At 40.3% G+C, this 72089-nt stretch overlaps 2 protein-coding genes and 1 pseudogene across 3 annotated transcripts in view; all 3 read left to right on the forward strand.

Moving 5' to 3' along the window:
• Nucleotides 1-20763: 20763 nt before the first annotated feature.
• LOC131688922 (uncharacterized) lies at nt 20764-49404 on the forward strand. 2 transcript variants are annotated; one of them, XR_009305323.1, is made up of 5 exons: nt 20764-21206; nt 21276-22247; nt 22304-22546; nt 22614-23031; nt 48536-49404. XR_009305323.1 is itself a non-coding variant. In XM_058973544.1 (4 exons), exons 1-4 carry the CDS (start codon nt 21177-21179, stop codon nt 22962-22964), a joined length of 1596 nt encoding a protein of 531 aa, XP_058829527.1. In that variant the 5' UTR covers nt 20764-21176; the 3' UTR covers nt 22965-23279. The 2 variants fall into 2 exon arrangements, 1 of the variants encoding a protein (XP_058829527.1); XM_058973544.1 differs by lacking the exon at nt 48536-49404 and having other exon boundaries at nt 22614-23279.
• A 5326-nt stretch (nt 49405-54730) lies between these two features.
• LOC131688923 (fatty acyl-CoA reductase wat-like) lies at nt 54731-58085 on the forward strand (annotated as a pseudogene).
• Nucleotides 58086-69690: 11605 nt separating this feature from the next.
• Nucleotides 69691-72089, forward strand: part of LOC131688924 (fatty acyl-CoA reductase wat-like) — a 10482-nt gene continuing 8083 nt past the window's right edge. Inside the window, exons 1-2 of the mRNA XM_058973546.1 lie at nt 69691-70029; nt 70103-70607. Of these exons, the coding sequence (XP_058829529.1) occupies nt 69787-70029; nt 70103-70607 (748 nt within the window). The 5' untranslated portion in view covers nt 69691-69786. The remainder of the gene's footprint in view (nt 70030-70102; nt 70608-72089) is intronic.

The raw sequence follows: 72089 nt of genomic DNA on the forward strand, positions 1-72089 counted from the left end.
TGGGAGTAGGAATCGACTCAGGAGTGGGCCGATTGAGTTTTCAAAAATTCATTATTTTTCTAGGCAGTCTAGTCAACATATTTGATATCACGGACTCGGTCGGGTGGGACGTACAACACACACAAGTACAACTTACGGTCGCCAAGCTCGATTATCGTCCAGAACTGTTCGAGGCAATCCCAGAAATTTTTCTCAATAACTCGTGCCTTCAAGCTGTGATTAACTGCTACTAATACACCACCTTATAGATAGATAGATTATCAGCTGTTTCTAAGGTTCCGTTCAAAACGAAAAACCACATGTCTAGTACCGAACACCTGACTGGAAAGCGTGTCATCGTTTAATCACGTTTCGATGAAGACGATGATATCAAAACTGTTATCGGAGACTGCACGGCGGTATTGATACCATCAACGTTTTGGTTGTATAGCAGCAGCTTATCCCGTCGTTGACCAAGGCTGGAAATTAAAAAGATTTGAGGCAAGGCAGAGCTCACAGATGCTTTATACTTGCCTGCTGTAGGTTTGCGGAAGATTCTTCGTTCCAACTCCAGCACAGGACCCGGACGGCTGCAAGTCGCTGGCATGAAAGGCGGCCTCTGGTACCGATAGGAACTTTTCTCTTTCGTTTATTACCAACATCTGTGAATAAAAAGTAACGATTTGCCCGGAATTTCCACTCAAAGTGAATTTTGACAGTTACACCCCAAAAAAATATGAATTTTATCGTTAACGTAATTGGCACAATTTAACAAACTGTAATTCACGAAATTTTACATGAAACATATACTTTACATGCGCAATGACATAAATTTACATTTACTACCATTGAGAACAAACACTATATGTGAAGTAAAATTACGTGATTTACGAAATTTAACGTCATGTTAAATTAAAATCGAACGTAAAACTAAGTCATTTCAGATGCTCGTATATGTCAGGGTCAGAAGACGTAAATTTGCACGAATTTTTCTAGGTGTGTGGCTTATACAACCTAATCATATATTTTTTTTATTTTTTTTATTCATTTCGTTTATTTGATAGGCACAAATGCGTTAGCTTGGCGGTGCCAAATTCTTTTGTTTTTACATTTTGGATATTTTAAAACTAGGAGGTTACAATGTTGAAATATTTTTTTTAAAAAGAGAAAAATTTTACAGCTATCTTAAGACTAGAAATAAGATTCTATATACAAGAGAGGGGGCAAAAGATTTTTTTTTATGAAAAAAATTTAAAACAAGGAATTCAATAGTAATAGTTTTTTAGGAAATATTTACAGTTATCTTAAAACTAACAATATAGTTTGGTACACAAAAGGGGGAACAAATATTTATTAAAAATTTCACAGGTGTTTTAAAACTAGGGATACAATTCTATTTACAAGATGGGGACAATAGTTTTAGCAAAGAGTAGAAATTACAACTATATTTCATACTAACAAGCATTTAAAATAACTTTGTTATGGAACCATCTACAGCAAATAGAAATCTTTTAGCATATATTCATCAATCGCCAAAACGCTTTTCAATATAAAGAAGCTGGCATCCCGCGATAGAACTCTAATCATCTGGTCTATTTTTCCTAGCAGCACTTCGAGGAAAAATGTTCTGCTGTTTTGCACACAGTGGGTAACAAACGAATAATCCACGTCCTGGGTAGCCATAATAAAATCCAGCATGAATGCCGGAAGCTATGATCCCAGTTTGTGATGCATGCAGCTAACATACTGGATGCTGCTTCGGGGCAGGTGGTTTGGGATGCGCACGTAACAGTGTAGTAGTGGATAAAATATAGGACATTCCAGTGGCTATATGGAAACCCTAACTGTGGAAAGATCCTTCTGTGCTGGCATGCATTGTAGCTCAGGAAGATATGAGATGTAACTGGGCGATAATAAATTCCGCTGCGAAAGCGGAAAATAAGAAAAAAAAAATCTCCCCCAGGACCTTGCATTTCTCTTACCTATACCTGTGATTTTTATGCTTTTCACCGTTATGGCTTTCGCTGGGTCTGCTGGGTCTGTTGCTGGCAGTGGAAACGACTGAAATTTAAGCTCCGTGGGGGCATTTTGGATCGGGCTGAAGATCGCCCCGTGTGGTGGACACACGAGTCAACATCCGCACTCACGGATGGAAGATAACTCTTCCACCACTGCACTGCACTGGTCGGGTTGTGTGTGTATGCGATTGCGAGTGGGGGCGGTAGACCGGTTCCAGAAAGGAAAGGAAAAAAGGAAACTAACTTTTACGCTTGCATTTCACTTCTCTTTTGCGCAGATTCTTCCGCCTGAGCGCTAACTGGTCCGACCATTCTTGGCGGTTCTTCAGGCAGTGCAACTGCTGAAAAGTGCTGTTTGGGCTACATACATCTGGCGTTGAAAGTTTAGAGATATCTCCTTGGGGGCTATGAATTTAGGGTTCTAAAAGCTTTCTTCCTTCCCTGACAGTGCAGGAGCCGCGGTAGCACCCTTCATTTCCTCGGACTAAAACAGTGAATCACTCGGGAATTGGTGTTTGGATTGTGTTGACTTTATTGTACTCATTTTCTTATGGACGAAAAAGTTAAATCTTCACCGTAAAATTAAACCGTTTCAAGCATTTATATAGTTTTACTCACATAGAGTACATGGTGGGCGAACCCTGAATTCATCCGATCAGAGTTAAAAATATTCAAATTCATTGAATGAAAATTGAACATATTCAGCCGCATTCATTTTCAATATTCAGTGACGCAACTGAAAACGTCAAACGAACAAACCGCCCATTCATCCATGCAGATTTTCATTCATCTACGATTATTACACGAAGCGGCCGTGCAGCAAAGAATCAAACGCATCAAAGTAGGCCCTGGCACAATGTAAGCGATGATGATTGTTGTTTCATATGCTTTACCGGCATTTGAAAACATTTTCCTAGATAACAGTGTAATGAATTTATTGTACGATATTCAACTGAATGAATAACATGGACATTTGAATGAATTTTCAGCCGTCAAAAAAGAGCTTCGATTATTTTTAACTCTGCATCCGATTAGTTGGGACGTCACACTCTTTTACTAATTATTCGGCCTAGAGCGAATGAAATGGGCATCAATATCAACATGTTGTGAAAATACCAAATACTCATCTTTAAGAGGAGCGAAAAATCGAAACGAACGTAATTATTTTTATCCTGCCATTTGCGCCAATGTCAGTACCAGAGAAAAATCTGTTCGAAAACCTTTAAAATTATTCCAATAATTCATTTTTTTTGTTTTTGACCTCAGTGTCAATACCAATATAGTCACTGTTTAAGAGTATAAGAGCTAAGATCGAAGTGGTGAGTTAAGCGAAAGCAATTGCGTGAAAAACTACAAGGGGCAGCCCTATTGGGTTGCACGAACTGTAGACGTAGGACTATACTACTTAATGTAAAATATTTATTTTCTTAGTACTTAGTGTGTGGGAAAAAACACCTGGACCGGTGAAGAAAAATCAAATTTTAGACAATATAATCACATCTCAAGCTTGTTCTATAGCTTTCTAGTTGCTCTCAAACAGATCCTAAAAGTTCAAACACCTATGGATAACCCCAAGTTTGTAGATGTGTTTCGATGCCACAGGATTGTAAAATGGTTAATATTACGTCATGAAAATTCAATTCTTCCGTGATAATGCCTGCAAAATGCCCTGTGTGTATGCAAAGCTCATGATTTGTTGGGATATTACCATTGATCGGAAAATGCTTTCCAACGCTGCGCATTGCATACATACAGGACATTTTGCAGGTCACCAGAAGCTGTTCATTTTATCACCGCCACATGTTCATTTTACCCACTCGCTATAAACATGTCTCATTTTTGGACATGTTTAGAAATCAAGAATCATGTTTGAAAAAATGTGTTTATGACGAAGTATTTTTGCCAGATATGTACAAAACATGTCTAACAAGAAAAATAAGGTGATTGTAATATCTCATTCACTTATTAGTTAGAAAATAATGGCTTTGCTTAACGTGTTCATTTTACCGCCAGTTCCCCTACCTACCAACACATTCGCCACAAATATTGAACCCAAGCGTACAATGCAAAATGAGTCAACGCTGATGATGATGGGTAGAGCGAAAGAGACAACTAGTACCACCACGACACTATTAGCGCATTTCACCAAAATTCCACGCGGCCTTTCCCGATTGAAAGGAACGGCCGCGCTTAGCCCATCTGTCATAATATCGTGATTTTGCATAGCGAAGGGCTGAATGATTTTGTTCCAAAAAACAGCCCTGCGTTATGCAACACTTTGTGCAGGTTGATTATACCAGTTGCAAGTGGGGCCAAATTCACCAAGTTCCGTAAAATTCCTTTTAAATTATAGAATTGATAAAATTGCTTAGATGAGCTAAACTAATTAATCAAATCCTGTTTTAAAAACTGTCCTTGCGTTTAAACCAAAATGGGAAGCTTATTGCTACCACTACATTACTTAATTTCAAGAGCAAATACATGTGCTAGTTAAACCAAAAATTTACTGGCAACATTACAGCGGCATTTAGGAAGCAGTTGGAGCGGTCGCCTGTTGGACGACACAGGGTAGCGTCCCTCCACAGCCAGTGTAACGGACTTCCAGCTCAGCTACACTGGCTGTAAAAAACAGCGCAGTGATCTGCTTCGCCAGCCGTTCAACAGGGAACTGAGCGTGTCTGGGCAAGTCCGTTCTTTAAATAGACGATGATGACGTCATTCATAGAAGCGTTGCGCGCTAGGTACACCAATCCGTCGTACAGGGCTTGGGAAGCGCTATCTTCTGTGTGTTAATGCGCGATATTTTGACAAGGTTGTATATTATTTAATTTTTTAATGCCATGATATCAAAAATCTTCGGGTTTATCTATTGGAATCTATTCTTAGAAGTATTTCGGGGCGATTTGTGCAAAAAATTTGAAAATTTATCGTGAGATGGCTGAATTATATGCGTTTAAAATTGGACCACTTTTCGTTACATACCATTTTTGTAGAATTTGCAGAGTGCACCCCCATATCGAAAACAAAGACGTAGTCCTACGTCAAAAAATTCCCCCAGAGGAAGGATTCGAACCTACAACCCTTGTGATTTCGGTCCAATGCACAATGACGTGCGCTCCTCACTTTCTTTTATTCTGCCTCGCTTTCTTTCGGAATGTTACGAAAAGCCTTCCTCTTATTTCAAGTAATATTCAAATTCTCGAACCAACCAGCCGCTTAGTGCAGAATACTTTTGGACTTTAAATGTTTTGGTGCCGGTTTTCTGCCTCAAGGGCGACAAAATAAATTAAAAATGAAATGACAAAATCGACATCCGTCAGCCAGTAAGAGTGGCAAAGCAGCCGGAAATTGAAAACACTGGCACTCTACCTGCGAAAAAGAGAATGCCATTCAAAGGAGAGCAAAATAAATACTTTAGAGAAAGTGCAAAGAAAATGAAGACAATGTGGATCCATTCGGCCCTGGACGTTTTTCTTTCTGACAACGGAAAAGTGAGGACACCTTGAACAGACACCGAAACGGAAGGATGCGTTAAATAAAAGAGTCTCTTAAATGACCATCGCCGAAATTTTATTCAACTCTCTAGAGGGGTGTGGGGTTGGGTTTCAGAGTGAAATAGCTTTTGGATAAAATTACGCAGTGTCACAGAGCCTCAATTGAGCTGGGTTTTTGCTTTCTTCTTCCGGCGAATTTTTCTGTGAAGCATGAACGCTCAAACGCCGACTTGTCGTAGAATGCATGATGGTAGAACAGTTAACTGTTTCGTTTTATTTTATTGCGACGTTTGATGCCGGGCAACTAAAACCAACATACGATACTGAAGACAATGATTTTAAAGCACGTTCGTTCGAGGTTTCACCACGTGGAAAGATTTTTACTGCTGCACACATTTTAAATTATTGTGTAATTTAACATTTAGTTTCAGGTACAGGCATAGACACAGTCTTCATTCATGCTGTTTTTTATTATGCAGATTTTGAGAGTTATGCGGGTATTTTTCAGGAAGATTTCGTAAGTTTCGCAGTTTTTTATTCGATATGTATCGATAAATGCACAAAAAAGAGTTCAGTGTGTTTAAAGCACCAAAATAAATTGAATAATAAAACACTTAGTTTAATTATAACGTAAAATCAAATGCTTTTGATGATGTAAATATTTAGTTTGCATAATTTTTCAATCAAGTTGAATTTAAATTCACTGTTCACTGTGCTACATTCGTACTTACCGCAATATGTCCCAGTGTTATTGTATTGCCACTTAGTTGGGAGTTGAAAATAAGGGATTTTGCGGAAAATTGAACCTGTCTCTTGACCCAAACAATCTAAACATTGCAAAAGGAGTGCGTAAGATCTTTACGAGAAATTTAATCTTACTGATGAGACGAAGTAGATTAAATTTCTCTTACAGTTCTCACGCACTTTACCACCCTAACAGTTGTTTAAACAAAAAGAATGGGTTCACAAACTATGAAAACTTTTCCAAAGACATAATGAGACTAAGTTGTGTAGTTTTAGTAAAATCTCAAAATTCTTGCTAAATTCCAAGACCAAAAATTTTAATTTTTAATCATTCTAGTTATAGACCTTATGACCTTCAGTGAAGTTGTAAATCGACAAGTTTTAGAAAAGTTCGCTGAAGATATATAAGCCCAATATATCACACTTTTCATTTTACATCAAATTTAAAATCAAAGGTTAGGGTGTTTCTTAGAAATACTGCTTTTTTAAAATAACTTTTGCGGTATTGATTTAAAACTAAAGCAGTCTTCAGACAACTTTAAGATTGTTTTAACATTCGGAATACCAAGGGGATAAAAAGTTATGCGGACTATTGAGTTCTACAAGATGACGACACGAATGAACTCATAATGAATGAAGTTCATGTTTGACAATTCTCGGTGGTTTGTTTACTTTGTCAGATGCGTGAGTGCGAGCGCAACGGTTGCTCATCTGTTACATTCGAACTCACGTAACTTCCATGTAAACAAACCATCGAGAATTGTCAAAAGAAGTTCATCCGGTTCGTTTTGTGGGGTTATGTCGGTTGGTGTAAAACCTAATTAAGGGTGTCCAAAAATGGGAGCGCTTACTTTGACCAGTCATATCTTAGCCATCACTCACTGGATTTTTAATCTGTCTTAACCACAGGAAAGGTACGTCTTTTTTGTCACAGAACATAATTGGAGAATAGGGATGGTGGTTGTAGTAAAAAGAGTGAAACAAAGTCAGCTAGACAAAAACTGGGAACGCTACTTTGACTTGTCATATTATAGCTGTTTGTTCACCGGTTTCGAATTTTTCTTCACCATTAGATAGGTATATCTTTTATAATATCAGTGATCGAAGAATATTGAGTAACAAATTTGTATATCCGAAGTAATTGTGAAAACAGTAACTGAAAGTCAGTACAGAAAAAATAAGCTTTGCAGTTCAAACAATCGTATCTCGGCCGCTTGTCAACCAATTTAGTTTTTTCTTAAACCAATGAATTCCTCGGGGCTTGTGATGGATAGTAAATGTAAAAAAAATATTTTTTGAGGTATTAGTCCGATTTGCATGATACGCGCTAACTTACGGTAGAGTTAAATTCTTTGCGACCAGTTTAGTTTTACGGCTTGAAATGTTAAATTAATTGTTCTACACATTATATTTGGATATTTCTATATCAAAATGTTCGTATAAATTTGGAGAAACACAAGATTATATGTAAGTTACAAAATAATAGTGGGTGATAGGAACGGTTCAGTAAAAACGTAGAAGTTCAAATTTTTTTAAATATTCTTCATATAACTTTGAATTTAAAACAATGACGTATACTTTTTCGTACACCAATCGATTGTAATTGCCTTTTTTTGAAATGCTGCTAAAACAAACAATCTACCAAATTTTAACTAATCGATTTCAAAAATACTGTCTCCAATTGGACAGTGGCCCAGAATGTAAATTTAGCAGGAGTTTTAACTTTTTGCTAAAACCAAACAACTTTGTCTTACAATATGTTGAGGAAAGTTGTTATACTTTGCAAGACCCTTCTTTTCATTTAAACAGAAATTAGGGTAAATCTAATTTTAGCAAGATTTGAAAATGAACTTTTTAACGGTTCAAGACAAGACAAGCTGAACTTGCTTCAATGAAGTTGTAAAGCAAAAAAAATTGGCAAAAAAATTCTGAAGACACGCAAGCTCTATCTTTTATACTTTCCAGTGTTCGACAAATCAAAATGTAAGCTTTATGGTATTCCTTAAAAACCGGTTTTATTTCTCTAGCTTTTGTAGTTTTTATTTTACACTAAAGTATCCTTTGGACAACTTGAAGATTATTTGGTCGGTGTTAGGTCAGACCGGACTAAGTGACAGTGCATTGATTTCGAGAAAAACGCATTTAAAGTTTGAATCGCAGCATCCTTTACATTATAATTGGAAAATAATTTTTACCATAATTCATGTTTATTGTTTCATATTTCAAATCAGATAAAAGTGGAATGTAGATGAAGAAATTCTTTATTCAGTGCTATCATTAACTCATTTTTTGATGCTTTGCGACTTGGTCCGGTCTGACTTAACACCGACCATTTTAGGGCGCACTAAAATGTTCTAACCAAAACATGACTCGTATTACTTATTACGTAATTACTATAAATCTTCTGAACATACTATTGACCTAAACCTAACCATTATCTCATAAAAATGTATAGTTGGTGGGAATCGAGTACCGATACACAACCGTGCACTGCTAGGCCCCATGCAAAACTGACTCAGACATCACTTCGTTAAAAGTTTAATAACTTCTTTTAACAAAGTCGGAATCACTAGCAGTCTTCGACAAAGTTGTAGACAATTAACCCTTTCATGCCCAACTTTTTTCTAGTGCATGTAGGGTTTCAAAACTTTTTTTCCTTGAAAACGGTGAGATCAAAATACACGAGAAGTCTTTTTTCATAAAGATAGGTGCTTCCCTTGCAGTGCTAGAAGCTACTCAATTTTCACCTTCCTATGCTCAATACAATTCTCTCAGAATATTTACAATAGTTCAATTACATGTGAAACGTAGCCAAAGACAGTCTAAATTGATAAGTTTTATCAGTTTTCAAAAATATTGCACTATAACGAAGATATATGAAAAATTCATTTTCCGTTGTCAACGTAAACTGTTTCAGGCAGCACTGCTCGTTCGGAATCCAATCAGACTAATGGCAATAACTTTAGTTCTAAGGCTGATCCTTGTAACTGTTAATGCTCAAATGAAAGTCAATAGTCACAGTTATTAGCCTTACTTGTTTTTGCGAGCAAATCTTGCCTCAATCAAAAGCTATAGCTTTTTAAAAATGTTGTTGTCCACAAACAACATGGGCATGAATGGGTTAAATGATGTTTCTTATTTTCACTTACAGTGATAATACGATGCATAGAGTGCCGCCTAGCGGCGAAAATGCGAGTTAATGGGTTTTCTCCATGTAAATTGTCGAAAAATCCCGTACAAACTTCAGGCACGTTGGTCCGGTAGCTAGACTTGTCCGATTTGCTTCAAATTTGGAGCAAATACTCCTGGTGGGACTAGGAATCGACTCAGGTATGGGCCGATAGGGGTCATTTTTTCCTGTCACTCTAGGCTCCAGTGTCTCCGACAAAGTTTTTTGAAATCGGATTTTCTTCAATTTTCTAGAAGACTGCGAAACTCTATCTCCAACCACCAAAAAGCATGGCCGGCGTTACACTTATACCACGAGTGGGTAGTAAGCGTAGGGTGAGGGTAATAGAATAGGGATTTGTCTCATTTTCGCAACACGCAGGCTTGCATTACATCTACACTAAATCACTTGCAGTGTGCTTGTGTAAATGAAGTTGTTGTGCATCGATATTTTCAAATGTGAGCCCGAGCCATACGTGGCAGATTTCAAATTTATGAAAATGTCCAAAATTTTGAGTGGGTAATTACCCACTCGGTTATTTTCGAGTGGGTAGTACTACCCATACTACCCACGCTATCCGCCGGCCCTGCCAAAAAGTCAATTTTCGGATGTTAATAAATTTACGACCACTCAACTCACTATTTAAAATAATAGAAATGTCTTGTAAAGTGTAAAATTATATCATAAAAACGAAGCGGCATCATTTAAATAGTCCACCGTGAAGGTAATGTAATACTCGGAATACCAAAGGGGTAAAAAAATGGTAAGCATTCCTTTGACCGTTCGTATCTTAGCCGTTACTTACTCAATTTTAAATCTGTCTTCACCACAGGAAAGGTACGTCTTTTGAGAACGCATAACGCATAACTTTCTAGTTAAAAAACTATAAGGGGCCTATGGGGTTGCACGAACTGTAGACGTAGGACTATACTACTTAATGTAAAATATTTATTTTCTTAGTACATTTAGAGTAATAATAAATCAAATATATTTCTTACGTATAGTTTAACTACAACCAATCAACATCGAATGTTACATATTGAACCAAACCTTCTTGGTTATTAGGTCACTTCATTTGAAGTAGAGGATCGAATACGATTAAACTTATTTGAGATGATCGGAAGAAAGAAGACAAAAAACCGTGACCGAACTAATATCTGGAACTAAATCTTTATAGCACAAGATCAGCTTCGAAAAATTGTAAAAACTTTTCGATTGTGTGTGGTAAAAAATCCGGACCAGTGAAGAAAAATCAAATTTTAGATAATAATCACATTTCATGTATAGAATAAGCTTTCCAGTTATATTTTGCCATTATTATAACTTTTCTAAAGTACGCATACAAATGTAGCGAATGCAGTGGTCTTAACCGTATCGAAATATCGATAATATAAATATACAAAAATCGAAAACAATTTATATATGAACTTAGATGCGTTTTTGCAACGGTTTTTCGAGCGGCAGTGTATTTGTTCATAAATAGGCTTTGTAGAGTGTACCTATTAGCAGAATCAAAATAGGATAGGCTGAGTGGAAATGAAGCAAGTGAAGTGGAAATGAATCAATGAATTGATCGAACGTAAATAATAAACTTTCGTTATGCTTTCCATCGATCCGCGTAAATTTTCTGCTAAGAAAGTTTTCGTCTTTGCACAACAATAGCACAGATTGCTATCATGCAGCTTATGCATGCAGCCGCTAACAATTTAGTAACAAATCAGATATACCTACCTACAAATCCGCCTCAAACATTGAACCCGGGCGCACAAAGCAAAATGAGTCAACGCTGATGATGATGGGTAGAGCACAGGAGACAACTAGCACCACGACACTATGTTAACCGTGTTTGCAAATGGAGCTCGAACGTACAAGCGATTTTGTGTACGAATAATTGTGTTCGAGATTGTAGGGTGATGAGCCTATTTTCGCGATGTTTCTATTACCATTTGAAGCCGTTGGTTAAAGCAGCGTCTGTTATCTTTGTTCAACGCATTGAGTCAAATGGTATCGCAACAATAGGGTCGTTCGATTCGAGCACAACACAAAAGAAAGCATAGTGTTTGAACGGACAAGCTTAGTCGCGCGTTGGACGGCACTGGGTACCGTACCTCCACAGGCAGTGTAATGGACTTGTAACTCAGCTACACCGGCTGTGAAAACACACAGCGCAGTGATCTGCTCCGCGTGCCGTTCAACAGGCAACTGAGCTTGTCCGGCCAAATCCGCTCTTTAAATAGTTGATGATGACGTCAGTCATAGAAGCGGGGCGCGCTAGGTACACAAATCTGTCGTGTCGGACTTGGGAAGCGCTATCTTCTGTCTGAAAATGCGCGATATTTTGACTAGGTTGTACAATATTTACATTTTTAATGCCATGATATCAAAAATCTTTAGGTTTATCTATTGGAATCTATACTTAGAAGTAATTCGGAGCGATATGCGCAAACTATTTTAAAATTTATCGAGAGACGGCTGAATTATATGCGTTTTAAATTGGACCACTCTTCGTTACATGCCATTTTTGTAGAATTTGCAAAGTACGCCCCTATATCGAAAACAACGACGTAGTCCTACGTCCAAAAAGAAATTGGCCGCGATTAGGTAGACGATTTTCAGAGTGATTACATAGTATTTCTTTATGAGGTAAAAAGGATTTCAGTGTGTTTGAAGCATTAAAAGAAATCGAATGCTAAAAGGGTTAATTTAATCTAAATAGTAAAATCAAATGCGTTTGGTGATTTGAACATGTATGTGCAATATTTTAACTAAGTTTTCAATCAAATTCAATTAAAGTGAATTCACACCTTAGGGATGTACGTGTAGTTTCAATATAAATTCACGGTTCACTGTGCAACATTCGTACTTGCTACACTAAGTCCCAGTCGTATTATTTTACCACCTAATTGGGAGTTGTAGAATAAGGGAATTTGTGGTAAATTCTAGAGATGGTCGGGTTCAGGTTTTTGGACCCGAAACCCGGACCCGACCCGAACCTGACGAGTTTCGGGTCGGGTTCAGGTTCTGCAAATTTAAGCTTCTCGGGTTCGGGTCGGGTTCCGGGTTTTCAAATTAGAAATTCTCGGGTTCGGATCGGGTCCGGGTTATTGAAATTTGGAATTTTCGGGCTCGGGTCGGGTTCAGATTTTTCACATTACAAATTATCGGGGTCGGGTTGGGTTCGGGTTTTGAACAAATCAACCCAACTATTTCTTGGCGCTGTTTGCGTCTGTGCACAAAACGCAGTCTCTTTTTGTAGTAGTGAATTATACTTCGTGATACGAATGGATGACACATATAACCGTACCAAATGTTAGCACCCTTGAATCGCTAGAATTCGTCGTATTTTCTGGTGTTCAAATATTGTATTTTTTATTCTTGCATAAGATTCCGTCTCTTCAGATTCGCTGAATTATTTAATTTTTTAAACGAACATTCATGAGAGAGCATTCAACAATACGTGTTTCACATCTAAAATCTCTTTGCGTTTTATTTTCCATGATAATTATTAATAAACCAAGCCAACAAGAATTTATCGGAAAATATCGGATCAACTTTTAATTTTGGAATATAAATTTCGACAGGTACTTTAAAAACGGATACTTACGCCGCGGCGACTTTTTCTCTACGTATACGGTTTTGTGGGGTACATTAGTACCCCAGAACTAATATCGTTCTAAAATGTCTAATTTTTATTAAATTGGATTAAATTGGATAGTTTTATTCTAAAATCATTCGTAAAGTAATCTGTTTAAAAATATTCGTGTTTTGATTATTCAATTATGCAATATTTCATTTTATATAGAACAAGTCTTTAAAATGCGTCAAAATTCATTCATATTGCTATAACTCCGGTAGTTTCAAACCGATTTAGACTATCTATACGGCGTTGTAAAGCTTATTAAGTTTCCTTTTGAACAAAATTATTCAAAAGCCGGTCAAAGAGTGTATTTATTCCGATGCTTTTTTGAACACCAAACACCAATACAAACGGTAAAAATACAGCAATATGCAGTAACGGAGATGAAACAAGAAGGTGTCGAAGGAACAGCTAGAGCCGGTGCATTGTACGTGTATATAAAGTAAGTATGCTCCAGAGCCTGGGCTACATAAGATGACGAATCGAATGGTGCATCTTGCATACTATATACAAATCGGATTCACGAGTTGGAACTTATACAATGTTACACAAATTTTTCGCTTTCTATGTATCGATATCTTGCTTTAAAAAAAGATATAATAAATTTTCCAAATTATGTACACATGTCAAAATAATAACGTAAACGGTTTTGTGGGATACATTTGTACCCCAAACAAACTTTAAGCGAGAACTGTTAAGTTGGTCAAATGAAACAAATAGTTTGTACCTCTGCTTTAACGGAAGTTTAATAATCAAATTGATTTATGATAAAGATTGCTTACAATTAAAATAAACTGTAACGGAATAACAAGGATTTTAATTCACAAATTTGGTGGTACTTTGGTAGCATTATGGCGGCTCAAATTTAAAAAGGGTACAATATTTTTTTAAAAGCAGATAGTTTAAGCCAAATTTATTTTCTAGTGACTGACTTTGTTGCATCAGACCTAAACCAAACTTTCAACGGATTTTTAAAAGTTTGGAGTCGTTCCGAGAGCTCCATTGGAGATGCCGAAGCATCTCTACTGGCGCGCTTACTGTATAATCTGAAGCATAAAATAACTTAGATACCCAATAGTAGATCGTCCTAACGCTAATTATGGGACATCAAGAACGCGTCAGAGAATTTTGATTGATACCTTTTGATACAAGTTTGATCGTACCAACCAGTAACGTGGGTGACGTCATGTAAACTGTCGAATACGAATTGCCAATTGCTGGCGGGAAAGATTGTTTGAAACTGTAATCATTAAGCTTTCTGTTTCCCCATGAGTTAGTCACCTATTAGCCTAATTTCTGGTTAAGATATCGACGATTTATAAGTTTCTCAAGACATTACAAATTCGACGTTCAATAATAGTAAATATAAATGCGGATTCTACTCGCCAGATTCGTTTTGCCATAGGCAGATATAACTCAATGCGTATGGTGCTACTTCAGATTCGTGCACCCAAAACAAAAACCTCTTGCAATAATTGTAAGCGACAATCACTTGCAAATAATGTTCGCATCGCTTGCAATTTTGCAGTTAAAGCCGCTTGCAATGTTTGCAAGCATATAAAACACTTCATCTCTTGCTATATCTACATGCGTTTCTTCAACACACTGTCACAGGATTGCCACCACATTCACGTGCCTATGCCGGTTTGTATGGCAACGCACGCCGAGTTTTTATTTACCGTCTGCTTTTTATTCATTTCTCACCAACATCCTCAAACGCAATATTGTGGCTTATTCATTACACACGAGGCAGCATCGAATTCCGGATGTGCTGATTGTACGAGTTTTAACGCTCAACTTTTATGTGTAAGAATAGATCAGTGCCTATAGTCTGTGCTACGATATTCAATGGCCCGAGTTCAAATTTGGGTGCGTGCTTTACTTTTTTCATTAATCGTGAATTCATCCAAATGTTTATATATGACTTTTATCCACCTATAATTATCTGATAGCATAGTTGGCTGGATAAGGTATTGATTAGTGATCTGTTCGTGCAGTGTTCGTTTTTCAATACCAGCTGTCTTTTTTATCTAACGCATATTGGTCACCAATACACATACATCGCTAATACATAGGCAAAACTCGTTTTTTCTGTTTCTTGCATTACATGCAAGGAAGCTTCTTGCAATTTTTGCACATTACCAGAACGCTTGCAATTTTCGCACGCATTTATTGCAATAATGTAAGCGAATCTTACCGGGTACGTTTTGGGTGTGTGATCCTACTATTCTTAGATGAGCATAGGGTCCAGCTCGGGTACCTAGAATTGACAATATTCGAGATCTTTGGTTGATTCTCCGTATTAACAAGTTGGGTTCGGATCGGGGTTCTCAAATTTTAAATTTTCGGGCTCGGGTCGGGTTTTCAAATTTTAAAATTACCGGGGTCGAGTCGGGTTCGGGTTTTACAAAATTTTCATTCTCGGGTACGGGTCTGGTTCGGGTTTTTAAGTTTTGAAATGTTCGGGCTCGGGTCGGGTTCGGGTTTTTCAAATTTTATAATTTCGGGCTCGGGTCGAGTTCGAGTTTTTCAATTTTCATGCTCTCGGGTTCGGGTCGGGTTCGGGTTCGAAAAACATGAAACCCGACTATCTCTAGTAAATTCAACCTGCTCAGTAATTTCTCTTGAGATAAACAACCTAAATATTGCAATAGAAGCGCAACTTAATGAGAAATTTAGTCAACTTAGTCTCATCAGTATAATGGCAGACTGATGTGATGTTCCTTGGTGTGGAAGCCCATTTCTACTCCAATATGACACAACGCTTTTGAAATCATCAGAAAGATATGACTACTGCAGTTTATGTTATGAGATACGCGTCTATAGACTTATTTGCGAGAATGCATGCACGAGGTATTTCACGTGGTTAGGTTGTCTGTCTTGTTGCAAACGATAAAGACAGCGTTAGGTAACTTTCGAATATAGAAGTTTCCTTTAGGGAAGTACGGTTCTTGAACCAATGCAATCGAAGCTTTACCTCCCTGCATAAGTGGAGATAAATTCATAGTTGCTGTACGTTTATGCTACAGATTGATTTGTGCGATGCTAACCATTTGTTGATTAGAAAACTATATATCTAGAGCGTTTTTTCATTACATCATATCTAACAGAAACGTCAAACGGAGAAAATCGCGTGCAAAAATTTCCTTGCAACTTTCAAATTTATTTAACAATTAAATCACACAGAAGGCTATTAATTCTACTATCACTTCTGCATTTACTCATTGCAGGAAGATAATAGAGAGATAATTGATAACTATTATTTTATTACATTTTGCCGATCACTTTTGCTATTATGCTCTTTTGCATATGTTGTCTTGGCAACTCCGTTTGTAGATGCCACATTTTACTGTGACGTTTAGAGAAACGGGCTTGTAGTTGTGATATATTTCAAGTACTGTATTGCAATCGAGAGTGTAGATATGAGGTTTGGCATTGGAAAAACATACTAACTACAGTCGACTTGGAGAAACATCACAACGCAAAACATCACATCTACAAAATATTAGCAAAGCTTTGGTATACTATATGTGACATTTTGACTTAAGATTAAATTAACATATAAAGAGTTATCATTTTTCTCTATTATTTGTGGACGATAAAGAGTGAATGCTTAGCTTTTATTTGGCATAATAAACTCAGTTTGTTTACATTTGTTAGATATTACGTTTTGAATAAACGGTATAGATATTTCATTTCCAACATATATTGCACAACAACTATAGGATAGCAGACAAGTTGGGATGTAAACGCATGTAGCGCGCCATATCAAGTTTAAAAAGGTCACTATCATAATTAGATTTCCACGGTTGGCGATGAAAATAACGGTCCACTGTGTCAGAGATTCGCATAACCAGGGCCGTCGAGACCCGCGGCTTGTATTACTGCCGGGCCCTTTTAAACCTAACCCCTCTAGTTCAGTATGTGAGTCCTTGAGGTTTCTATTAGTCTTCGGTTGACTCATATTGCCACGTCCACAGATAGCGTACCAGACATGTGAATTTCGATAGCTTCTTATTCCGTGGTATCCAAATCGGGTAAAATTGCTATAGCTACGAGTTTTTCAATTTGTGGGTACTTAGGAATAAGGAATCAGTAGCATCTGGCTCAAATGGTACGTTCCCCATGTTGATTGGAGATTTGTGCCTTGCCATGAATCGTCTTTTCATGATTTCCCTGATGGGAAGGATTGGGAAAGTGGTAAGGTTAGGGGTAAGGAATATATCCAATAGACCACGAAGCATTATTTAATGGCTTTAGACATGTTCTATATTCACATACTAAACATATTCTTTACGGCTTTATAGTTCTATAGAGATCATTAAAGCAATGGCAATGGTGATGAAAAAGACGAATCAGTGTGCCAGAATAGAACTAGTTCATAAGCACATTAATGGCTGTCAGCAATATTAACATAGGGCCGTGTTTAAAAAAATCTCCTCCCTTCTTTATCGACACAGTAAAAGAAAAAAATAACTTTCCATAACGTACCCACCCTTCCTCTCTTTTTTCGTTTGATATGCCGACTGTTTAAATTGACGATTTAGTGCCTATAGAAACGGGATTCGATCCGCAGTCGAAAAGCTCGTCTTAATTTGGTATACGCGTTTGATCACTGATCTGTGAGAAGATTGGCATGTATACTTGGTTTAATCCAAACTCTACCTAAATGTTTGGTTGAAAGTACGCAAATGTCGATTGTGGATTATATTTGCAATAGTATTTTTTCGGAAAATTGTGCAGAATTTGCATTTTGATTTTAAGTTTATTGCATCATCATTTATTAAATGAAGGCATACGAGTTTAGGTAACTATTAGAACGCATACGTATATTTGGACGGCGCCGGTGGTTGAGTGGTAAACGTGACCGCCTCTCATTCTAGTTGGCCTGGGTTCAATCGAAGCCGAGGTAGTTGAGATTTTTCTGAGGTGAAAAAATCCGTGGAAGTAAAGCCCGCTGGTCTCCGGTCCATGAGTTGATCGATCGATACCTAGTCCAGATAGTGGAGCCACCTCTCTGGCGTCGGTAAAGAAGAAATAGAATACAACTACACTTATTAACAAATATCCTCCTCCCGTGATACTTGTGGAGTGCGCAGTAGTATATACGCCCTTTAGAGAAAGCAAATATCGGACTAATATTCCTTCCCTTTTCTTTCGCGATCTACGTTCGGGCCTGGCCGGCGCCGGTATTGATCAATAAACATTTTAGAATTTCCAGGAGTTGTACATTGAAAGATGTTTCGCTACTCCCAGACATTAATTATCTACTGATTCCCTGTGCAACTTCAGCTAGTCCAGATCGATAACGGAGTAGCAGCCAGGGGTGGTCGCACAAGCTCAAGCTCACAAGCTATTGGAACGCATACGTAGGTATATTTGTTAATGTTCGATATCCCAAAGCACTATAAAAAGATTCTATATTAGCACTTAGAGTTTTCTTTATTTTTTCTGAATTTATTTTCAAAAGCTTTTTAGCACGATGTCTGCGTTCTGTATGTCGATATAGTGCTAGATTTAATGCTTTACATTTTAGATCCATTGAAGCATTACAAATACTTCTATACGGCTAGTTAGCAATGGAAATGCTAACTTATAGTTTATCTAGAGTTTTAAATTAGAGCTTATGGTTACTTGGGCAACGACACAAAACAATTAAAACAGAGCATCCTGCACACTCGGAAGGATGCTGAACGATCTGCAGGTGATATAATAGCTGGAATAATACTTCCAAACCCCGGAGGGATCTAGAATTTTTAATTTAGCAGTGAGCGGATATTCCGTTTTCTGCTTGATTGATGGTCTGTAACATAATCAGCACGCTAAGTCTAACATGGTGAAATTGTAGGGTGTAAACATTGGCCATCCTTAGCTACTTTTATCAATAGATCTTAAGAAACGTCGCGAAAAGTAAACAGGAATACAGTTTGACCGTAATAGGCAACTCTCTGCTTGTAATCATCACTCATTTTTTCGACATAGTGGGTTAGAACACGATATTTTTCTTCTACTGTGCAGACAAAACGACACACGGATTGTATTTGCTGGTAGCAATGGAGCACTTTTTAGCTTTTGTTGTAAGCAAAATGAGAAGGTAGCAGATGCTGTTCGAAATTCTCGTTTAAAATTATGAAATCAAAAAGATTTTCAATTTACATAAGCTTATCTCATATTGAACCCAAAAAGTTCGTTTCTAATCGTAGATTAAATACAGGTTTAATTAATAAACAATGTGATATGTCTAAAGTAGTGTTTTGAAATGCTGTGAGAATATGTAGGACCCGACAGCAATATAGACACAGAACGCAATAATAAGACGCAACAACTTAAACAACTGCGAGCACAGTGTGCACCCGAGTACTGCTGCTGTTAGATAAACTGAACTGATTGGATTTCTTTATTTCGCACATTTTATTAGGTTCTTATGCCAAACCATAAACGGCTACAAAATCAATATCTACGGATCTGACAGCAACAACTATCCACTCAGCAACAATCACGCCCAGTGTCTCCAAGCCAACAACCTGCACCATCAGCAAAGAAGCGAACGTAGAAGAGGACAGATAGGTTTGTGCATGCCCTCGCATTTCTGTTTGATGCTTTCTTCGAAAATACTTTGAATTGGTTTCTCAATATTTTGTAGTGTATTCCGTCGATTCAAGCAATAAAACTTGTACACAAAGTAGACAGCTCCCTTGAGAACGTTTCTTTCAACAAATGTCAACTATCAAATAAAGTTTTCATTTTTTACGCTTTCATCATATAAAATTTAATAAGGTGAATAATTACAAAGAAATTACTATTGCTATTTTTATTGCTCTTCTATGAATACCGGACGTGTTCGCCTATTTTCCGGGTAAAAACGCGGGCCCCCAAATACGACCCAGGCCCAGAGCAATTGCTCTGGATGCCTCCCCCTCTCATCGGGCCTGCGCATCACACACTAAGGGTAAACCCCAAAATGCTCCGTACGCGACTAGCATATTTTAGACCCTCCAGCCATTAAGTCCTCGACACGGAACTACACATTGACTTAGGGACTCTTGTTTTGAGTTGTTTCATACAAAATTGGAGCAGGAAGCCAGTGGCTCAATCCTTGGCTGGATATCACATGGACTTTGGGCAGGTTCGTCTGCACACATCGAAATTTGATAATCGAAACCCAGCAAAACTTCACCGAACTACCATCAACCGAAAGTCTCAGCAAACCCGCAGCCAGCAAAAATAAATCAGCAAACGTTCCGCTGCGCAATGCAGCATGATGGGGAGTCCGCCCGGCTCTTCCGAGGCTCCGTTCACCAACCTCCTCAACAATTTTAACCATAACACGGGTCGCATGACACTATGGAATTGGTATTCCCTGTTTGGTGGGTTTTTACCATCCGAACAGGTAGTCTAATGGTAATTCTTGGGTGGTTGAAACAAACACTACCGACTCTACACGGTTTATCAAGTTTGCTCGAGAACGTAGAAGACATAGAAGAACAACTTCCATAAAAGGCCGAACAGCTATTAATTTTGTCTTCCAAAATTGAATATGTGGCCCACCATGCAGAGAACGAAAATAAAATTAGTGCGATGGATGACGCTCGTCTCTGTGTATGTGCGTTAAAACCTAGATAAGACAGAGTTCAATTCGATCGCTCTTGTGTTTGTTATCTTCTTTTCGGTAGCTTACCGGCTCGTGTGTATACCTATTTATATTTACGCACGCGCTCCAACACAACCAGTACCGCCGGCTGGCCAGTAGATACGGAATGTTCTGCATCTATCTGGTTGACCGTTCAATATTAGTTTCTGAAATTTTTCCAGTAAGCACCCATAATGCTATTGAATTAAAACATGTGAGTTTTAAGTATTTGGACGGAAAAGTTTAAACTAGAACCGTTGTCGAAAACAATGCTGTAAAATGTAACAAATCAATACTTCTATCAGAGTGGACGATGACTCATGGCTAAAATCACATATGAATGATCTCATATGAATTAAATAAATGTTCATTCGCGCACACCTTTAGTTGCACCTTAGACGTTGAAAAGAGAGAAAAAAAAAACGAAAGGAAAAAAATGTTTCTAGTCTGCAGCCTGGATTTATCTTAGGATGATAGGTAAATTTTAATTGAATTATAATTTACAATGGATAACATCAACAATCTTCCTGTAGAGGTAAGTTTTTTTTCTCATCCTAGCATAGTATACGCAAGATTCATTGATCTTGTTCGAACTCAATTTCAGCTGTTAGCATATGTCTTCAACTACCTAAGCTTTCGTGATCGCAAAAATGCATACGCCGTTTGCACCCTGTGGCACAACATTCTGCACAGTGCTCGATTCCAACGCCAATGCAAGGTGTCACTGAATCGCAGCTTCGACGATGACCTGAACGATTTAGAAAAACGCGTTCTCCGTTGCTTTCGGAATATTCGTATATACTCCCTTGGTGTAACAGATTTTGATGATGTTGAACTAGTGGGCAAATATGATATGATACAATTTATGTACTTATATGAACCAACTCCAGAGCACCGCCTGATACAGTTATTATTTGAAAGTAAACTGGATCTTGAAAGTCTGGAACTGTCAAGAACGTTTGAAAGTTGTCGTGGGATTCTCGAGAATCGATTGCCGAGAATAAGGAACCTGCGTGAGCTCTCGTTAGATTTTGAAATAAGTGAAAATATTATCCCAGAGCAATATGCAACCACGTGGACAATCCAACATCATCAAATAGAGAAGCTAAGAATTGATCTTCCCTGTGCAAATTTACCATTTAATGTAATAACACCAAATTTAACTAGTCTCCACGTGGATACAAATTGTCGCCGGGGCTATCAGATAATCGAAGCTTACTGCAGGCAGTTGCAGTGTCTGGAAGTAACTATCAAGGACGCGGAAACGCTCGATGATATTATGGCGCTGCCTTTTCCTTGTCTAACGCATCTGCAAACTTGGGCCTATGACGCTAACGACAACCAGATGCAGATTCTTTACGCTCAAAGACGTATTAAATTCATGGATGTGGAAAAAGAAGAACAGTTTGTCATTGGAATGCCAAAATTGAAAAGCTTTCATTCGGCAAATAATTTAATGTTCTTTCGCATTAGTACGGCACTTTCAAAATTTGCCGAACAGCTCGTCGAATTGACTCTGGAGAATCAGGAAATGGATGCGGAACAAATCAAAGCTTTCGAAGTGATACCGATTAAGGTTTCTAGCGTTATGTTGACTCGACTAGTATAAGTAACTTTTCATTTTACCCACAGGTGCTCAACATACGACGATGCAAAATTCTGACCCCATTCCAGACTCTACCGATACTGAACATGCCTCAGGTAACCTGTCTGGAACTGTGGTACAATGAGTCAGATATTGTTTTCGATAACGGGCTTTCTGAGCTCAAATCGCTGAAGTTGACACTAAGTACATCAAAGAATCACAAAGTCCTGCACAAAATATGTCGTAACTTGCCGAGTTTGGAACATTTGGAACTGTGGGCATACAGATTGGTGAGAGCCTTCCTATAATCCGCTGCCTTAAAAAACACTAATTTAATACTTTACTTTTATAATCAAGCTGGTTAACACAGCTTTTCGATATCTGCATAAACTGACGAAGCTAAGGTCGCTAAAATTGATCGAATGCGAAACGAAGACACGCTTTTGGACACATTGCTCAGTGATACCTACTGTCCGTAGGGTAGATTTTATAAAATGTAACTTAGATGCTCCCACGTTTCAGCGTCTGGCAGAAATTTTTCCCGGTCTCAGCGAACTCATATTGGAAAGATGCAAAGTTCAATTCAACGGTGAAGGTTCCGGTACGAACAGCAGTATATCGACGTCAAAGTTGGACAGCGAAAGCAGAAGTACTTGTTTGCAGCAATTGAACGAATTGTTTCCTCTGTGTACGATTTCGTTGTACTAACAATTTCATTGACACATTTACTATGGTTAGACGCTACAATTTTCACTAATGAGACTGATGGATCCAGGTAAATTTACACCCAAATAAAAATATGAAGAATTTCACGAAGATCCGTCCAAAAATCATTCAAATCGTTGTAATTCCGATAAAACGTCACACATTTCACCGGGATAGAAATCTAAACATTTTCCACAGTCAATGAGATCATTTTGATTCAAGAGTATTTTTTTAAAAAAGGCGTAGGAGTTTTTTTTTTTTTTTTATTCATTTCGTTTATTTGATAGGCACAAATGCGTTAGCTTGGCGGTGCCAAATTCTTTTGTTTTTACATTTTGTATATTTTAAAACTAGGAGGTTACAATGTTGAAATATTTTTTTAAAAAAGAAAAATTTTACAGCTATCTTAAGACTAGAAATAAGATTCTATATACAAGAGAGGGGGCGAAAGATTTTTTTTATGAAAAAATTTTAAAACAAGGAATTCAATAGTAATAATTTTTAGGAAATATTTACAGTTATCTTAAAACTAACAATATAGTTTGGTACACAAAAGGGGAAACAAATATTTATGAGAAAATTCGCAGGTGTTTTAAGACTAGGGATACAATTCTATTTACAAGATGGGGGACAATAGTTTTAACAAAGAGGTAAAATTACAACTATCTTAAAACTAGGAATACAGAATACAAATTTGAACTTTTTTAGCGGAGACTTATGCTTGGTCAAGATATTCAGAGGGGGGCTGTAGAAGCAGTTGTATCAAGGACAGGGGAGAGAAAGCGTAGATGGTGACCGGGAGAGAAGAGCAAAACTTGCAACTTTCGCTCAAACGGGAGATCAGCGAAAGATTACCGCCTCAGTCTAGTAGGTCGGATTGGCGGATGGTATTCTTCGGACCCGCGGGGAATCCTTCAAAAGTCATCGGACCTTGAGTCGCTCTCGCTTCAGTTTCCGTAGTGGTAAGTGCGACGGCGGTTACATAGTTGCAGTCTGGAGCTGATCGGTCCCACAAGGCAAGAGAAAGCTTCTAAAACGAGAAATAAAAAGAGAGGGGCTAAATTGGGATATTTGTCGTTTTTAGGAAAGTATAAATAAAGGACATATAGGGGAAATCACGATTTGCCAGTATATCTCGGACTGGGACATTGGGTGGTCTACCTCGGGCCCGAAGGGAATCCTTTAACTGAGACCTGGCGTCCAAGTACCCGGCGCATACCCAGACAACGTGCTCGATGTCGTGATAGCCCTCGTCACAAGCGCACAGACTACTCTCCGCAAGCCCAATACGCCGCAGATGCGCATCCAAGGTGTAGTGGTTGGACATAAGTCGGGACATTACACGAATAAAATCCCGACCCACATCCATCCCCCTGAACCAAGGCTTCGTTGATACCTTTGGGATAATGGAATGTAGCCATCGTCCAAGTTCACCATTGCTCCACGAGGTTTGCCAACTGTTGAGTGTCCTCTGACGACAAATACTAAAAAATTCGTTGAAGCAGATTGGTCTTTCGTATATGTCACCATTTAATGCGCCCACCTTTGCTAATGAGTCGGCCTTTTCATTGCCCGGGATAGAGCAATGAGAGGGGACCCAAACAAAGGTAATTTGATAAGATTTTTCAGATAACGTACACAAGGACTCCCGTATCTTCCCCAGGAAATATGGGAATTGCTTTTTGGGCTTCATCGCACGAAGAGCCTCGATGGAGCTGAGGCTGTCCGAAATGATGAAGTAGTGATCTGTGGGCAGAGTGTCGATGATCCCAAGGGTGTACTGAATTGCAGCTAACTCTGCGACGTAAACTGAAGCGGGATCATTGAGCTTGAATGAAGCGGTGATAGTATTGTTGAAGATACCGAAGCCAGTGGACCCATCGAGATTTGATCCGTCAGTGTAGAACATTTTGTCACAGTCGACTTCTCGGAATTTATTATAAAATATATTGGGGATCACTTGCGGGCGTATATGGTCCGGGATTCCACGAATCTCTTCCTTCATGGATGTGTCGAAGAATACAGTAGAATCAGAAGTATCTAGGAAACGAACACGGCTGGGAGTATATGAAGAAGGATTAATGCTCTGTGCCATGTAGTCGAAGTACAAGGCCATAAATCGGGTTTGAGAATTAAGCTCGACGAGCCTCTCGAAGTTTTCAATCACCAACGGGTTCAGAATGTCGCATCGGATGAGCAATCGATATGAGAGTTCCCAAAATCGATTTTTTAGCGGAAGAACGCCCGCCAGCACTTCGAGACTCATCGTATGGGTCGAGTGCATGCAACCCAAGGCAATGCGCAAGCAACGATACTGGATTCTCTCCAGTTTGATGAAGTGTATGTTCGCAGCGGAGCGGAAACAGAAACACCCGTACTCCATCACCGACAATATCGTTGTTTGGTATAACCTGATCAGGTGTCCTGGGTGAGCACCCCACCATGTTCCAGTTATTGTTCGGAGAAAATTGATCCTTTGTTGGCATTTCTGTTTCAGATACCTAATGTGACATCCCCAGGTACCTTTAGAGTCGAACCAGACCCCGAGATATTTAAATGTGAAAACCTGGTTGATCGTTGCACCCATTAATAGAAGCTGGAGTTGCGCCGGCTCACGCTTCCTAGAAAAAACAACCAACTCAGTTTTCTCCGTGGAGAACTCAATACCCAGCTGAAGAGCCCAAGCAGACAAATTGTCCAAGGTATTTTGTAATGGTCCTTGCAAGTCGGCAGCTTTGGGCCCTGTAACAGAGACCACCCCGTCGTCTGCAAGTTGCCTTAGCTTGCATGAATTGGCAAGACAATCGTCAATGTCATTCACGTAGAAATTGTAGAGCAGGGGACTTAGACATGAGCCCTGGGGAAGACCCATGTAGCTAAATCGCGATGTTGTTAAATCGCCATGCGAAAAGTGCATGTGCTTTTCAGACAACAGGTTTAGCAAAAAGTTATTTAAAATTGGCGAAAGACCATGCTGGTGCAGCTTCTCTGACAGAATGTTGATAGAAACTGAGTCAAAAGCCCCCTTAATATCCAAGAAGACTGATGCCATCTGCTCTTTGTTAGCATAGGCCATTTGGATTTCTGTAGAAAGCAACGCAAGGCAATCGTTCGTCCCTTTGCCTTTGCGGAAGCCAAATTGTGTATCTGACAGTAAGCCATTTGCTTCAACCCAATTGTCGAGGCGAAACAAGATCATTTTCTCGAACAACTTCCGAATACAGGACAGCATTGCAATCGGCCGATATGAGTTGTGGTCGGAGGCTGGTTTTCCTGGTTTTTGGATGGCGATGACCTTCACTTGCCTCCAGTCATGAGGGACAATGTTACCCTCAAGAAACTTGTTAAATAAATTCAACAAGCGCCTTTTTGCAGTGTCAGGTAGATTCTTCAGCAAGTTGAATTTGATTCTGTCTAACCCTGGGGCGTTATTGTTGCATGATAAGAGAGCAAGTGAGAACTCCACCATCGAAAACGGTGTTTCGTTCGCGGTATCGTGAGGAGACGCGGCGCGGTACGTTTTCTGTACCGGGACAGAGTCCGGACAGATCTTCTTGGCGAAAGCAAATATCCAACGGTTTGAATATTCCACGTTCTCGTTGGTACTATTACGGTTACGCATACGTCGAGCCGTACCCCAAAGAGTGCTCATCGCTGTTTCTCTCGTTAACCCGTCGACGAACCGGCGCCAATAACTACGTTTTTTGGCTTTCATTAGACTCTTCATTCGCCTTTCTAACGACGCGTACTGTAGATAGCTAGCGGGTAACCCGTCTTCCCGGAAGGCCTTATATGCAGTGGACTTTTCCGCGTACAGCTCTGAGCACTCTTTATCCCACCACAGGGTGGGAGACCGTCCATGGGTATTCGCGCTGGGTACTGGTTTAGTCTGAGCTTGATTCGCACTGTCGAGAATCAAGCCAGCCAAAAACCTGTACTCTTCCTCCGGAGGAAGCTCTTGGGTGGATTCGATTTTAACGGATATCGCGGTCGCGTAACTCTTCCAATCAATGTTCCGTGTGAGGTCATACGAGACATTGATTGTTTCCGATGGTCTTGAACCGTTAGCAATTGAAATCACGATAGGCAAATGATCGCTACCGTGGGGATCAGGGATCACCTTCCACATGCAATCTAACTGTAGCGATGTCGAGCAAAGCGACAAATCCAACGCGCTTGCGCGTGCTGGTGGTGTAGGAATCCGCGTCATTTCTCCCGTGTTTAAGATGGTCATGTTGAAATTATCGCAAAGATCTTGGATTAATGTTGATCTATTATCATCATGAAGACAGCCCCATACCGTACCGTGCGAGTTAAAGTCTCCCAGAACTAGCCGCGGTGCCGGTAAGGATTCCGTGATATTACAAAGCGTTCGGTGCCCTACCGAGGCTCTAGGAGGAATGTAGATGGAAGCAATGCAAAGGTCTTTACCTTTGATTAGAACTTGACAAGCGACAATTTCAATGCCTGGTGTCGAAGGGAGGTTAATTCGGTTGAAAGAATAGCACTTTTTGATCCCCAAAAGTACTCCTCCATAAGGGTTTTCTCGATCCAGACGGATTATATTAAAGTCGTGGAAGTTGAGATTTATATCGGAAGTTAACCAAGTTTCACATAATGCGAAAGCATCACATTTTAAACTATTTAGTAAAAATTTAAAGGAATCGATTTTCGGGAGGATACTTCTGCTGTTCCACTGTAGAACAGTGATCGAATCGGTGACCTCGTTCGATGACTTAGCCATCGAAGGATACGATCGCTGCAAGGAGGGGCCATTTAGTAGTCAACTGCTTCAAAAATGTTTGCACTATAGGGAGAAAACGTATCAGAAGGCTTTTAAGAGGATCAGTAACATTGAAAGCTGTGAAAATTAAGTCCACTATGTCAGAAAATTTCATTAGTCCGCTACTGGACTGAGTATCTGATTGAAAAAAGGGGACACTTGGGGTTTTTGGTGTCCCTGGAAGTGGTGGGTACTCCTTGTTAGAATTAATATTTCCAAGTCCTGGAGCAAATTGCTTCGGCTTTTGTGCATCACTTCCGTTGGATTTATTGATTGCGGTTGGCGCACTCTGAGTGGACGACACCTTGGCACCCTTACGAGGCAATGTAGGGGAGGCTAGATTTCTCCTCTTCCTGGATTCCCCTGGGTTAACCAATGATGTTCCCTCTTGTGGGTCGTCAGATTCTTGCTCAACGCCAGCCAAAAGAGCAAAGGAATTTTCGGAAGGGACAGATGGCGAAGCATTCTTTAGCATTTCTGCATAAGAGTGCCTCGAGCGATCCTTAAGGGAGCGCTTAATTTTATCCCCGCGCTGCTTGTACGCCGGGCATGACTTAAGAGCATGCGGATGGCCCCCGCAGTAAATACACTTCTCAGTTTCTCCACCGCAAGCGTCATCCTCATGCTCTCCCTCGCATTTGCCGCACCGTTTTTTATTGCCACAATAAGTGGCTGTGTGGCCCAGTTGCTTGCAATTGCTGCAGTTCATTACCCGCGGTACAAATAGGCGAACAGGTAGGCGAACCTTATCCAGGAGGACATAGTTGGGAAGAGCAGATCCGGAGAAAGTCACCCGAATCGAGTCTGACGGAGAATAAGTTGTCTTATCATCTTCAGTTTTTGCGGAATACAATTGCTTGCATTCCAGAATTTTCACCTTTTGAAGTGAAGGGTCCTTATAGCAGCCAACCCCGTACTTCAACAGGTCTTCGCACTTTAGACCCGGTTCGGCGACGACCCCATCGATCTCCACAACTCTACAAGGCACATACACTTTGAATTGCTTCGTAAAACGCTCGCTGCGAGCAATCTGGTTTGCCTGGTCGAGGTCATTTACTATAACGCGTATCTTATTAGCTCGAACACGTGTTATCTGAGCCACGGACGGGTAGTTGGCAGTCAGCTCCCGTGAGATTTCTAGAATATTGGGCGATTTCGTGTTGGGCCGGAAATACACCACCCAGGGTCCAGTCGAACTGGCTGGGTATGTTTTAATACGGGGAGGACTGGGGGAATCAGGGGAGGGAGTAATTTCGGGTTTATCCGGTATATCCATGGGAATATCATTCCCATCCAATGTTACTTCGCCCTCGGCCATTTAGGCACGAGGATAACACGTGGTGTAAACGAGAGATGAAACTTATATTCAGGGGAAAGGGCAGAAGTAGAGACCGATCGGGGAAAGGGAAATGAAAGAAAAAAAAAATACTTAGCTTATATAGCGGCGATTCCGGCTATTCTGGTATTCACTTCACCAGCCTGGGCATCGGCGAACAAAGACTGCCTCGAACAATGGTTGACCTTCACTGACAATTTATTCTTGTTCACTTTATGCACAGCACCAGAAAACGAACTGCTTCGATCGAGAGCTCGGAGAGTTATCAGCGTAGGAGTTTTGTATGCAGCATTTTCCAAAAATACCGATTACCTTATTTTTATACATCAAAACTGTCCGAGAAAGAGTCACAGGGAATGGAACGTTGTGCCCAAAAAATATACAATGAAAAAATGTTGTGACACTTTCCACAAAAAAAATTCTGTTAAAAGTTAAATTACAAAGCAACCCTTTTTTTAATTTTTTATATCTCTTGTTAACGAGAAGCTAAAGAAAAAGAAAATTTTTGAATGGAATTGTGAAATGAAGAAACTACCAGCAAAAACGTTTTGAAGTAGAATACTTCAACGTTTCAATATGAGGGATCGGATTCAAAAATTTCAGATGAATTTTTTTCCCAGTTTTTAAATGCGTATAACTTGCGTTCTACTGAACGAAATCGCAATATTTTTGCACTATGTGATCGGAAATATGTGCACGTATTTCGGATTAAATTTCGCGAATAGTGCGATTACTATAAAAGAAGCAAACACGGATTTTTAGAAAATCTTTGGAAACGAGGAAGATGCGAAATTTACAACCCCATTACAGGTAGAGCCGTCAAAAAGGAGCATCTAAGCGTTTCATCATACACGGGAATGTTGTTTACACAGGTCACACCAGCTTGTTTTGTATCAGTAGATGCTCACTTGCCAAACGAGCAACATGTTGACTGTATTGTTCAGACGGTACAATAAGCGGTAGCATGTTTGCGTTGCCTGTACCAAGCGTCATCGTAAGGTTCTTCGTGATAACAACCAGAGAATCACCAAGCTCGCCACACCGCGACCAACTCGTCGTGGTGGTGTAAAACGGATTGATCTACGAGGAGACACGAAGAGTGCTGACGGTGTTCCTGGAAAATGTCGTCCGAGATGCCGTCACCTACACCGAACACGTCAAATGCAAGACCATCACCGCATTCGCTGTCGTCTATGATCTGAAGCGACAGGGACGCACTTTGTATGCATTTGGAGAAACATAACCGAAGTGAAGTAGAATATACTTTAGGCTGTTAATACGAATGCTGAAATTTTCACTATCTTGTGAAAGGTTGTATTAAAACCAGTTGTTTCGTTACTTTTTATGGAAACGGCACACGTAAATCGAAATCTAAAATATTGAAAGATGTTCAAATATTTGGTTTCTCATAGGTTCCTAATCCAAACAGGCTGGCAGCTTCTGTCTGGTAGTCGGAAAGCTAGCTGTGGGTCGAGACTTACTGCTCTTCCCCTGCGAAGACAATCTGGATGGATCTAGCCATCTCCGACAAAGAACGTCGAGAGAACCAACTAAGTGTCGAAACCCGAAACAGAGCCAACCAACTAAGGGTCGTGGTCAGTTCGGCGATTCCGTTGGAGCAGGGCGTCCGGTTTGCTGTTGCACCGACGATCCGCGATTAGTGGCGTCCCGTCGCAATCTACTCAGTCTAGTCCCCGGCAGTGAATCTAGTTTGCACCGACGGAGAGTTCCCCGACGAAAGAAGTTTACCCGATCGGATTCTTCTCGTTTTTCGCTATATTTCTCTCGTGTCAACCGGTGGAGTGCCGTGGTCGGTCCGGCGATTCCGGGTGGAGCGTGGCGTCCAGTTCGCTAGCGTTCCGGTGTCACATTCCCGGTACTTTCTCGCGGTCTACGCGACTAGTCCCCAGCGGTGAATCTAGCCTACTCTGGCGGAGAGTTTCTCGGCGGTGATTGATCTGCCAAAACCTTTACTCCCTGTTCATCACACCATTTCCGCTGTAAGGCAATCATGATCTGCGCCACCACTCTTCACCGCGTACCACGTGTTAACGTTGCTTGTCATTCTGTAGACGACATTATCCGGGTTGATCTCTCTGCGTGTCGCTTCGAACCTCGGGCATTCAAAGACCACATGCTACGGTGTCTCCTCGACGTTCTCATACTCCGAGCACAACACTGAAGTTGCGTGCATGAACCGGTGAAGGTACATCTCGAAGCAACAGTGGCCCGCCAGGAGCTGTGTCAAGTGGAAGTTCACCTCTCTGTGCTTTCTATTGACCCACGTTGACTGGTTGGGGATGGTCCACCTTTCTACGCTGAACCGCTTTTCAGTTGCTGACCAAAAACACCTCCGTCTTGTGGTGAGCTATTTGCAGCATGGTCCCGTACAATCAGCTCTCGATCGCGTCTATTATCTCCGTCACCGACACCTTGACTTCTTCAGGAGTCTTAACCATCACCATTAGTGACACATCGTCCACGAAACCCACGATTTACACTTTCCTGGGTAGCTGCAGTGTTAAGACCCCATCGTACATCCCGTTTCAAAGAGTTGGACTGGAGATTTGAAGAACACTCACTGTGACTCACATTCACTTCAGCCCTTCGTTCGTCTCGTACAGCAGCACTCTGCTCTGGAAGTAGCTCTTCAGGGTCTGGCATAGATAGTCAAGAACCCTTATTCTGTGTAGCGCTGCTGCGATGGTTTCCCAGATGGTGCTGTTAAATGTATTCTTCTCATCTATCGAGGCCACAGCGCAGTGACGATCTCCTCTTCTGTTAAGAAGCCCTCTCGGCACTCTCGCGCACTGTCCAAATTGCCTCCACTGTCGATACTCCTTTGCGAAATCCAAACTGCATCTTGGACAGTCCGCGCTCACCCTCCGTGCAATTCGTCAAACTGTTAAGGATGATCCTTTCCATGAGTTTCCGAGTGTATCCAGCAGACATCTGAGCCTGTGTGAGGCCGGATCGCCCCGTGACTTCCCTGGCTTCGACAGCAACACCAGTTTCTGTACCTTCCACATTTCGGGGAAGTTGCCTTCATTTAAATACTTAAATTCAAATACAGCACCATTCGGAACATGACCGGATATACCAGAATCACAGCTTTCAACGTTTGGTATTCCAGCAAGACCCCGGCTTTCTTTGATTTCAGTCGCTTTGATGCTTCTGCAATCTCATCGTTAGTCACTTGTTGATCGTCCGTGTTGGCTCATTCTTCTTTGCCGTACGGTGTCGGTGGCCAGATAGTGGGATCATGCTTCGGGAAGAGACCCTCAACGATTAACTTCAGCTTACCCGGGCACATTACAGGTGGCGTCGACGAGCCCTTAATATTTGCCATCACGACTCGGTACGCATCACCCAAGGATTGGCGTCTACTTCTCGGCACAGCTTCTTGTGGCAATATGACGTGCTAAACCTGATCTCCCGTTTTAAAGCAGCCCTAGCTTCCCGAAACACTGCCTTGGGCTCTTCTCTATCTGGCTTCGATATTGCTCTCTGAGCCCGTCTAATGGCTCTGAGGCAAGCAGCGCGTAGCGTACTACACGTCTCGTTTCACAAGTAAGCTGGACGTCGTCTATTTCGTGGTTCCAGTATTTGCTGCATTGTGGCGTCACAATCCGTCACACTCCTTCTTGTTAGATCATTCATCGTTTTCGATCCTCAACGAAGAGGTCTTTGTCGAAGGCTTTCGTCTTCCACTTTCGCTCCCCGGTCATTCTTCTCCGGGCTGCAATAGCTTTCCGTTGGCCGACACGGTAGCGAATCGCCTGCTGGTCGCTATGCGTATACTTCTGGTATCCTCTCCAATCCATGTTCGCCGTCAATTACGGACTACAGAATGTGACGTCGATGAGACTCCCGTCTCTCCGAAATGCACTAACGGAACCTTCATCGCACAATCGCACATCTAGCTTCGCTAGAGCTTTCTGCCGGTTACACCCTCTTGTGTTGGTTACTCTACTACCCCGTTCTACAGCTCAGGCCTTGAAGTCATCACCAAAAACTACCGGCTTTCGACCTATCAACTGTTCGGTTAATAGCTGCAGCATTAGGCTGAACTGCTCCACTGTTTACCTTGGAGGAGCGTAACAGCTACACACGACGACGCCGTTGATTTTGGCGATCACAAAGCCTTTGTATGAGTGTTCTATCACTTCTTGAAAGGGGAATCCGCTTATAACTTATGTCACAGCTGTTTAGGTTATCAGGTGGGACTTAATACGGTTCTGCAATCAAAGCGCACGGTTTCTGTTTTAGACTGCAACAACAATTGATGTGCGGTGTCACAGTAATTCAGATTTATCTGGGTTATCTCCATTACCGTTGGCCTGCAGTCGCCCTCCTGTAAACAAGGCATTTGAAGTCACCCGTCTGATGGTCGTTTGCGTCTGCTGGAGTGCAAAGTAAGCACCTAGGCCTCGCGTATCCAGCACATCAGGGATCTATCCGGGCCTTTGCAAGCCCCTGGGCATTTTGACCATCCAACCACAACTTTGCCTACCTCCAGCGTCTTTTCGGCAGCGGTTACTAGTACACGAATCATCGCTGTATGATTTCCTCAGCACCACTTCTTTAACCGGATCGTCATGTGCACATCACCCAGGTTACGCTGCTGTTTCAGTACACCTCTTAGTTCGTCTTCCGTCGTGATCAAGCATCAAGGTCCTTGCACAAAATCACCATCTCCGGAATTAAGGCTTTAACTTCTGCATTATCACCCATTGATTTGGTAATAACTTCCAACAAGATCGAGCTGCTAATCGTGGGATGCTGCCTCAACTCGAAGGGAATCTCACTTTTTTGTGTACGCGTGATTCATATTACATATTTTCCCAAATCCCTCAGCTCTGGGTCCCCTCTGACCTTCTTGAGCAGCACTGCATACGTCGTCATGCCATCGGTTTTGACGAGCACGGCTTCTTCCTTTGGCGCGCTTTTCTTTCCACTTCTGCTCCCCTTTTCGCTCTTCTTTCTGTGTTTGGTGTTTCCCGTATTTCTCCTTCCGACCTACAACGGTATTCTAGCTTTCTCCCGGTTGAGCGGCGCGTAAGAGCGTCCTCTTTGGCCCGCCTGGTCTTCCGTCTCCTAGCGAGGTTCTTGTCCTCTTTGGAGTCACGGAAACTGACTCCAACCAATTTCTATTTCCTCTGGTTGGGGAGGGCGGACGTCTAAGAAGATGGTAGCCTTAGCCGACACCAATGCTCGCTTAGCTACATCAACCCTCCGCGTTGCCGTGTCATACTCGTTCATGGCAGACACCAGCGCCTTTTAGATTCTTAGAAACATCTCCTTAATGTCCTTATGGACATTGTTTCTCGCGTCCACAAATCTGTGGAGCTCCACCACCAAGCACTTCGATGTCCGTTACTTTTGGTTTCTGTGGGGTATAACTCATCCCGCTCTGCTCTAGCTGTTGTTCCTGCTTCTCCTTCTCCTACTCTTGCTGAATGTCCAGCTGCTGCTGGTGGTGGTGATTCGCCGAACCTGCCACGCATATGTGAGTTTCTTGTTTATTCTCCATTTTTCTGAGTCTCTTATACGGGCCGCTATCTCCACTCGTTGTACGTAGTCCCCTCTTGTGATCCCATGATTTATCTATGCGAGCAGGGAAGTCATGCTAGGGTGTTCAGAGCCGGATCGGTGTAAAATCGAGAATGTTCCATCCGAACCTAGTACTGCCAACTAACTGGTGACGAGTTTTCAACGTACCCGGAGACCTGCTAGGATGTTGGCGGTATGAGGCAGCCGTGCTGTTAGCCCACTCGCCATTTTAAGTCGGTGTCATCCTTCCTTATTCAGGGAATAGAACAGCAAGCCGGTCGGCTCAAAGTCGCCGTTCAATTCGTGATCCGTGTTCTGTCCGTTGACGTTCGCCGTGGCCAATATGCCATAAGCAGAATGTTACTGGCGTCGATACCGATGTGCCGCCTTGGTACTCCGCTTGGGCTAGGGTGCTTTTATTGCTAAGACCTTTGATTACTGAAATCTTGGTATCTTAGCAAAAGTGGTAAAGGCTCGCTTTGTTCGGAGTTATGGCTATTTTAAAGGTTTAGTAGAGTCCAATCCATACCCCACCATATTCTAGTAAGACTCCTTAACTTTCTGTAGGTCCGGAAAAGTGGGGGGGGGGAGTCATTAAGCCCCTGAACATCTCTCCTTTCTCTCCAGAGCTTTTTTTTTAGTTGATTCGATTGAAGGCAAGGACCTAGACATCTGGAATCGAGGATAGAGACTTCCGGACGTAACCGATACATGATCGCGCGAATGCGGGGAAGTGTAGGTTCACGCTTGAGAGCGCGTTTGAAAGTTATTAAGTGCTGAGACGTTCATATTATCACCGGGATGTTATCATGTCCGCGAGAGCGCGGGTGTAGGTTGCGTGGATGATCGAGAAGAGCTCAAGCACTTGTATGTTTGTTTGTCGTATGCATGTGACTTCGTGTGTATAAATTCAATTTTTATGTCGCCATGGAACATGTAATTTAGTGGATATGAGCATCATCTTTTTGATTGGTCCACCTGAAGGTATTGGACTTGTTACTAGGGCCGAGAATAGAGGTTTCCGAACGAAACCGATTCATGATCGCGCGAACGCGGGCATTTAGAGGTTCACTCTTGAGACCACGTTTGTGAATCGTGGGTGTGGTTGTGCGTGGATGATCGCGAAGGACTCGAGCGTTTGTATGTCGCGTGTGCTAGTGTGTATGTGACTTCGCATGGGCACATTATTTTTATAAGCGTGTGGGCATTCGCATGTTCTTCATTGATCGCACGTGACTGTTTTGTCTAGTCTAATATTTCTATTGGTCCAACTGAAGGCATCAATTTGAGCTACTAGAATTAAGAGCTGAGACTTCCGTACGTGACCGATTCATGATTGCGCGAACGGTGGCTTGATGCTTGAGACCACGTTAGTAAATTTTTATTTGCAAACGTTCACTTAACTACCGGGGTGTTTGAAAGTTGGCGAGATCGCGGGCGTTCGCATTCGTGATCAGGTTTGTGTTATCACGAAGGCCACGTTTGTACGTTTGGAATGAGAGATTGTGAGTGCATATGAGAGGATAAGCCATTTGTGTTAGTGAGTGTTAGCATGGCCCTAATTTAAAAGCAATAAGAGAAGGGTGGCAGAAAGAATTGGGCCCTAAACCCACATTGTATATTATTTGACCATGGGAGTGGATAATAAAGGTCGCCAAGTTAAGTACTAAAATTATCGTATCCCAAGTTTCTGTGATCTAATCACTGTAATACTGTTTTGGTGGAAAAGCCCCGGACCACATCAAGGTACAGTATCATGCCGAGAGTTAAAAATCGAATTTGTGTTTTTGATACAATTTTTTTTTAAATTCATGAATCATCGATATTTGATGTAGGGGAAACCGAGGAGATTTTAAACAGGGGAGAGTTGAAACAGTGCTCATTACTAGCGAAACGTTAGGGATAAAGCAATAATGCAATTGTTTTATTTATATCGTGCCCACAAACCCTGCAATATACGCCAAATACGTTAAATGTGTGGTTGAGTATTTACGGTAAACACTACAAAAAATGAACAAAAGTAAGTTTTCGATTTTTTTCAAATTGATATAAATAGGATATTAAGTGATGTTCAATCATGAAAATATCACTATTACATAGTCAAAGAGTTAACATTTAAAAATTTCATGCGTTTCTTTCTATCTTTGCGATGTAGAAATTGTAATGTATATCAAGCCTATCTTCTCGACCTAGGAGAGTTGAAACACCTCGATGATGAACTTCTAATCTTATGGCAATGTTATCACCACATTAACGTTCCTGAACAAACAATAATAATCAAGATTCTTCTTTCCTGAATTGACAGCAGTGATCAACGTTCTCAATTTATTAGATCTAGGTCATTTAAAACCACGGAATATGCATTGGTTCTAATTGTTTTCTCCTATCAGCTTCTGAAGCTTGGAGCGAAGTGACCATATTCCAAAATGGACTAAATACTACCGACATGGATACCAAATTACATGTTTTCATAAGCCCGTATCACTTGTAGTAATAAATTCCTGCATTTGTAACCAAAATCTAACATAAATTATCAATACAAGTGTCAGTTTATACATAGATATGCACTGTGAAAATAATGACAAGAATGTATGTCATTTTAAGGAATTATCTTAGCGTGCATGATTAAAAATTACACAATTGTAACATTTGATGTTTTAGAAAACGTTTTGGTAATATTTAAAGTAATTGGTTAGTTGTTTCAATGCACACTCATTGCTGTTTCAACTTACCTCGGTATGAGAAGAGTTGAAACAAAGAGAACACAGTTACAAAAATAAATATATTGATGCTTTGCTATTGATTTGTACAAGCTATTCTGATGTAATTTGATAAAGCATAAACAGATGTAAGAATTTGTAAAATAAGCAATCATCGAATGACAGTTTGTGTTGATTTATCTAGCCAAACAAAAAATGTTTCAACCCTCCTCGGTCTCCCCTAATCTCGATTTTTTTGTTATTTCCAAAATTTAGTAATACTTTGGTGGTGTCATGTCGGCTCAAATTGAGCAACATTTGGAAAAGGCATATCGTCTTATTTATGTTTCAAAGGCAGATAATTCAAACAGTTTTAACCCAAAATTTATTTTCTAGAAACTGTCTTTGTTCCGCCAGATTTTAACAAAAAACATCGTAGATTCCATTTTAAAACGAAAAAAAACTTTGGATTTGAATCCCCAGGCACTGTGTTCTCCGCCAGGTTTCTGGCTGTCCCTGGATAGCTACGGTTACCAAATAGGCTGAGAGCAAACGAAGGATACGTTAAATCTCTAAATTTGAATGATGTAGTACCGGCGCTAGATGCACTGACGGCATTCATAACATACGGTAGAAAACACGATTTTACTTGAAATTTCTACAAATCCGCTAATGGCTTGAACAGAACACACAATACGATCAATTCCGTAAGATCATGGAAATACATGTATTTTCATGGATAAATACGAATTATTAAATGGCCCAGCCCTGCGACAATCTGACCGAAAGTGTTTGTTTTATATATGTACCACTGATTTGAAAGTGGCACCAGTATACCATCACCATCTGAGTGTCATGAACAACGATGTAAATAACGTTCAATAATGATAAATGCGAATTCCTCTCGCCAGTAATTTGTTTTGCCATAGTCAGATACAACTGGACGCGTATGGTGCTTCACAACTAACGTTGCAATTTTCTAAAGAAATAGCGTGCCATCATAAACTAATACGATTTGAGAAAAGCAAAAAACTTTTCAGTCGTGAATAAAATCTATAACATCGCTCGCATCACTATTCCATTCAATGTTTTCCAAATTTGTTCCCAGAATCTGCCAATGAACGAATAAATATCACCAATCGATTACACACATACCTACAAAAACACCGCGTCACAGAACATAAACAATAGCCCAGCAAATTGGGTTTATCGATTACCACATAAACCACTTTCAGCTTTTCTCGCGCAACGGTTATTATCTATTCATTCGAATCGAACTGCGGCGAAGCTATTTTGCATTCAAATCGATTTTGCCCGCTCGCATAAGGACACTGTTATGGCCGAAAAACTACTCACATTAATTAATACCTATTTTGGGAAATACTATGCGAAAGAATTACTGCAACCGCACTCCGCTTCTGAACCCATTTTCTGATATGGCTTTTCATCTGGGCGGAAAAGTGCACTCATTACACGCCTCTATAAATATCAATTTAATCGATCTATTTAAACATCGAATCTGAAATGAATGACCATCCCATCCCATCCCAGGATGGCAGCCCGGCAGCTTTTGAGCGCGGACTGGAACAGAGCATGCACGCGGGTAATCGTAATGAATCTTGTTTATCGGGATTTATCCCTAATTATGGTGATTAAAAATTATTGAAATTTTCGAATCAATCTCAGTGGGTGCGAGCCATATTCCCCGAAGCTAAATTTGTTCGCTTCAAGTGCTTCCCGATTAAAAATTCATTGAACACATCAACGAGATGTTAATGTTCAGCCCAGTAATGGCCCAGGTATTAGAGTGATAAGTAATTTAGGTCGGATTACCCGAAGCTCAACCGGCCGGCCGGTACGTGTCGATGGGATCACTCAAACCACTACTGGCACTGTAGTAATTGGTTACTCGGTTGGAATATTAGGTCAGCGTGGTAGACCACACTTTGAAGTTTCATTTTCTAATCATCAGTAGGGGTACCATTACCTGCGTAATTTTCATTGGCACAAGCACCTTTAGCTTGGCTTTACTGCTAGATCGGAACACGGGCGCTAGCTGGTAAATTAGTTCATATATGATTATTAGATCACGTCCAGTTAACTAATTAAAGTTTAATGAATATACCGCTCGGTGCTCGGACTCATCATCTGCGGGGAAACTTTGACCAACGGTTTTTTTGTTGGTCTCGGATAAAGCTTGTTGGTAAAATTTGGTCTGCATCGTTTTGATGATTAGCTGTATGTATTCGGTGGAGATTCGCAAGTTTATTACTGTTTGTGGTGGTAGAGGAATGAACAGATAAATTAATTTGTAAGTGAAAACACGACTTTTTAATCGTTCATTTTTGTACAAGACAGAGCTGTGTATTGTGAATAAAACAAATTATTTTCTCTTAAAAATTATTTCCAATTGGAGTCCAGCCATAATTAAATGCATGCATTCTGTGATAATGAAGCTATCGACAAATGAACTTTACCATGAAATATCTCAAAACTGTTTTTCTGGTACTCAATACGGTCTGGCTTAACACAGGCCAAGAAAGTAAGAATTTTTTTGGAGAACGCGCTAATGAAAATAATTTTTGACAGCAGAAAATAACGATTTAATCCTAAAAATCGTTCATATCAGAAAATAAGTCTAGATTGAACAATTGGAAACATCATTTTAAAATGACGGCTTATGTGCAATTGGCGAGCAATGTATTTATGAACGAGTTGAATTTGTTATTTAACCCAAAATTGTCCGTCTTTCGACTCTTTGTAGCAAGGCATTAAACAGAGCATTTTTTACCTTGTAAAGCTCCTTAGCTCTCCACCTGACCTATGATGTCGGGGAGTCTGGGCTGATACCATTCGAAACTTTGGTTTAACTGCCATTTATTCCTCTTCCATATATTTTCATGGTATTGTTTATTGGTTTTTTAAATACATAAGCTCGCTGACTCCGATATGGATCGTTCACAGGAAAGCTCTTGAGTGTCTGCAGTGCATATCGAAGAACCTTGATGGCGGTTCTGCCGTTCGAGAGGATTTCCACATGTCACGGCGCCCTGATTAAAGATGCTGGGTGTACTGGGACTCATTCCGATCTATATGATCTGCGACGGTATCTTCGTAGCTGGTCCAGTCTGTCCGATCGTAGAATCACTGCCATCAACGGGTTGTTCTAGATGACGTCCAGTGACCTGAATAAGGAAGTGGTTACGATCGCTAAAGGTTGCAAAAACGGTCCAGCCACGGGATTCTTCCAGCACCCCTAGGCAAATAGTATCATCGATGGTGGATTACGTCTGACCGCGAAAGAATGTCGAACTGCTGCACTATATTTGTGACTAAACTACTGGTTCTAGAGCATTCATGTCTTCGGAACATATGATCTGTGTCAATTGAGGCATTTGAGATGGGTGATATTAGTGTGACCCTCTAAACTGTCTTTTCAGTTGCAGACATGTTCAAATTCACCTGGGAAGCGAAAAACTCTCCCAGCACTTTGTTCGAGTGTGGCGAAGGGCTCGCTGAATCGCTGCTCTGTTTGACCTTCTTTCAATGAGATCACAGGATCTGAAGTAAGACACACTCCTTTGAATCGGTTCTTCAATATTGGCAACACCGCTGTTTTTTTAGAATAGTTCTCTTGGATCTTGCGGATGGATTTATTATTCGTTTCTAATGTCTCTTCACTGTACATTAGAGTGGGACATGGTTATATGAAAAAAATAAAATTTGGCTCCGAGTAACTTTTTGGGTTCCATTTAGCTCCCAGAACAACTCTGCAAATTTTTAACTCGATCGGTTAAACTATATTTTTGCGCCCACGGTTTAAAGTTTACATGGGATTTTGTATGGGAAAATTGTCTTTTGCAAATTAATTCTTCCAAGAGTCGCCCGTTATCTCCTAAAAATAAACAGATGTCTGATTTTTTTAAGAAATTTGTCAAGGAAACAAAGTCTAGAAGACTGCAAAACGATCTGATGCTTGTGGAAAAAGTTATTAAGCAAAAACCGATTGATGCTCTGAAGATTGATGAAAATTAAACTTTTCATAGCATCACTGCTTTTGACGTTCTAATTATATACAATTTTTTTAAATTTTTCTTATTTTGTACAAAATAAGTCTCAATTTATCCCTTAAAACCTTGCGAAGTGACCAATTAGTATAGATTAACGATTTAGACACATTAAGAGAGGATTAAAACAAAATTGCGTATAACTGGACAACCAACAGCAGTGGTGCTAGAAAAATGAATATTTTATCAATCGTCAGAGCATCAATCGGTTTCTGCTTAATAACTTTTTTCTTAAGCGTCAGATTGTTTAGTGGTTTTCGAGACTTTGTTTCTTTGTTAAATTTCTTATAAAATCCACGTAACGACATATTTTTAGGAAGTAATGGGCGACTGCTGGAAGAATTATTTTGTAAAAGTTAATTTTCCCATACAAAATCCCATGTAAACTTTGAATAATTGGTGCAAAAATATAGTTTCAGGGATCAAGCTAAGAATTTGCACAGATGTTCTAGGACCCAAATGGTACCCAAAAAGTTGCTCGGAGCTGGAATCTATTTTTTGTCCCACCCTACTGTACATACTAGCCAGAAAAGCTTGCGTGACGATTGATGAACCATGTATTAAATGCTTATGGTAATATGTATCAAAGATGGGTTGGTAATAAAGAGTTCCAACCAAACTCGTAAAAATTGATCGTCGCTTACAAATCACGGTGTGTCTAAAACCGATATTAACAAATAAAACGCTTTTAATCCACCTAACAGTGTGATGATACATTTCTTATAACTGTTATCGCTTTCTTCAGGTAATATGTCGATTGAGAACATTTAGAACTTGATGCTTCGCGATGTTTTTGATAACACATACTACATGGGATAGTGGCAGGACTCAGAGAATCGCTCAAATTAGCATAGGACAATATCAGTGCAAGCAATTTCAAAAGTTAAACTAATTTAATGGAAAAGCGGAAAAATGGCTCATAAAGTAGAAATATAAACGAATTATTGCTAATGCTCCGTAACATATATAAATTCTTCAATCAATGCGTTGTGTAGGGAAAACTGAATTTTCCAAAAGGGGTTATATACGATGTGCTGAGTCATAAAATTCGAAAAAAAAATTTCGAATGAATTTGAAGTTCATACTCAATAGCGTTTATTCAAATTCCCAACGCGGCTGAGAGCTAAGTACTGAAATTTTAGTTTTTGATATTTCGCTACCTCTGAAGTGCATGCATGCATAGTTTAAACTTTACTTTGATATCGACTTTTTCTAAAAATGACTTCCCAGTAGTATCTTTGCTCTGAATTATTATCCTTAATCTCTATAGGATTAGGATAATAATAATAAGAACGACTTTGTTTCTACTTACTTGGAGTCAGCGGCGTAGTCAGAAATTTGGTTTGATGGGGATTTGGTGAAAATCTAACTTAGGGGAAACCGAGGAGATTTGAAACAGAGGAGAGTTGAAACAGTGCCCATTACTAGCGAAACAGTACCGTTAGGGATAAAACAATAATGGATTTGTTTTATTTATTTCGTGCCCACAAATAAACCAACTACGTTAAATGAGTGGATGAGTATTTATGGTAACCACATTACAAAAAATGAGCAAAAGTAAGTTTTCGTTATTTTCTTGAAAGTGGTATAAATAGGATATTAAGCGATGTCCGATCATGAAAATATCACTATTTTGTAGACTAAGAGTTAACATTTATGAATTGTATGCGTTTCTTTCTATCTTTGCGATGTAAAAATTGTTAATTGTGGATCAAGCCTTACTTCTCGACCTGATGAACTTCTAGTATTATGGTAATGTTATAATCACATTAACATTCCCAAACAAATAATAATAATTAAGATTCTTCTTTCCTGAATTGACAACAGTGATCAGCGTTCTCAATTTTTTAGATCTGGGTAATTTATAACCACAGAATATGCATTTGTTCTAATTGTTTACTCCTATCATTTGCTGAAGCTTGGAGCGAAGTGACCATAATTCAAAATGAACCAAATACTACCCACATGGATACAAAATTACCTGTTTTTATAAACCCGTATCACTTGTAGTCATAATTGAACAATATCATACTGAACAATAAATAGGCGATAAGGGGTAATCCATAAACAACAAGCCAACTTTTAAAGTATTCGAAATATGTATTTGATGTCTTCAGTAAAGTTATTCGCAAAAGTAAGAGCACCAAATTGCTGAAGGTATTATTTCAATACATTTTACTTCCAAGAAAATTTATGAAAATGTCTCACTCTTAGGGAGATTAATCTGTAAAATCACAATACCAAAAGAAAGGGCATATTGTATGCTTCAAATTCTCCGAAGGTGCTATTGACATAAAATTATCCGTTTTAGCGCTAATAATACATTGAATGTTTTTGGTCTTATTTCTGGCTATGGGAAATGATAAAAATCTTTCGTCCGCATTTAATGTTGAATATCTCTTTTGATAGTAGTCCGAAATTCGTTCGAAAGATGTTCGTATAAGTATATAAATTGTTTAGTTGCGTCGTCAATTTCGGCAGCAAATTTCAAAAAACTACAGAAACGCGATTTTTGCACCTTCAAGCATTCATATCTTGGAAACTAAACATCAGAATCAAAAACCATTTAATAGCGTTCTGTCTGGGTGATAGGCTTTTCATTTAAAATTGGTTTGGATAAGATCGGCTCAGCCATTTCTGAGAAACAAGAATGAGAGTTTGTCCGTTACATACACACACACAGACAGCTGACTCGATTATTATATAAGACTCGGCCCTCCGGGCCTCAGAAAAAAATCTTAAAACTTTGAGCGAATTCTATAGATTTCTTTTGTGAATATTTACGGCTTTCTCAGTCAATTTAGCTTGAGCAAACGAATTGTTTTTAAAACTGCCCGACGTTTCGACCGTTTTTGGCGGCCTTTTTCAAGGGAAATTTAATCGTGTCGTTTTTGTCGTAGTCGCTGATTGCCAATTGTAGTTCCAGTCGGTATAATACTCTATAGATTTCTTTTCTAATAAATCTAAAAATGACCATTAATTTGGCATACGGAATTCGAAAGATACAGTATCCGTATGCGTATCTTCTCAGTGAACTTCAAAATGATCTATCGAGAGATATGCCAATTTGAAGTTTTATGAAACGTTTCATAAGGCAACCTTCATACACTGACAGGTTTGGTCTTATCTTTATAAATAAAAACCTATTTTAATCCACCTAGCGGTGCAATTGTGCCTTTCTCAATCATGAATCACGAGAATGTGAAAATTTTGAAAAATAAAAAACAGCCATGGTAATATTGAACTGAAAAACCTATTTTAATCCACCTAGCGGTGCAATTGTGCCTTTCTCAATCATGAATCACGAGAATGTGTGCGTTGTTTATATTCATTAAAAACTTTTAAATGCATATATTACATTTTATTATTATACATCACATGACAACTATATACAGGAAAATAAATCATTATTCGAGTTCTAAAATTTTGAAAAAGAAAAAACAGCCACGGTAATATTGAACTGAAAAAAGGTGCGAAATCGGCAAAGTCCCAAAAAGTCGATTTTTATAAAAAAAAATTTTTTCGAGATAACATAAAATCTCGACGTTTCATGCATTTTAAAGATGTTTGGCACCAAAAATACGAATTCGATTTCTGAAATTTCATGAGGTCCCCCCTTTGAAAAAAAATTTGAGTTCCGGCTTATATGGGAATTTCATATGTGACCGGACGGTTTAGTCTATATTTCCGGAACCATATAAGCGGTCCGTACGAAATTTTATAGACATCTATGGGGATATTATAGCTATCATTTGGGACTAAGTTTGTGCAAATTGGCCCAACCATTTCCGGGAAACTGATGTGAGTTCGTAAATTTTGAAAGATGGCCGCTTTTCCCGGGCACTTCCGGAACCGTCTATGGTGGTTAATGTAGTCAACGAAAGTTTGGTTGGCCGTCGGTGACCTAGAACAGTAAATTTAAGTTGTTTGAGAGACATTTTAGCGAAATTTTTACCTTTTTTGCTTTCATCGGAGTATCGGTTTGAATCACAATTTGCTATGTGATCGCACGCCACAACCTGTAACTCCGGAACCGGAAGTCGGATCGGGATGAAATTAAATAGCCATTTACGGGGACGCAATACCTTTCATTTGAGGCCAACTTTAGTCGAATCGGTCTAGCCATCTCCGAGAAACCGATGTGACTGTTATTCTGAATTTAGATACTTCCGCCGGGGCTTCCGGAACCGAGGATGGTGGCCAATGCGGCCAAATAGACTTTGAATGGATGTTAGTGACCTAATACTACAAATCGAAGCAGTTGTGGTCATATTTTGGAAAATTTTTCACCTTTATACATTCATTGCAGAATTTATTAAAATCGACATTTTCTGCGTGTTCATACTTATCACCCTGTAATTCCGGGACCGGAAGTCGGATCCATTAGAAATTCAATAGCAGCCTATGGGAACGTTGCACCTTTCATTTGAGACTAAGTTTGTCAAAATCGGTTCAGCCATCTCTGAGAAAAATGAGTGACATTTTTGGTCACATACACACACACATACACACACACATACATACATACACACATACATACACACACAAACATTTGCCGAACTCGACGAACTGAATCGAATGGTATATGTCACTCGGCCCTCCGGGCCTCCGTTAAAAAGTCGGTTTTCAGAGCAATTGCAATACCTTTCTATTGAGAAAGGCAAAAATATGTGTCTACTTATTTGGTGCTGGGCTTTTGAAAGATACAGTACTCAAGTACATTCACTTTTAATGCGAAAATATTTCATTGACGGAATTGGAAATTATAGCGATTTGAATTTGAATACGGTCATCGATGGGTTTCATACATGAAATGATTGATAGTACTATAACCAGGGTTGTTAATCGATAATTAATCGTCATCGTCGATAACGTTAACCACCCGTCAACGTCATCGGAAACTTCGTTGACGATAATTTATCGTCGGATTCATCGTCATCGTCGATAATTCATCGGTGGTTATCGCGATACATTTTGCGTTACTTTCCCGTTTATTGGAGTTGAAGTTGATGCGGTTAACTTTCAATTGTTTTGAAATAAATAACTATTGGAGGACATGTTGTTAGCAGTTGAAAATCAATAGTTTTGGACATTTTCTATGCACAGGGGGGTCCGACGATGTATCAAAATGGATTTTTTTGTCAACTTTTCGGGAGAGTTTTATATTGAAGGGAAAGTTATTGGCAGTTGACAATCAATAGTTTTGGACATTTTCAATACACAGGGGGTTCGACGATGTGTCAAAATGGATTTTTTCAGTTTTTGGTGAAAGTTTATTATATTGAAGAAGTTATTGGTAAGTGAAAATCAATAATTTTGGGCATTTTCAATGTACCGTCGGTGCGTGAAAATAGAAATTTTTTCAACTTTTTGCGAACTTTTTATATTGAAGGGCAGGTTGTTGGCAGTTGAAAATCGATAGTTTTAGATATTTCCAATACACAGGAGGATCCACCAGTGCACAGTGTTTCCAAAGTGGCAAAAAGGTGAAAGAAATTCTTTGAACCACGAATAACATTTTTAGCTATAGTGTCTTCAGCAAAGTTTATTTATATTTTTTTGCATTTAAAAGGTATTAGTTGGGTGATTAATCCCTCTAAAGCTGAGCAGCAAGTTTTTGTTTGGTCATTTATGAAAATAAAAAAAAACTTTCTTTGGCAAAGTTCTTGAGAATATCTTAAGTATTAACTTCGCTGAAGAGACTATGTGTCTATCTGTCAATTTTAAATTACATTTCTGGAGATTTCTTTGATATACCCCTGAAAATTGCTTTTTAAAAATACTTTTCCTGGTAATTTTGTAGAATTTCAAAATGTTCCAAGATTTTGTTCAGCATAAGAAAATACAGAATTTTTGTAATGTAATTTTATTTGTATCGCTTACAACTTAGAAGTTATCGAATGTTTTAGTGCCCAAAAAGCAATATTTTGGTATGGAAGCCGCAAATTTCCGCAGACGAATACCAATACGAATCTGTAAAACAAACACTATCAAAATCGTTTGGTTGGCTCTAGCCTACGTTCAAGTCAAATTATTCGAGTAAATTCTTTCTTTAGCACATTTTTCTTATCTTAGATATGCAAAATATACAAAAATAATAATACTGTACTGTAAGACCTCCTTAAGGGAAATTTTTACTAAATAATCAGAACGGGTTATGAGGCTTTGTCGAGGGACTAAAGAAGAATATTTTAACCGCTCCGATTTATTAAAAATAAAGAAAAAATATGGTTATTCTGGCCGTACTGCGTGCGATGAGTAGAGCGCCGAAAGAAGTCCATTCTCCGCAGAGACCTACGAGGAACGTTGAAGTCCAGTTTAGCGAGAATCAGAGGGCAGTCAATGTTGTCAGCGAGAAATCAAACATTGGAAATATGTATGTATATTCTCTTTTTTAAAATCCGAAATCTTCTAGTTTAAATTAAAATTATAATAGAATCTGTTAATCACCACACCACTAAAATGTGTAGTGTAATTTGTGAATGGCCTAATAATAGTGGTTTAGAAGCTTTTTTCAATACACTACAATTTTGCGTGCTATAAATTACTAATTACACAATAGCTCAAAATTAGTTTTTTTCATGGTCAAAACAATTTTGATTACCTTTTTGCCGCTTGGAAACACTGTGCACCTGGGACTCTTCTGTGCACAAACTTACTCGAAAAGTTGAAAAATTCAATTTTGACACATCGTCGGATCCTTCTGCGTATTGAAATGTCCAAAATTATTGATTTTCAATTGCCAACAACTTTGACGCATCGTTGGAGCCCGCTGTACATAGAAAATGTCCAAAACTATTGTTTTTCAACTGCCAACAACATGTCCTTCAATAGGTCTTTATTTCTAAACAATTGAAAGTTAACCGGATCAACTTCAACTCCAATAAATGGGAAAGTAACGCAAAATGTATCGCGATAACCGATGAACCGACGATGACGACGAAAACGACGATACAATTATCGACGATGACGATGAAGGCGACGATACATTATCGTTAACGGAGTTTCCGATGACGATACATTATCGTTAACGAGTAACGCCGATAAATTATCGTGAAAAATGTATTGTATTAACAACCCTGACTATAACTCTGACTGAAGATATAGAATATAGTTAATTCAAACATTATTTCCAGAAGTCAAACCAGCAGAAGGAAAAGGAACAAATAATCTCGAATAGAAAAAACCAGCATGGAAAGGAACTGGTACCACAACTTAATAATATCGACCATTTTCGCGACAAGCATTTGAAAAAAAAAATGCTTGCTGATATGACTGGGGGAAATTGGTAACGGCCCTTCGATCTCTCTAGCGAATAGTGGATTTTCAACCCTCATATATGACTGAAGTCATCACTCCACTCAAACAAAACCATGCGTTCTCCCCACGCACACCTAATGCCCCCCTGATTGATTCTCTAGTTGGTCAAACAAGCATCAAATAAACATAGATATTAGTCTGCTTAGTCCAAAGCAACGTCCGCCGCATCACCCGGCGAATACGTCCTCGCTTACAATGCCATCAAATCATCAAATTTTAAAATTGCGTACGACAGAATATGTGTAACAAAATATGAGCGGAAAAAATAGTTGCGTAACCAAAGTAACTCACTGCACTGTTGATGAATCACCCAACAAAAATAAGTGATAAGGGACGCGGCCGAAAAAAGCTGACCACCGTTCCAATCCGAAATGAACAGTTACTGTGCTTGGGCAGGTTACACACTGATCGATACAGCAGAAATCGTCCTATTTCTAATAGACCTGCAAAATGTGTGTATTAACCGCTATGTATCCGACGCGGTACCCGGGTACCTTTTTAGGTTTCAATTGATTAAAAACCTTTGTTTTATCCATAGCTGGAAATTGAAACTTTGAATCATCTTAGAACTTCACTAAGTCAAGCTTTTGGGTTAATAATATTGTTGATAAAGTAAGTGGGGGAGTTAGGAGGGGCTCCTGATTTTTTTTACTACGTAACAGGCCGACGTAGGTACCCGGGTACCCATAAAACTGAAATGCCAATAACTAAGGTAATTTCCAGCCGATTTTGATGCTCTTGGATGTTTTGGATTCCGGAACTCATCCGCTTTTGTACTTGGTAAAGATAAATCAGGTTACTTCATTCGGTTCCCGGAAATCCGGATTTCCGGAAGCAGGTTCCAGTACTGACATAGTATTTGTGAACTTCAATGGAATACTAGCAATATGGGTATCAAAATTCTTGGAATGCATCAGTAATCTGTATCTCGTGGTTTTGGAACCATATGGTGATTTGACCCCGGAACGGACATTCCGGAGCAAGTTCCCGTGGGGCCGCGAGTGGCCAATCCATTCCAATTCCATTTTTTTAATTGTCATAGGGTCCCGTAACAATAAATAACAGACTTGAGAGACAATTTGAAGAGTTTTGATACTCATATTGCTAGTACATTAGTAAAATTTACAAATCATACCCTAGTATTGGAACATTACCCTCGAAAATCCGGATTAACAAACACAAGATCCATTCATCCGGTTCAATTTTACAAATCAAAAAGTGGACGAGTTCCTGAATCCAAAATATCTAAAAGTGTCCAAATCGGATAAAGGAGGCCATAATTATGAGCATTTCAATTTGTGGGTACCCGGGTACCTACGTTGGCCTGTTAAAGGTGTTTTTTTGTTGGATACATAACGGTGAAGTTGGTGATGGTCATGGTCAATTAGTGACCGTATCTGTACGATGAAGATGAAGTTCAAATCTTAGGATTGCACTCAAACACCAACGGCAAGAACCAAAGGTAACTCAAACTGGCCTCAGCTTGAGGAATGGAGTATAATATTTTACACGGAGAAATACTCTGGGGAACAGAGAAACTTGGACATTCACGTTCTCGTAGACGCCTACAATCTCATCAATGATCTTAGGCCGATGACATGCTTACGCGATTTGCGATGCGGTAGCGGTAAGCGAAGCGAATGCGTTTGACCTATCTCTTTGGTGTGTGCATGTAGAACGCGTAATGCTGTCATAGTAAAAGCGGGGCGAACGCGGCAAAACACTATGTAAAATGCTCAGACGCGTCCGCAAACGCTTCGCTTTCCGCTTCAGCTTGTCATCGGCCTTAGAAAGCTCGAGTTGTGATGGAAAATTAGTGCAAGATTGTACAGCGTCACCGGTTCCAAAGTTAAACACACTGGTAACTGAACCATGCATAAGAGCTAAGCAAATGAAGAATGACACGTTGGTGATAACCGGAGGGCAAATAATGTTGCGGATGTGGGCTGTGTTGCCTTTCTGAAGGTCGAAAGTGTCTGACTAAAGTGAAGCAATAATACACAAGGTGATCGAAATGAACTGAAAACAAGTATCAGGACTAGTCAAATGGGTTCAAGAAAGGCCACATACTTGATAGCAGAATTGAGGCGTGCCGCTTCTTAATACAGTCGACGGTGTATGTCTAGTTCAGCACGCTGCGCTCGTTTGCTTCCGACAAGAGCGATCTGAGATGGACCAGTTATTTAAGCAACGGTTTGTTATTTATCAATAAGGGGACCGATCATCTATATGAGTATCCCAACAACGCGTACGATTCCGTGAAACAAAACAAATCACGGTAGATTGCTGGAGCAGAAGTATTTATTGTCTATTTCCACGACTGAACTGGGATGATGTGCTGTACGTTCATGCTGGAAATTAGATTATCGTTCAGAAAACCCTAAATGTAGTCTTTCTCCATTTTTGTACAACATCCGGAAGAGCCCAAACATGTTGTATTAAAATCACCATTAGCGGATTAGAAAAACTGAACCTGGAACATGCCTTCAATCCCACAGTCTGCGAAGAAATAAATATACATTTGGATAGAGATTTGCTAACCAGAGAAAATGTATAGGCCATAAAATTTCGACCGTGGCTATGTCCATTTAGTCAACCTCGGTCTTAGGCATGAAGAGATACCTCAACTCAGGGACGCCTCCCGTTGTTAGTAGCCTCTTACGACATGGTAGCAGGTACCTTTGCTCAAATATTTCAAGAGATTTCAGCCCACACAGCTTTTAATACAATATTTGGAAAATCTGAACCCGAGAAGCTTAAACTTAGAATACCCGCACCTATTCTGTAGACTTATAATTTGGGAAATCCAACTTCAACCCGAAGTTGTTAATATGGATAACCAACCAAAACTTTAACTTGCTTTTGAATGTTCATATAAAAGGTCGTAAGTATACAGAACACCCTTCTCAGGTATGTATTTCTCTCTAAATGATAATCCGTTCGCTGAAAACCTTGTAGTTTTTAGCATACCGTCCGGTGTGACACATGGTTTCCTATCCATCTACTAACAGAATGTACGTGGAATGAGAACAAAAACTAACTTCACCTCCTGCGACTACGACATTGTTTTACACCCAAACTTGGCCACGCGATGGTATATTAAAATCCGAAGTAACGATGGACTATGAAATTTATTCAAACTCTGCTACCAGAAATCTATGTTGCGGTGGTGATGTTCTAATTGCAATAAAGGAAAATCTAACTTGAACTCTTCTAAAATGCTTCGTTGAAAATTTTTTAAATGAGTTGTCGTACGCAAATCACTGTTAGGTCGATCGCTACATATATGCTACATGTATCTAAAACCCAACAGCGATCCTGATACAATGTTCGTTCCTCTGTAGTTCAAAACATTCTCGACAATGCCAAATGCTACTGAATACCAAAACTATAGCTTGTTGATACTTGTTATAATTTTCTGTTATTTTAACTACTGACGAGACAAGATGCATAGAATAATTTGTTTTAAAAGTTGCAGACTCATATAATTTTGCTATTTAATTCTGATCGGGTGGGTTATCTCGGTCTGATGAGTTGTTGAGGCTGCATCGTTCAGGTAAGGGCCCTAGTATCGTATCCAAATTCGCTATAGCGATAGCATAGTATGCGAGATGCTATTGCGCACAAGTCGATATAAATTTTTTGGGATCGTGGAAAGATCACCAGAATTGCCCCGCTGCACAGTCTTTCCAAATAGGCAAAAACGTGATCGAAATTGTTTCGACCACGAAAAAACAATTTTCGAGCTATAGTGTCTTCAGCAAAGTTTGTCTATAAAATATTCCCCATCTTATTAAAGTATTAGTTTGGTGATTAATCCTCCTAAGGCTGAGAAGCAAACTTTTGTTTTGTCATTTATGAAAATAATAAAAAAAAAACTGTATTCAGCAAAGTTGTAGGGAATTTAATAAGAAACAACTTTGCTGAAGAGACTATGTATCTATCTTTTAATTTTAATACACATTTGTGGAGTTTTCTACGATACACCCCTGAAAGACACTTTTTTCAACATAACTTTTCTGGGTGATTTTTTAAAATTTCAAAATGTTCTCTCAGATTTTATTTGGCATAAGAAAATACACAATTTTTGTTATACAAGTTTTTTTTCTATCTCTTATATCTGTTGAGTTATCGAAATTTTTAGTGCCGAAAAGCAACATTTTGGTGTGAAATAACACTCCACTCCGCAAATTTCCGCAGGAAAAGGTATATTCACTCGAATCTATAAAGCAAACGCTATCGAATCCAGGGATAACCATGCTGTCTCTTGCATGCCATAACATATATTCAAAAAACGACTATAAAACCCTTTTATAAGGCCGTTCAAAAATTACATCACACATGTAAGGGTGAAAGGAGGATGTATAAAGCATGTTGTTACATGGTGGAGAGGTAGGAGGGGGGGGAGGGGTTAATGTAGAAATTCATCGTTGGCAATATCTTTAATGTCGATTTCGTAGATCACACCTTGAGTGGAATGTGAAGTGGGAGATCAATTCAACCTTTTGATAATCGCTCATACACAACAGAGCATTGCATGTCTTTATAAAGATCCTCCTTAAAACGTACCGGTATCCTATGCACTACTTCGAGATCGAACATATATTACCATCCGATACAATGCACAGTGATTACCTTCCATACAAAAGTCAGGCAAAACCTCAAAAGTGGCCCGAATTTGATGGAAACTTCACATTGGGGTAATTTTTTGGCGCAAAATTCGTATTTGATGATATATTTTTTTAATTTTTTTTTTTCATACCACGAAATATTGGCACTTTGGGTGGTTAGAAAATTCAACATTTACGAATATAAAGAACACTATATCTGAAAATAAATTTTCAGAAAATTGGTGTGCTGAATTTTTAGCAAAGTACACATTTTCCAACTATTGATAATGCTGAGAGACATTTATTAATTATAGTACAAACCCTGGGTAATCAAATACTACCATGCGTCTCCTTCAGACATATCATGAAAAATCACCTTGTTCGTACCTCGGGGCAGAAAGGGACAAAACAGCACATTCATTTTCGGAAAGTACACTTATTTCCAATTGTCATTAACTGCACGCGATCTTTCCGAAAAGTACAGCCACTTTGACCATAATAATTTTAATTTAATATTCGAAAACAAAAAGTTAAATCATGAAAACTCCAAATTAAAATTTTGTGGTTTTGGTCGGCTAGGCGACACTGCGCGATAGTTCGCAATAGCAGGAACTCCTTGTGGATGATAACACCTGAGTTTAACTATTCAGGCAAGCACTAACTTAAAAATGGACTATATTTCTGCATGTTCTTGATAGCGGTGCCTGTGGCTAGTTAGGTAAACAAAAATTGGCTTTTTCGGAACACACGACACTGCCGCGTTCACATATAGAGATGATCGCACTAGATTTGTTTTTCGTTTTCACTCTCCACTTCTGGAATCGGAGGGAGAAAATCGGTTTTGATTTATTTGGCCTAAAATTCGAGTGACCTTTGCACAAACGATACACGGGACTTCACGCTTACATAACGGGTCGAGTGAAAACCTGCGACTCCCCTCCCCTAATTCGGTGGCTGAAGGTTTTGCCCGAGCGAAAGTTTGGATTTTTAAAAGCGGAGCTTGTGTCGAAAGCAACCGTCGGCTTTGAGTGATTGCACCTAATTGATTGGGGTTTTTAAAAAGGGTGCTCTGTAGAAAAAAGCCATTAGAAGCTGGACTACTGTTATTTATACTCCCGCCGGTTACTGCCACTGAAAGTAATGACATGCTGTTTGAGCGATAGATGGAACAAATATCGAGGGTTTTAATGCACCGCTAATTACTGAACATACATTGTAGGTGCGTTTTCCATAACGAACCAATAAAAATAGATCGAGTACTTTAATTCCTGCGACGCGGCCGGATGTAAGTCTGAATTTGCAAATTCAAGCCGATTATTAATTCGTGCATGAGTCCTGGTCAGGCGGTATTTATGTACATCTGGAAGCAAAACGGTACTTTGTTTGCGCTGCGACACATAACCGTTAACCTTGAATGCACAGGGCTTTATTAGTTTCTCAATATAGTTCAATAGAGTAGTTTTCCAGCAGAGTTCAGTCAATGCAGCTCGTCTGAAGTTGTTCGACAAAACATGGTAGAACATATTTTCAGTAAGGATGACTTGGGGAACAATCTTCTAAATAGTCCCAGTACTCCGATGGGATTGTTTTTTCGGCACAAAATAGTTCTTCTTACCGGGGGCACCGGTTTCCTGGGTAAATTGTTTATCGAAAAATTGTTGCGGTGCGATGTGCGCGAAATCATTTTGCTGATTCGTAGTAAACGGGACCGAACTCCGCGGGAGCGGCTGCGGAAACAGTTGGAACGAGAAGCCGTAAGTTAAAAGCCTCATCAAACCATCCATCCATCCATTAACCGCAAATGTTTTCTTCCGGTCCCGTGTGCAGATTTATGTAAGCTACACGAAAGACCCAGACTATTATTGGGACCGACTGCGAATCATGGAGGGTGCACTGCAGCACAGCGAACTCGGTCTTACCCAGGTGGATCTTGACTATCTACGGAACAACGTAGATATCGTAATTCATTCAGCCGCGGATGTGCGGTTTGATGTTTCCCTCAAAACCTCCATCAAAACGAACGTTTTCGGTGCTAAGGAACTGCTCCAAATCGCGCTGGGGATGAAAAAACTGATATCCTTTCTGTACATTTCAACCGCTTACTCTAACTGCACCCAGGATGTGGTAGAGGAAAAGTTCTACGATATGGATCTTGATCCCATGATGTTGGTTCGACTGGTAGATCTGGCAGACGAGCACGAGTTGGATGCACTGACGAAAAAGATCTCCCAACCCTGGCCAAATACGTACACCTTTGCCAAGGCACTGGCGGAAAGTGTGATCCGTAGCTACTGTGGACGATTGCCAGTGGCGGTGATAAGACCGTCTATCGGTGAGTGTTAAACGAAGTGAAAATAACTCGATAGTCTGGTCATGCCAGGGTTAGTCGGTCAGATATAATGTTTGGAACGATCATTATCATAATTGTGGCCGTACAATCCGGGTACGAATCATGACCGAATATGTTTTAGATTTCCAGGCTACTCGACTTTGGACCGCCCGGTCTCCAGTCTCCGTGAACGATCGCCACACGCGCATGATCCTCGATTGCACAAGGCTTGCAGTTATGGAATCTGAAGATGACGACCTCTTCCATGTTCTTTATTGAATAAAACTTGAGGTAGTCGTCCTTTCGGCGTTTGCGCTACATGTCCATCCCACTATAGTCAACCGTGTTTATCAGCATGTTTGTAGAATTGGGTACATCTCGTGGTTCAGGCGTCTGCACCATTCTTCATTTTCTATTGTACCGCCAGGTATCGAACGCAGAACTTTTCTCTCAAACACAATATCGAGCACTCGATTGTCTGCTTCCTTCAACGCCCATGCATCATGACCGTGCGGAGCAGCAGGGAGTATCAGCGATTTGTATAGAGCAAGTTTTGTGCGCGCCTGTAGAGTACGGGACTTAAGCTAACTATGCGAATTGTAGAAAGACCTACTTGCCGCCGAAAACATACCTTTTTACCCCGCAGATATCATCGCATATCGATAGTGTTCCAAGCTATATAAAATCGCCAACAACCTTGAACCGTACCCCTTGGAATTCCTCAAAGCTAATACCGTTCAGGCTTCCTCGCTCTCTACCAGCTATCCTATGTTTTGTTTTGTTTGAGTTTACATTCAATCCAATTCTCATAACCCCCGTTTTAAAATGCCTCTTTCGTTGTCCTACGATCAACGTCAGTAATGACGATGTCGTCCGCGTAGCGAAGAAACATGTGAAATCTCGTGATGATGGTTGCGTTCCTTTGCACATCAGATCTTCATATCGCACCTTCGAGCGCTATGTTGAACAATAGATTAGAGAGTGCATCGCCACGCTTCAACCCAGCAAACGTCACTAACTAGCAGGTTGTCTGTCCCGAAATTCGGCGCTTGATTATAACCCATCCAGCATCATACGAATCAGCTTAACCAGTTTAGTCAGAAAGCCAAGTTCAAGCCTTATCTGCTACAGTTTGTTACTGAATCGTTCGTCGCCTTGGAATCCACAAACATAGCTGAATCGGCAAGTTGTATTCCCGAAAGTCTGCTGAACAGAACACGAGCGAGTAGCTTACAGACAGCATTGAGGATAGTTATGCTTCGATAGTTATTACACTCAAGTTTGAGACCCTTCGTAAAGATAGGACTATGCCATACTCGGGAAATCGATAAATATACGAACTTCGAGCTAAGATCAACTCTGACGTCTGCTGAAATATGGTCATAATGTGATGGATTTCGATTCATGACTGAGAGATCTTAAATACTCATACTGGCATTTCATATTTTTTCAGTAATCCCAACCGTGCGGGATCCAATCGAAGGTTGGACTGACAACATGTACGGCCTGAATGGTGCCATGGTCGGATTCGGCAGTGGTGTTCTGCATATTCTGCACGTTAACGAACACTACCACATCGATATCGTTCCGGCCGATTTGGTGGTAAATTCCAGCCTAGCCGTCATATGGTACACCACGAAACATGGAAATAAAAATACGACATCGATGGAAAACGTGTTCAACTGTACGACTCGATCCGATAACCCGTTTGTATTTGCGGATGTGTACAAGTACTCACGGATCTACAAGCACGAATACCCGGCTGTGCAAACCCTGTGGTATCCAACGTGTACCTTGACAACTTCAGCTACTGCTAACTATATCCTGCAATTATTTTATCACGTTCTGCCGGCAATGATCTTTGATATGGTTGCCAGATTGAACGGGATAGAACCTAAGTTAGATTCTGTAGTGGAACATCGCTTGCTAAAAATTTAATTGTCTGGTGTTTCATTTCAGAGTTTTGTTACTGTACCGAAAAGTGCGACAATTTAGCGATATGCTAACGTTCTTCACCACCAACGAGTGGATTTTCTGCAACGATAAAATGCGGAAGGTTCACGACAGCATGTCCCAGGAAGATGAAGACTTTTTCCCAGCAAACGTAAGAAACCTGAAATGGAGCGATTTCTTTCTCACTTATCTACTTGGCTACTCCTCCGGGAGGATCTCGACAATCTGGAACAAGCTAAGAAGAAGTTTTTAAAGCTTAAAATTGCTCACGGTTTGCTGCTTGGTTTCTTTTACTTTGGTTTGTTGGTAATAGTTTACCTTTTCTTCAGGAGATTATTGGCAAGGTATGGATTCGAACAGATTGGTGATGTCATGAAATTTTTAATTTTTTAAGAATATTCGAAATAATAAAAAATGACTTTAATCCACCGAGCCGTATGATTGGACTTTTCTGTATTCATGTATTCATTAGTAGCAATTGCACTCCTATAATTTTGTGGAAAATATTAAAATGTTTAGATTATTCTGATCTAAACAGGTATATCGTAATACATTAACGAAAATATTTAGTTTCTATATTGTTTTTACCTTTTACCTTTTTAGAAAGGCTATGCAGTCATTATGAAAATTTCGACCTTTAAGCTTTGATTCAACTCTCGACTCTTCTCTTGCTTCTAGTCTCCATCTATTATGTCGCCATATAACTCTCGTCCCCGTGAGCCGTTTAGATGCGGATTCCTTTAGCCACCTAGCTCCTGTTTCCGTCAGTCTTTCAGCTCCCGGCCTCGGACTCGGATAGTCCGCGATGGTGAACTCACCATACTCCGACTGATAGTTCCCCGATAGAGAAATTTATCTCGATACCGGTACCAGTTCCCAACTCTAGCGAGATCGACTCGAATATTGTCCTACGCCGACTGGGAGTTTCCCGGCACCGGAATTTCTCTCGGTACAGGTGTTTGTTTCCTGAGCCAATTAGTTCTCATTTTCGTTACGATTCTGTTGGATAGTCAACGTCTACCCCACCGTGAATTCCCCGACGGTAGATTGCTCCCGATACCGATGTTCTTTTCCGTGCGCCATTTAGCTTCCCGCTTCGTCCCGATCTACTCGATCTAGTCAACGGCGGTGGACCTAGCCTACTCAACGGGCCAGCCAGTAGGTGCTGAGGTCTATCCAGCGATTCCGGGTGGAGCCTAGCTTCCGTTTCACTGGCGCCACAACGATCCACTGCTCGCTATTCGACGCGATCTACTCGGTCTAATCCCCGGCGTTGGATCTAGCTTACTCACGAGCTACCCGTCGATTCCGGTGAAGCCTGACGTCCAGTTCAGCGGCGAACCGACGACCCAAATCCGGTGCTACGGTAGTACGACTCAACTGGTCTACACCGTCGGAGAGTTTCCCGGTGGCGGAATTTCCCGCGATACCCGATTTGTGGTTTCACAGCTAATTTCTAACCAATGGCGCTACTTTGTTGGTCCTCTTCACCACTTCCTCTGCAGCTCGGAGAGTATACTCGTAACCACTCTGTTGACAGCGTCCCAGATATGCTCGTCGTGGCACATCTCTTCGAAGATATTGTCCACTGTCACACCAGGCATACCCCTTCGGACTTCTTCGAATCTGGGGCATTCGAAGACCACATGTTTCGGTGTCTCTTGCACGTTCACACACTCCGGGCAAAGGGGTGACGAAGCGTGTCCAAACCGATGCAGGTACTTCCGGAATCATCCGTACCCTGACAAAAAATGCGTCAAATGAAAGTTCACTTCTCCATGTTTCCGATGTACCTAAGCAGACACAATTGGGATGAATCGGCGGGTCACCCTTCCTTTCTGCGCGTTGGCCCCCTCTTGCTGTCACTTAGCCAACGAATCCATTGTGACCAGCCTTCTTGCATTACGTGCATTTCTCCGCTGGTCCACGCCCTCAACCAGAATGATGCAGATGGGAATCATCCCGGCAATTACGCATGTCTCCGAAGATATCGTTCTGTAGACTCTTGTGGCACGAACAGCCATTAGGCGAAACGTGCTTGTCAACTTCGTTTGGTTCCGCTTTGAGTTCAGCGCAGCAGCCCAGGCCGGTACGCCATACGGTGCTCCTCCGTGATTCGACATGCCTGGCCAATGCGTTAGTTGTCCTCGAAGCCTTTTGACATGCATAGTCGACATGGCTGTTGTAATTTAACCGATCGTCGACCATCACAGGTGTTTCAGCGCACGCATCGATGGGATGGATTGTCCCCCGACGCTGATCACGACAGGCTGGAATTTTTTATGAAGACTGACTACCTCAGTCTTGTGGTGAGCCAGCTGTAACTTGAAGTCAGCCATCCAGGTTTCCTCCTATTGTCTCTGCCGTCAACATCTCCACCTCCTCAAGGGTCTCGCCCGTTATCGTCAGGACAACATCATCTGCAAAGCCGACGATCTCCATCTTGCACAGATAGTCCGAAACCCGCATTCTGTGTAGCGCTACGGCGATGGCCCCCCAGCTAGCACTGTTGAACACGTTCTTCACGTCAATCGTTACCTTGGCTCAGTGCCAATTAACCCTTCTCTTTTGCTCTGCGCTCGCGATGGCTGTGCCGATGGCGTCCACAATCGATATCCCTTTCCGGAACCCAAACTGCCTCTGCGATAGTCCGTTCTCACTTTCAACGTAGGTTGTCAGCTTGTTGAGGATGCCCATTTCCATAAGTTTACCAAGAGTATCCAGCAAGCATATAGCGCGATACGATGCTGGATCTCCTGATTGTTTCCCTGGTTTGGCAGCAACACCAGCTTCTGGATCTTCCATCTATCCGGGAAGTAGCCTTCGTCCAGGCATTTTTGTAGGACTATCCTGGACATTTCTGGAAACGCCAGGATCGCAGTCTTCAGTGCCACGTTGGGGATACCATCCGGCAGACGCGGATCCAGAAAATAAAATTCGGGGTGGGTCTAAAAAACGTAGAAACCATATTTAATTAAAATTTTGGCGATCAAATTTGCTTTGGAATGATTTTGAGTTAGAAACTAGTATAAAATTGAAACTAATTTTAAATTTATCAACAAGTTTAAACATTTCGGAGGGGTCCGGAGCCCCAGGACCCTCTTCCTGAATCCACCACTGCCATCCGGTCCGGGAGCTTTATTCACTTTCAGCCCTTTTGCCACTATAAGGAACTCGTCGTTGGAGACTCGATTGTCACCTGCATTTCTACCGTCTACATCAACGTACTGTGTAGGTAGCCATACGGTTGGGTCGTGTTTCGGGAAAAGACCCTCCACGATAATTTTCAGTATGTCAGCAAACTTTTTAGCTGGCGTCGTTGGATCCTTGATCTTAGCCATCACGACACGGTAAGCGTTGCCTCAGGGCTCTGCAGGAGTTATAGTCTACTTGTCTGCACAGCTCCCTGTAGCAGGTGGACTTACTAAGCACTATCTCGTGTTTAAAAGCGGCCCTAGCCGCCCGGATTTTCAGCCTACACTCTTCTCTTACTGCCTCAGATCTTGCTCTCTGAACGCGTTTTCTGGTTTTCAGGCAGGCACCACGGAGGGTACTGAGCTTTTCGTTGCACCATTACGCCGGACGCCGGCAGGTTCTCGGCTCCATTTTCCTCAGCATTGATACGTCACATGCCCTCGCTGATGTTTTCGATAGTTCATTGGCATTCAAAATAGGACCTGGGGTGTCAGCACGAAGCGCTTCCACAAAAAGTTCCTTGTCGAAGTCCTTTATTTTCCACTGCCGCTCGCCAGTCCTTACTCTCCGCGTCTTAATGCAATTCCGTCGACCAATGGAGTAGTGGATCGCTTAGGGGTCGCTCTGTGTGTACCGCTCACTAAATCGCCAATTCATGTTATCCATCAGCGATACGCTGCAGAATGTAATGTCTATTATGGATTCCCGGCCGTCTTTACGGAATGTGCTAGCGGAACCTTCGTTGCGTAGTCTTACGTCCAGCTCCGCCAGTGCTTCCAATGGGCAACCTCTTGCGTTGGTCAGGTTCACTCCACGACCCAAGCGTTAAAGTATCCTTCTATAACAACCGGCGTTCGTCCGACTAACGAGTAGGTTAGTGCGTCCAGCATCCGGTTGCTCTGGTTTGGTGTCCATCTTGGAGGAGCATAACAGCTACAGACGAATACACCGTTGATCCTGGCGATTACGAAGCCTTCGTGTGTGTTATCCACCACCTCTTGGGTAGGGAAACCGCTTATTACTTGGATTGCCGTCATCCCTGTACTATCCACCACCCAGTTACTGGAGGGAGGAACACGATACGGCTCGGCAATAATTGCAAGGGCGCACTTCGTGCCTGTTGTTGAGTGCCACAACCGTTTCTGTGCAATGTAGCAATGATTGACAACTGGGTTACCGACATCATTGTAAGCTTCCCTTCGCCTTTTTGTATGCATGACAATTGAAGCCGTCCGTCGTGTGGTCAGTTTCAGTCTCTAGCAACATGCCTCTTTCCATCGCATTTTCTACACAGTGGAGATCTGTTTGGCTCCTTGCATTTCCTCGCCTGATATCGGAGATCAAAGCATCTGAAGCATCGCTCCATCTGCTCGGTAACTCGCGGAGCGACTCTCAACGAACACACCGACCATCTGACTTTTATCTTGCCTGTCTCCGCCAGCTTTTTGGTAACGACCACCGGTAGTCGAATCGCCGCCGTTTGAGTGCCTCCATACGATTTCCAAATCCGAAAGGTTACCAGTACTTCTAGTTTGTACCCTGCAGGTCTTCTACGGTCGTTATCTCGTCCCATGCATTCGAATACGGCTTACTGCTACAGAGCTCTCACGTTCGCTTCGCTGCCCAAGAATTTGGCAACGAGCTGGCGGTAGATCGAGCTCTTGACGGAAGGATCCTTCGAAGATCATCTCGCCTTTCTGAGTGCGCCTCGTTTTAACAACGTTCTCTCCCAGCTCCTTCAGCTCTGGGTCCTCTCTCACCTTCTTCAGAAGAGCGGCGTAGGACGTCGTATCGTTCGCCTCGATGATCAGTGCATCGCCGTTGTCGTCTCCGGAAAAGGCTTCCGTTTGTCTTTCTTCTCTTGTTCCTTCATTTTTTCTTCCTTTTGTTTCCGTTCCCTCTGCTTCGCCTTCTGGCTTTCCACGATGCACCAACTACGGTCTTTCCCAACGTTCCGCTGGTCGTTACAGCCCACCAGGTCGCTCTTCTAACTTTCGGATTTTCTTGTTCCTCACTCTTTTTTCCGAGCGAGTATTGTGGTGACTCTTCGGTGTCACCTCAGTTTCTGCCGTCGCGTGTTCTACGGCCTCCATCAGAGCTTCTTCGGCTGATGCAGCTCTCATCAAGAGCGCTTTCTGCTCGCGTTCAGCAGCTGTTACGGCCGATTTGATACTCGCCACTAGCTGCTTGATCTTGGTGTACTTATTTTGCTTGTCCTTCACGAACTCATAGAGCTCGTCGAACTGTTTCCTCACCTCCGTCAAGTATGACTTCCCGAGATGTGGGTTATTCTGGGTGGCTAACTGACCTCGAGGTGAACACTCGATTCGGTAACCCCATCTCACGTTGGTTTCCTCGTGGCTTACTCTGTACCAAGCCGCTGTGGCCAGGCTGGTTATTTGCTCACACAATGTGCCACAAAGAACGAAATACACCGATGAAAAATAGAGCAGCACAAAAACACTGCGATATGCAGAATGACCGCACAAAGAGAAACTTGAAAACGAAAAAGAGAAAGAGCTGAACAATTTCATTCAAAGAGTCACCTTGAAGAGCCACATTTTTATGCCTCCCCTCACTGGCAAGCAGGTAGTAAGGCGAATTAAACTACAATTCAGATGAAGTTTGATCGGAAGAACGTTTTTAAAATGTTTTTTGGTTGCCTTCTCTGCTTCTGTGCGCGTGGGACCAAGATTCACACTAAAGAGCCTCTTTATTTCTACTCATTGAGGTGTGCAGCCATGGATTAGAATACACGTATGGGAGCAACACACATCGGAGTGAAGAGGTTTATTTTGAAAGAGAAGAGCGTTGGTTCGTATGAAAAGTGCAAAGAGCGTTTTCTATTCTTCTCTTTATTTGCTCTGAGGTGCATTACATCCCTGGCTGTGGCTACTAGTGGTGTAACCGGTGCACAGTGGGACCAATCCAAAAAAGGTGGGACAAAACCTATTTGAGGCCTAAGATGTCATTTTAGAGCCAGCATTTCTTCGTAGGATATGTTCACAATATTATTCTGCAACTTTGTAAGTAGAATATTTTGTTGGTGGACTAAAGTAGAGTACCCGAGCAAAATTTTTTTTTTCAAAAATTTTTTTTAGAGGGTCGATGTCTTCGACAAAGTTGTAGAATATTATGTTTTGAATAACTTCTTCTAAGATACCACAGACATCAGACCTCAAATTTGAGGCAAAATTGTTGTTTTTTGAAAATATTATCAAAAAATCAGTTTTTCGATACTTCCGTGCTAAAAACCTTAATTGATTAATTTAATATGTTCTACAAACTTGCAGGTAACACTAAAATACAACTTTTTGTTGAAGGAACTAATAACCTAAAATCAATATTTTGGCTTCTAAAACTATTTTTCATATAAATTTACTCTATTTTCATCAAAGATTTATGTTTATAGGTGCACTTTTGTGCAGCCAAACTTTGGCTATTCCGATACTCTATTATTCGTAGAATAAAATTAATACTACATAGAAACAGGATATAGTTGGACGCGTTGTTTGGGTAACCATTCATGTACGACGGTTTAAAACATAAAATGTGCTTATATTATTTTTAATTTATATACATTTATAGCTATTAACAAAATCTTACATTTTGTACGCACTTACAAGCATATATAACATATTGAGTTGATGAATTAAGATTACAATATGAAAAAGTGCAAAAATAATATAAATTTTGAATTTAAACTGCCAAAGAACAACGATTTCGGCTCAAAAAATAAATAAATGGTATTTTCAACAGAATTGTTCCAAATACAATATTTGACAACTTTGCTGAAGACCTCAACCATTTAAACAAAATTTGATTTATTTAGTTCGGGATTTCTACTTTAGTTTAACCAATATGATTAGTTCTACAAATTCATAAAAGTATAATATCTATTTGAAGCCTTAGATATTATAGAACCTAAGTGTGTGGAAAAATATTCACAATATAATTGAATCATTTCTATTTTTTTAGATAGTTGAGGACTTCAGCAAAGTTGTATAATATTCAATTTCGAACATTTTTATTAAAAATACCTTATACATACTGTAGATTTATTTTTAATCCGAAATCGTTGTTCTTTGGCAGTTTAAATTCAAAATTTATATTATTTTTTCACTTTTCCATATTGTAATCTTAATTCATCAACTCAATATGTTCTACATGCTTGTAAGTGCGTGCCAAATATAAGATTTTGTTCATAGCTACTAATGTATATAAATAAAAAATAATATAGGCACATTTTATGTTATAAACCGTCGTACATGAATGGTCACCCAAACAACGCGTCCAACTATATCCTGTTTCTACGTGGTATTAATTTTATTCTACGAATAATAGAGTATCGGAATAGCCAAAGTTTGGCTGCACAAAAGTGCACCTATAAACATAAATCTTTGATGAAAATAGAGTAAATTTATATGAAAAATAGTTTTAGAAGCCAAAATATTGATTTTAGGTTATTAGTTCCTTCAACAAAAAGTTGTATTTTAGTGTTACCTGCAAGTTTGTAGAACATATTAAATTAATCAATTATAGTTTTTAGCATGGAAATATCGAAAAACAGATTTTTTATCATATTTTCAAAAAACAACAATTTTGCCTCAAATTTGAGGTCTGGTGTCTGTGGTATCTTAGAAGAAGTTATTCAAAACATAATATTCTACAACTTTGTCGAAGACATCGACATCCTAAAAAAAAATTTTGAAAAAAAATTTTTGCTCGGGTACTCTACTTTAGTCCAACAACAAAATATTCTACTTACAAAGTTGCAGAATAATATTGTGAATATATCCTACGAAGAAATGCTGGCTCTAAAATGACATCTAAGGCCTCAAATAGGTTTTGTCCCACCTTTTTTAGATTGGTCCCACTGTGCGGTGATCTCTGCAGCTTGCCGCTCTTTGCAAATGCAGTCACGTCCTTCTCATTTGTTTTATTGGATGTCTCCATTTTGTTAGGTCCCTTCTCCGGGCCGCTATCTCCACTCGTGATACATAGTCGCCTCTTGTGATCCCACGGTTATCTATGCGAGCAGTGAGGTCATGTTAGGGTTGACACTATCCTTCCGGGGGGAAGTGTTCAGAGCCGGACCGGCGTAATATCGTATATGCTTCAACCGAACCTAGTACCACCAACTAAATAGTGACGAGTTTTGAACGTATCTGGAGACCAGCCAGGGTTTTGTCGGGACGGAGGCAGCCGTACTGTTGGTATAACGTTCCCATAAGTTGCAGTTTTAGATGATCCGACTTCCGGCGCCGGAGTTACGGGTTGAAAAGTACGGCATCTCAGCAAATTCCCTTAGAAATTGGTAACACCATGGTCTCGGAATGATGTATGCATACTCAAGTAGGTTCACCATTACTTGGATTTGCGGGTCTAGATCACTAATGACCGATCGTAATATCTCAGAGGACAAAAATCTATTGAAATGAACATCAAATTATTTAGATTCGCTGGCCTAGATCACTGATGGTGAAGCAAAGATTCTTGAAATATATTAATTCATTATATTGTATTATTCTATAACTCCGGAAGTCCCGGGTTCCGGCCATATTCCTCTGCTCTTCTTTCCTTTCATACATCTTTCCAACTCTCTCAATTCCTCTCCTCTCAGACCAACCTTTCATCCTCATTCCCTTCACCCACCCGTATATCAAAATATGTTAGGTTGTTCACAACGCATCCTCCTCTCCCACTAATTATCCCCCAACCCTCCCTCACCATTCCGCATTTCAAAATATGTTAATATGAAGACAACTTTGAACTCATGCTGATTAAGCTAACTCAATATTATATGCAATAAAAGTGGACTAAACCGTTTTGCGCGTTAAGGGCACAAGACCTAATAATAATAATAAGTTTTGCTTTTTTTGTGTTTCGAATTCATCTCGTCAGTAACTAGCACCATCTGGGTGTCTAGTTAGACGATGTACCTAAACTAGTACCCAAATTAGCACTAGTTAGACACAAAAAATTCCAAACAGTTCACACAACATATGTGAACGCCTAAAGCCACATGTCCCGAGTGATGTCCGGGAAGCAAATATAGCTCTGGTTTGCTGACGACAAAGCGAAGACGAACTCTTGTCGTTTGGTTCAAGAAACCAAACGCAAATTAAGTTAACTTAATTTATATTAGGTCTTGTGCCCTTAACGCGCAAAACGGTTTAGTCCACTTTTTTTGCATAATACCAGGCGTGCTAATTTGGGTACTAGTTTAGATACATCGTCTAACTAGACACCCAGATGGTGCTAGTTACTGACGAGATGAATTCGAAACACAAAAAAGCAAAACTTAATCAATATTATATTTTTGCTTGTTTAAAGTGTATCAGCGTTGACATGTTGCTTATCAGGTTCGTGGCAGTTGTGAAAAAAAATCAAATTCTTGAAAACGCAATGGGCCCACTCCTGAATCGATTCCTGGTCCAACCAGGAGTGTATGCTTCAAATTTGAGCAAAATCGGGCAAGTCTAGCTACTGGGCCAACGTGCTTGAAGTTTGTATGAGGTTTTTCAACAATTTACATGGAGAAAACGTTCTTGCTCACATTTTCGCCGCAAGGTAACACTGTATACACCGGATTATCACCAAAAGTGAAACATAAGAAGATATTTCTATAGTCTACAACTTTGTCAAAGACTACAAAGCGATATGAAAAGAAAAAGTTATTAAACTTTTAGTGAAGTGATGTAAGAGTTAGTTTTACACGGGTCCTAACAGCACTTGATGAACATGATGGTGGTGGTTCTAAAGTCGATATTAAGAAACTTGTTTGTTTTGCGAAAAATTGGTTAAGTTTCGCTAAATTGTATGTTCGGAAGAATGGTAATATATCAGATGAGCCATACTTTAGTTAGTTCCAGCTTTCACCTCATAGAGGACGCCAAAACTAACTTTTTAATGGAGGAAGATAGAACGTAAGTGTCTTCTGGAAAGTTATAGAAAAGACTCAGGAGTCGGCCAGTTTTTTTCTGTAACGCTATTTTGTACTCATATATACTTACCAAGTGTAATAAGAATCTAATAGACAATTCCACAATGTTTTATTGAACGTAACCAGCTATTAAATCAAAGCTTCGACAAATGAGAAAAGCACAATTGCACCACTAGGTGGATTGAAACAGGTTTTTTGGAAATTAATTAATTTGACTATTTTATAATCAAGTTAGGCTTTTTAACCAAAATTGTTCATAACTTTTCATACGTTGTTGTCATGCAGTAAATTGTTGGAGTTTTGCTGTCCAGTGTACCGAAAAAAACGAATTCGAATGAAATTTTACACCTACTTAAAATTAGAGGCAATTTCTGAATGTTTTGTATAACTTCATTCGATTTCACATATTTTATATAATTAAAAACCCTTTTAATATTTTTAAAGTCACAAATTGGAATTAAAAATTTAAAAAACTGGGGACCTTCCCCATTCTGGCACGGTTCCGTTTTTGGCATATGGAATAAGAAACATTGTTGTCAAAAACAACATCCTTCTGTACAACAAAAAATCAAATGCTCATGTAAACCGATTCTGACCTGTTAGAGACAAACGGAAAACGTCATTTTCCATCTACTTTCCGAAATGTTAGTCTCGTCATCAACCATATAGAGTTTTTATTCCAACTTTTCCTATTTCCAAAAAATTCATTCACTCATTCAAAAAATTGTCCTTATAACTGCCTGAATTATTATAATGTTCCGAAATATGAATTATAATTCATATTTCGGAACATTATACTAATTCAGACAGTTGTTTTGATTGATAGTGATGTGATTTGACAGCTATGAAATCTCGAGTAAGAGATTAGTTGCAAGATCCCATTCCGTATATTTCAAAGTTTTTATTTTATGCAATTAAAACTAATGCTCAGTTTACAAGCCACATTCGCAGCTATAACATATCACCGCACAACAAACGCAATGGATACGTTCGATTACATGCTATTTTTCCCTTTCGAAGAGTTCCACGCTACGCAACCCACATGAACACTACGTAATCTAATTTATTTGCTCTCTGGCCTTTCCGATTGCCGACAGCTCCATCTCGTGGCTGGCCTCAGCTTGACTATTGTTCTTTCACATGCCACGTGGGGAGAAGATTTTAGAGCTACCCGTAGCTTTCCGTTTCCTGGATGTTCCTCGCACACGGTTACCCATTGGCAATGGGTCCACCGTCATTCTACTGCCCACACACGGCATTTATTGCTTCTACTGCGAAGCAGAGTGCATTAGTTTTTTTTAACTAGGAGCGAACTGAAAGGGCCCATCGCGTGCAATGTCTGGTTCCGCCTTGCTTGCTTTGTATTTGCACGGATATACATCCACTGCATAACCGACAGGAAGCTCTTAATACCGATTCATGGGTGGGTAAACTGCCCACTTCCAGTGGGTGGCTAGGCCGTTGTTGGATGCTGAGAAAACTGTTTGAAATTCGTGGTCTGTAGAAAGGCATTATCCCGGTGCTATTAGGAGCTGATTAGTGTGTAGCAGACTGGTGATTGTTTATTTTCCAACCGCGGTTACTGCCACTGAAAGGAATGACTTGCTGTTTACGATGTTGAACCTGTTTTGGCCGATATAGTATGGTAGGAGCAAATGTCGAGGGTTTCAATGCACTGCTAATTACTGGGCATTCATTATTGGTGCTTTTTCGTCGCCGAACCAATCGGAATAAAGCGAATCAGTGTACTTAAATCCGCACGACGCGCGGCGTAAAACTGCCGACTGTAAGTCAGAATTTGCAAATTCAGCTCGATTACAAATGCGTGCATGAGTAAGTCCAAGCCGGGTCGTATTAATGTTCTTCAGGAAGCTAAATAGTTATTTGTCTGCTCTTTGACGTCACCGTTAACCTTGAATTCGCGGAGCCCCATTAATTCTATAGTATAGTTTGGTTGTATAGTTTTCCAGCGGAGCTCAGTCAATGCAGCTCGTCTGAAAGGTTCGCACAAGTGAAGAAAATATTCGGTAAAACATGCTGGAACACATTTTCACAAAGGATGATTTAGGGAACAATCGCCTAAATAGTCCCAATACTCCGATGGGATTGTTTTTTCGCGGAAAAACAGTTCTTCTTACCGGGGGCACTGGTTTCCTGGGTAAATTGTTTATTGAAAAATTGTTACGGTGCGATGTGCGCGAAATTATTCTGCTGATTCGTAGTAAACGGGACCGAACTCCGCGGGAGCGGCTGCGGAAACAGTTGGAGCGAGAAGCCGTAAGTTAAAAGCCTCATCAAACCATTCATCCATCCATTAACCGTGAATGTTCTCTTCCGGTTCCGTGTGCAGATTTATGTAAGCTACACGAAAGACCCAGACTACTATTGGGACCGACTGCGAATCATGGAGGGTGCACTGCAGCACAGCGAACTTGGCCTCGCGGAGGTGGATCTCGACTATCTACGGAACAACGTAGATATTGTGATTCATTCGGCCGCGGATGTGCGGTTTGATGTTTCCTTCAAAACCTCCATCAAAACGAACGTTTTCGGTGCTAATGAACTGCTCCAAATCGCGCTGGGGATGAAAAAACTGGTATCCTTTCTGTACATTTCAACCGCTTACGCTAACTGCACCCAGGATGTGGTAGAGGAAAAGTTCTACGATATGGATGTGGATCCGATGATGTTGGTTCGATTGGTCGATCTGGCAGACGAGCACGAGTTGAATGCACTGACGAAGAAGATCTCCCAACCCTGGCCAAATACGTACACCTTTGCCAAGGCACTGGCGGAAAGTGTGATCCGTAGCTACTGTGGACGATTGCCGGTGGCGGTGATAAGACCGTCTATTGGTGAGTAGGGAAACGATGCGGTATTGGCTCGATGACCAAGCCAGGGCTAAAAACTACTCGGTACGGATCAATCGGAACATTGTTTGGTTTGGTTAGATATGATTTTTTTTCTGATAGTGTATAGCATACCGACATGGAGATGGGTATTTCGTTGAATTCGAAACACCACGCATGTCCATCGGCTAATCTTTATAAATAATCGCAGCATACACCAGGGTCATCTTGAGGTTATTCGAGGACCCTGAACTCAATTGAATTTAGAGCACCTTTAAATGAAAATGAAAACAATCGAAAAGCTTTTCAGCGTGACGGTAACAGTGTAGAGTCGTGGCGGTGGTTGATTTCAGGGTATCGTTTCTGCAGCCATGCACATAGTAGCTCAAAACAAAAATTGTCTTTGAGTAAATTATGTGCAGTTATTCTTGCTCAATACGTTCGAATAATTTAGAAAACTGTTTGGTGGTGTTTAAGATTCCTTTGCTTGAGTTTTCCCTTGTGGGGGTGACCGAAATCGATTGCTATCAGAGCCGTAGGAACCTAGGGTACGAAGGAGGGAGCGATTAGCTCCATCACGCGTATTCCGAAGCATATCGTATTTTTCTCTTATATCAAATCGATACCATTCGTTCTTGAACGGTTCAAACGAACTGGCTCTTCGAAGAGAATGAGCAGACGGAAGTTCTTTTTTAAAGAACGGTAGTTCTCAATTCTCTTCAAAGCGTACATTACCTATAGTCGTTTGTCAAATTCCTCGGCTCGGTCAGTTAATGAATGGAAATGGAATTATTATTTTTAAATATGAAGAATAAAAGTGGGGCAAATTATAATAGAGAAAAAATGCATGAATAAAACAACAAAATGAAAAAAAATATAAAAAAAGGAAATGGCTAAAATCAAAGAAAAAATGTGCTTATTCATCTGCTGCCCTACTCCGCCTTTTGGCGAGTTATGGTAAACTCGTTCTAGAATATTAAAAATAACGAATGTATATTGTCAGTACTACGAAAACCTATTTGTAACATTCTCATCTCTAACATGATATATTTTGTGTACATGGTAGTGTAATTTGAATTAAAAAAAAATATCATACCATACCGGGCCATTGTTTGCCAAAAATGGAAAAAATATGGGTAAGTTGCTAACTGATAGCAGTTCACTGTCACTGGAAAATACTCTCATCCCGTCAAATGGTGGTGTTAGGTATTACACGAAAAATCCATAATTTTGGTGAAGTGGCAATATGTTTTCCAGTTTTCTCATAACAAAAATTATCCACATTAACTTAGTTGAGGCTCCACTGAGAAAGCTTTAAGAGCGGCCATTTTTTAATAAGAAAAATGCAGTTTTTCGACACCTTTAGAGACAATCTTAATGAAAATCAATCAACGTATTCGGGGCATGGTTAGAATACTATTGATTGATTTTCATGAAGATTCGGCCAACGGTGTGCAATAAAACTGCTTTTTCCGTTTTCCAAGATGA

Source organism: Topomyia yanbarensis, chromosome 3 (genome assembly GCF_030247195.1).
Source record: "Topomyia yanbarensis strain Yona2022 chromosome 3, ASM3024719v1, whole genome shotgun sequence".
Taxonomy (NCBI): Eukaryota; Metazoa; Arthropoda; class Insecta; order Diptera; family Culicidae; genus Topomyia; species Topomyia yanbarensis.

Bases quoted from the DNA above. Each gene is read 5' to 3' on its own strand.
- LOC131688922 (XM_058973544.1), top strand. From the start codon at position 21,177: ATGGATAACATCAACAATCTTCCTGTAGAG. The intron at 22,248-22,303 runs GTTTCTAGCGTT...TTTTACCCACAG, and splicing joins TCGAAGTGATACCGATTAAG to GTGCTCAACATACGACGATG. The intron at 22,547-22,613 runs GTGAGAGCCTTC...TTTATAATCAAG, and splicing joins AACTGTGGGCATACAGATTG to CTGGTTAACACAGCTTTTCG.